At 38.6% G+C, this 71,932-nt stretch overlaps 2 protein-coding genes across 2 annotated transcripts; both read right to left on the bottom strand.

The window, feature by feature from the left end:
* Positions 1-28,712: 28,712 nt before the first annotated feature.
* On the bottom strand, positions 28,713-31,785 carry LOC145805760 (uncharacterized). The gene is made up of 4 exons (XM_082900957.1): positions 29,416-31,785; positions 29,219-29,338; positions 29,032-29,152; positions 28,713-28,933 (listed from the first exon to the last, which is right to left on the bottom strand). Exons 1-4 carry the CDS (start codon positions 31,783-31,785, stop codon positions 28,713-28,715), a joined length of 2,832 nt encoding a protein of 943 aa, XP_082757083.1.
* A 12,629-nt stretch (positions 31,786-44,414) lies between these two features.
* On the bottom strand, positions 44,415-47,303 carry LOC145805759 (uncharacterized). Its single transcript, XM_082900955.1, has 6 exons — positions 46,623-47,303; positions 45,848-46,344; positions 45,362-45,737; positions 45,206-45,280; positions 44,881-45,093; positions 44,415-44,570 (listed from the first exon to the last, which is right to left on the bottom strand). The coding sequence occupies exons 1-6, from the start codon at positions 47,301-47,303 to the stop codon at positions 44,415-44,417; spliced, it is 1,998 nt and encodes a 665-aa protein (XP_082757081.1).
* Positions 47,304-71,932: the final 24,629 nt, after the last annotated feature.

Genomic DNA, 71,932 nt, shown 5'->3' with positions numbered 1-71,932 from the left:
GGGTTGTCTTCTTCGAGGTAGGGATTTCCTACTCCATTTTATAAGTTTTGTTCTAAGTTTTGGTATTTTGATAAGTTGGGGTTACTTTGATAATTTTGGGAAAACCCTAGTTGTTTAAATTAATTAATTTGTGTAATTAATTTAAGGGGATTGGGGAATTTGGTTAAATTCATAATTTTGGGAAATTTATTGGTTAAATGGTGTAGTTGGATAATGTAAATCACTCGCCCATTGAATTGTTGATATATTTATTTCCAGTCTAGAAATAACTGTTTTCGGCTATCGGTGGAGGATAGTCGTGATTGTTGTAGACATTGCATGTGGATTAGGAATAACTGAAACTAATCACATTGGTTAAGTCATTAATATTGACTATTGCATTGATACAGAAAATACGTGTATTGATTGAGCATTGCATTTGCATACATTGTTTTGTGTGGGAGGAGATAGGGGATGTACTCCACGGTTTAGGGGAAGATAGGGGATGGGCCTCTAAACCGGATTTTGTTTGGGAGGAGATAGGGGATGGACTCCATTAGCATCACTTTTATGTGTGCTTATTTATATAGAAGTGTTTTTATTGATACAGCACTAAAATGTGTATCAATCTGGAAGTATGAAGTGTTTTGATTTGAGCTTGAGTCTCATTTGTTTGTTGATATTGGAAGAATGTGAATATGATATATATAATTCACTGTTGTAAGTTTGGCCAGGTTCTGAGCCATGTTGATAAAGTTGGAAAGTAAAACGTGTCTTAGACAATAGTGTCATGAGACTATAAAATGAAGTAATTGATTTTCTAGGTTAACCATCTGTTGAATGCTATTGCTTTATTCATTGCTTATATGTGGTTTAGTATATTTCTACTGGGCTGTGGCTCACCCTTTATGGGAACATCATTTTCAGGTTCAGGTGATAAACTACCTCCAAGGACTTAGCTTGGGAGGGTTTGGCTTCTGGATTTGAAGAAGACTACCTTTAGTTAATTGTCTTTATTTATTAGTACATGTAAAACATTCAAGCCTAGGGCTTTTCTTGTATTGAGTTAGAACTCATATTTTTGTATCCAAGTGTTGGCTTGGAAGGATGTAAGCCTGTAGGGCATTTTATTCGATGTTACATGTAATGCGTTTATTTAGTAATACTCTGATGAATGTATTAATGAATTGATTTCTTTAAAGAATGCATGTCAATGATATATATATAATGGGTTATTTTGAGGGCATGACAAATTAGTTCCTACAACAAAAGAGAGAAGCACGGAGAAGGATGAAGGACGGAGAGAGTGAGAAAAAAACTTCCTTCTTGAGTGGTAAAAGAGAAATTTAGAGAGAAGGAGATGTAAGGGAAATAGGATGAAAATCAAATCGAATTCAAATCGATCCTTTTGGACTTGAGAATTGAACGCTTAGCTGATTTAAGAAACATTAAATGAGTTCCTTAATGTCGTCAAGCTACAATTACTCAATAAATTCTCTTTCGAGGAGGCCAAGAAAAATTAGTTTGAGTTAAGTTTGGCCCCTTAAGCTAATGAAGCTATTAGTTGCCCAACCTAATTAGTTCGAGAACAAAAGAGAGAAGGGAGGAGAAGGACCGAGACTGTTCAAGAGAAACATTCTTCTTGAGAGCTAGAAGAGAAAGTTAGATAAAAGAAAAAGAAATAGGATTAAATTTAAAGCGAATTCAAATCATCCGTTTGGACTCGAGAAATTGAACGCTTAGGTGATTTACAAAACCTTAAATGAGGTGCTTAAGGTAAACCAATACCGTTAAGCCACAATTAGTCACTAGATTCTCTTTGTTGGAGGCTAAGCAAGATTAGTTTGAGTTGAACATCGCAACTTAAGCCGATGAAACTATTCACCCCCTCCCCCCCCACAAAAAAAAAAGCCATTGAAACTATTAGTTGCCTAAGGTAATTATTTCCTAGAACAAAGTAGAGAAGGTTGGAGAAGGATGGAGAGAGTAGGAGAGAAACTTTCTTCTTGAGAATTAGAAGGGAAAGTTAGAGGAAATAAATGGAAATAGGAGGAAAATTAGAGGGAATTCAAATTTATCCTTTTGGACGTGAGAATTGAACACGTTGTTGATTGAGAAAACATTAAATGAGTTTCTTAACTTAAAGTAATTTCGTTAAATAAATTCTCTTTGTCAGAGAGGCTTACCAAGATTAGTTTGAGTTAAACTTGGCCACTTAAGCTAATGAAACTATTAGTTACCTAACCAAATTAGTTCCTAGAACAAAAGAGAGACGGATGGAGAAGTACGGAGAGAGTTAGAGAGAAACTTTCTTCTTGAGAGTTTGAGGAGAAGGTTAGATAATTAAAGCAAATTCAAATTAATGCTTTTCGACAGGAGAATTGCACACTTAGGCGATTTAGAAAACGTTAAATGAGTTGCTTATGCTAAACTTATACCGTTAAGTTACAATAAACTTTTATCTTATGCTGGTAGGGCCCAGCTCATCCAAACCATCTTATTCTCTATGCAAGTTTATTGGTCATCTCTATTCATCTTACCCAAGAAAGTTATTAAGGAGATTGAGAGCCTCCTTAGAGCTTTCCTTTGGTCTGGTACTGATCTTAGAAACCATAGTGCGAAGATTGCTTGGGATAAAGTTTGTGTCCCTAAGAAAGAGGGTGGCCTGGGGTTCAAATCTATGGAGGTTTGGAATAAGGCTGCCATTGCTAAACATGTATGGTTTCTGTTCTCTGGAGGGGAAAAGTCTATGTGGTGCCAGTGGGTCAAAACCTATCTCATAAAGGGTAAATGCTTTTGGAAAATTAAAACTCCTAATGACCCTTCTTGGGTTTGGAGGAAAATCCTTTCTCTCAGGCCAGCAGTTTACCCTCTTATTAAACATAGGATTGGTGATGGCCAGAACACTTTCTTGTGGTATGACAATTGGCATCACCTTGGCCCTATCTGGGAAAGATATGGTGACAGAATCATGTATGACTCTGGCTTAAATGGGGAGTCCAAAGTCAGTAAAATTATTGTTGGGAGTTCTTGGCATTGGCCTTTTCCCAACTCCTGGGATCTCAGGGAATTAACATCCCAAATTCCCAACAATTGCCTTCCTAACCCCTTGGAGAGGGATACTACTATTTGGTCACTCAACCCTGATGGTGCCTTCACAATTAAGTCTGCTTGGGATTTGTGGAGATACAAGCAGGATTCGGTGCCTTAGTATAAACTTGTCTGGGGCCATGCTACTATCCCCAAAGTTAGCTTCATTGTTTGGTTGGCTATCTATGGCAGGCTGAATACTAGTGATAGACTCCAATTATTTGGAATCCATTCTAGTCCTACCTGCCCATTTTGTCTTGATTTAACTGAAAGCCATCCACACCTCTTCTTCGAGTGCAGTTTTACATCTAGAATTTGGCATGTCATGCAAGGTAAGTGCAATGTGCAATGGCAGCAGGTCTCTTGGCCTGAGACTGTTATTATTGTCGACAGAGAAAGTAAAGGGAAGTCCATGAAATCCATCATCACTAGACTTTCCTTTCTCACCACTGTATATCATATTTGGCTTGAAAGAAACAATAGAGTTTTTAACAAAGAATGTAAACCTGTAGAGGTTGTCATCAAATCTATTGTACTTATGGTGAGAAATAGAATGTTATCTGTTAGCAACATTCCTACTGCAACAGGTGATGATTGGTTCCTTGATTAATGGAACCTCCCTAGATCCATTCTGAAGCCCCATCCTTACAATGGTGGGAGGACCACTGAGTGATGTGAGTGCAGTATATTGTGGGTTGAGTGGATGTGAGTCTAACATTGAGTGTTTATCTAATTAGCTGTTAAGTGTGTAGGTGTGCTTACTTGAAGATGAATATTATTTGTGGGTCGAGTGTGGTGAGACATATAGTCACAATTTCCTCGAAAATCTGTGGGTTGAGTGAATTTAGAATCTATATGTTTTACAAGCTAACCACTATATATATTGTATCTTTATTGCAGATTAAGGAAGCTTTATCCGAGTGTGGTGAGATTCAATATTGTGGGTTGAGTGAAGTGAGATCAAAATTGAGAGGCTCTACTTTCTGCTTTGGTTACTTAATTCTCATGGTTTCTATCTTCTGCTACTTCATTGGCAGGTCATTCTACTATGTTTAACCTGCATACGCAACATGTGCAATTTCGGGAATTGTTATTAAAGCTGCAGTGGAAAATCTCGGGGTTTGTTAACTAAAAGCTGTCGTGGGATCCTCCAAATCTATGGGTATGGCTGCTGTATGCGCCTTCCAAAAGTTGCTGAATGATCAAAAGTTGTCTTTAATTTACTGTTTGTATCTATTTAAAACATATTCAGTTTTGGCCTACTCTAGTGGGATGTACTAGAGAATATAGCTGGGTTTACCTTATTTTTCTAGGTGCTGGGTTCATATTTTCTCAGCTTTTTTTTTGGGTGGATAAGTCATAAAATAAAAGACAAAAAACTTACACCAAGACATATTTTCTCAGCTCATCCTAGGTCTTTGGCTGATAGCCTTTCGGAATGTTTTGCTGGTTCACTGTCGTGTGGTTACTGTTTTGAATTGAGGCAGCCTATTTTGTGCTGATGTATGGCTGTTCCTCCTTTGATTTATTGGTCGTTTTTCGTTCCTTCGCTTGTGTTCATCTGCTATTTCTCTTTGAGATAGGTTTTGAACACTGTGTGTATGGCTTCCTATTGGTTTGTTCGTCGAGGCTTGTGCCCTCTTTTGTATAGCTCTGTAGGTCCTGGGGCATGCCCCTTGTATCTTTGTATATTTTGCTATTTTTTTTTAATGTCTTATTCACCCAAAAAAAAAAAAGTTACAATTACTCAGTAACTTCTTTTTCTTCTTGAGTGGTAAAAGAGAAATTTAGAGAGAAATAAATGTAAGGGGAATAGGATAAAGACTGAATCGAATTCAAATTGATCCTTTTGGACTTAACAATTGAACACCTAGCTGATTTAAAAAAAATCTTCAATGAGTTGCTTAAGCATCGTGAAGCTACAATCACTTTGCCCATTCTCTTTCATGGAGGTTAAGAAAAATTAGTTTGAGTTAAGTTTGGCCACTTAAGCTAATGAAGCTAGTAGTTGCCTAACTTAGTTAGTTCGAGACCAAACGAGTGAAGGGAGGAGAAGGACCGGGAGAGTTCAAGAGAAACATTCTTCTTGAGTTCAAATCATCTGTTTGGACTTGAGAATTGAACGCTTAGGTAATTTACGAAACCTTAAATGAGGTGCTTAAATTAATTTACGAAACCTCAAATGAGGTGCTTAAATTAATTTACGAAACCTCAAATGAGGTGCTTAAGTTAAACCAATACCGTTAAGCTACAATTGCTCAGTAGATTCTCTTTCCTGGAGGCTAAGCAAAATCAGTTCGAGTTAAACTTTGCAACTTAAGCCAATGAAACTATTAGTTGCCTAAGGTAATTATTTCCTAGAACATAAGGGAGAAGAAGCTTGGAGAAGGACGGATAGAGTTACGGAGAAACCTTCTTCTTGAGAATTAGAAGAGAAAGTAAGGGAAAATAAATGGAAATAGGAAGAAAATTAAAGAGAATTCAAATTTATCCTTTTGGACGTGAGAATTGAGCACGTTGTTGGTTAAGAAAACATTAAATGAGTTTCCTAAGTTAAACTAATCTCGTTTAGTAAATTCTGTTTTTTCGAGGCTAACTAAGATTAGTTTGAGTTAAACTTGGCCACTTAAGCTAATAAACTATTAGTTGACTAACCAAATTTGTTCCTAGAACAAAAGAGAGATGGATGGAGAAGGACGAAGAGAGTTAGAGAGAAACTTTCTTCTTGAGTGTTAGGAGAGAAGGTTAGAGAAAAGGAAGGGAAACAAGATGATATAATTAACGCAAATTCAAATTAATGCTTTCTGACACGAGAATTGAACAGTTAGGCGATTTGGAAAACATTAAATGAGTTGCTGATGCTAAACTTATATTGTTAAGTTAAAATTACTCCCAGTAACTTGTCTTTCTTAGAGGCTAAGCAAAATTAGTTTGAGTTGAACTTGGCCAGTTAATCTGATGAAACTATTAGTCGCCAAAGCTAATTAGTTCTTACAACAAAAGAGAAAAGCTCGGAGAAGGACGAAGGACGAAGAGAGTGAGAAAAAAACTTCCTTCTTGAGTGGTAAAAGAGAAATTTAGAGAGAAAGAAATGTAAGGGAAATAGGGTGAAAGTTAAATCGAATTCAAATCGGTCATTTTGGACTTGAGAATTGAACACTTAGCTGATTTAAGAAACATCAAATGAGTTGCTTAAGTAATCCTAATATCGTCAAGCTACAATTACTCTCTTTCAAGGAGGCCAAGAAAAATTAGTTTGAGTTAAGTTTGGCCCCTTAAGCTAATGAAGCTATTAGTTGCCGAACCTAATTAGTTCGAGAACAAAAGAGAGAAGGGAGGAGAAGGACCGAGACTGTTCAAGAGAAACATTCTTCTTGAGAGCTAGAAGAGAAAGTTAGATAAAAGAAAAAGAAACAGGATTAAATTTAAAGCGAATTCAAATCATCCGTTTGGACTTGAGAATTGAACACTTGGGTGATTTACAAAAACCTTAAATGAGGTGCTTAAGTTAAACCATTACCGTTAAGTTACAATTACTCAGTAGATTCTCTTTGTTGGAGGCTAAGCAAGATTAGTTGGAGTTGAACATGTCAACTTAAGCCAATTAAAGTATTCACCCCCCCCAAAAAAAAAAAAAAAAAAAGCCATTGAAACTATTAGTTGCCTAAGGTAATTATTTCCTAGAACAAAGCAGAGAAGGTTGGAGAAGGATGGAGAGAGTTAGAGAGAAACTTTCTTCTTGAGAATTAGAAGGGAAAGTTAGAGAAAATAAATGGAAATAGTTGGAAAATTAAAGGGAATTCAAATTTACCCTTTTGGACGTGAGAATTGAACACGTTGTTGATTGAAAAAACATTAAATGAGTTTCTTAACTCAAAGTAATTTCGTTGAGTAAATTCTCTTTGTTGGAGGCTTACCAAGATTAGTTTGGGTTAAACTTGGCCACTTAAGCTAATGAAACTATTAGTTGCCTAACCAAATTAGTTCCTCGAACAAAAGAGAGATTTTTTTTTTGGTGAATAAAACAAACAACAAAAGAGAGATGGATGGAGAAAGTACGGAGAGAGTTAGAGAGAAACTTTCTTCTTGAGAGTTAGAAGAGAAGGTTAGAGAAAAGAAGGGGAAATAGGACGATAATTAAAGCAAATTCAAATTAATGCTTTTTCACAGGAGAATTGAACAGTTAGGCAATTTAGAAAACGTTAAATGAGTTGCTTATGCTAAACTTATATTGTTAAGTTACAATTACTCAGTAACTTCTTTTTCTTGGAGGCTAAGCAAGATTAGTTTGAGTTGAACTTGGCCAGTTAGTTTGATGAAACTATTAGTCGCCAAAGCTAATTAGTTCCTAGAACAAAAGAGAGAAGCACGGAGAGAGTGAGAAAAAAACTTCCTTCTTGAGTGGTAAAAGAGAAATTTAGAGAGAAAGAAATGTAAGGGAAATAGGGTGAAAGTTAAATCGAATTCAAATCGGTTATTTTGGACTTGAGAATTGAACACTTAGCTGATTTAAGAAACATCAAATGAGTTGCTTAAGTAATCCTAATATCGTCAAGCTACAATTACTCTCTTTCAAGGAGGCCAAGAAAAATTAGTTTGAGTTAAGTTTGGCCCCTTAAGCTAATGAAGCTATTAGTTGCCGAACCTAATTAGTTCGATAACAAAAGAGAGAAGGGAGGAGAAGGACCGAGACTGTTCAAGAGAAACATTCTTCTTGAGAGCTAAAAGAGAAAGTTACATAAAAGAAAAAGAAACAGGATTAAATTTAAAGCGAATTCAAATCATCCGTTTGGACTTGAGAATTGAACACTTGGGTGATTTACAAAAACCTTAAATGAGGTGCTTAAGTTATATAGCGACCCCGGTCTTTTCCCATTTGATTATTGTATCCGGACTTAGGTTCCGTAGATTCTATCATTGTATAATTGTTGTTGTTGTCCCTTATTTTCTTATTTGGAGTTATAGGATGTGTTGGGCAGGTTTGTTTCAGGTTGGTTGGGTTTAGAAACCAAGTGTTGCTGTCCAGATTTTTGGTTCTTCGCTCGAGCGAGGTGTTGGTCGCTCGAGCGAGCTGTTGTTTTTGGTTCTTCGCTCGAGCTGGGGTTTAGTCGCTCGAGCGAGAGATGGCGTCCAATATGGACCTGTAGCATTGCATTCTTGGCTCGAGCGAGCTTTTCTTTGCTCGAGCGAGTATTTCTTGTGTCTGGTCGCTCGAGCGACCAAGTCTTCGCTCGAGCGAGCCTGTCCAGTTTATATACGCAGCAGCGGGTTTTGATCAGTCTTTTTCATCTTCTTTTTGATTCCAAACCCTTGGTCCGACCTCTCTCTCTCCCTACTCACCTTCTCTCTTAGGTTTGATCTATTTAGAGTGTGTTTCTACCCTAGTTGCTTTATTAAAAAGATAGAGGGAGTCGAGGGCTTTCATTTAATCTGAACATTTGGCGATTTGGAGCACATTGGTATTTGGGTATTCATCTCTGTCTTCTCCATTTGGGTTGTTTTCTTCGAGGTAGGGATTTCCTACTCCATTCTATAAGTTTTGTTCTAAGTTTTGGTATTTTGATATGTTGGGAATACTTTGGAAATTTTGGGAAAAACCCTAGTGTATTAATTAATTAATTTGTATAATTAATTAAAAGGAATTGGGGAAATATGGTTAAATTCATGGAATTGAGGAATTCATTGATTAAGTGGTGTAGTTGGATAATTTAAATCACTCACCTATTGAACTGTTGATATATTTATTTCCAGTTTAGAAATAACTGTTTTGGGCTATCGGTGGAGGATAGCTGTGATTGTTGTAGACACTGCATGTGGATTAGGGATAACTGAAACTAATCATTGATTAGGTCATCAATTGTGACTGTTGAGTTAATACAGACATTATGTGTATTGATTGTGTGTTGTATATGTTATGTGTTTACATACATTGTTTTGTGTGGGAGGAGATAGGGGATGTACTCCACGGTTTAAGGGAAGATAGGGGATGGACCTCTAAACCGGATTTTGTTTGGGAGGCGATAGGGGATGGACTCCATTAGCATCACTTTTATGTGTGCTTATTTATATTGAAGTGTTTTTATTGATACAGCACTAAAATGTGTATCAAACTGGAAGTATGAAGTGTTTTGATTTGAGCTTGAGTCTCATTTGTTTGTTGATATTGGAAGAATGTGAATTTGATATATATAGTTCACTGTGGTAAGTTTGGCCAGGTTCTGAGCCATATTGATAATGTTGGAAAGTGGAACGTGTCATTGACATTAGTGTCATGAGACTGTATAATGATGTAATTGATTATCTTTGTTAACCATCTATTGAATGCTATTGCTTTATTCAATGCTTATATTTGGTTTAGTATTTCTCTACTGGGCTGTGGCTCACCCTTTATGGGAACATCATTTTCAGGTCCAAGTGATAAGCTACCTCCAAGGACTTAGCTTGGCAGGATTTGGATTTCGAAGACTATCTTTAGTTATTTGATAAACACACAAGCCTAGGGCTTTATTTGTATTTGAGTTAGAACTCATACTTTTGTTGTCCAAGTGTTGGCTTGGAAAGATGTAAGCCTGTAGGGCATTTAATTTGAGGTTACATGTAATGCGTTTATTTAGTAAGACTCTGATGAATATTATAATGAAATGTTTCCCCTCTATCATTGCATGCTGATTATATATACAATTAATGGGTTTATTTATGAGGGCGTTACAAGTTAAACCAATACGATTAAGCTACAATTACTCAGTAGATTCTCTTTGTTGGAGGCTAAGCAAGATTAGTTTGAGTTGAACATGTCAACTTAAGCCAATTAAACTATTCATCCCAAAAAAAAAAAAAAAAAAAAAAGCCATTGAAACTATTAGTTGCCTAAGGTAATTATTTCCTAGAACAAAGCAGAGAAGGTTGGAGAAGGATGGAGAGAGTTAGAGAGAAACTTTCTTCTTGAGAATTAGAAGGGAAAGTTAGAGAAAATAAATGGAAATAGTTGGAAAATTAAAGGGAATTCAAATTTACCCTTTTGGACGTGAGAATTGAACACGTTGTTGATTGAGAAAACATTAAATGAGTTTCTTAACTCAAAGTAATTTCGTTGAGTAAATTCTCTTTGTTGGAGGCTTACCAAGATTAGTTTGGGTTAAACTTGGCCACTTAAGCTAATGAAACTACTAGTTGCCTAACCAAATTAGTTCCTCGAACAAAAGAGAGATTTTTTTTTGGGTGAATAAAACAAACAACAAAAGAGAGATGGATGGAGAAAGTACGGAGAGAGTTAGAGAGAAACTTTCTTCTTGAGAGTTAGAAGAGAAGGTTAGAGAAAAGAAAGGGAAATAGGACGATAATTAAAGCAAATTCAAATTAATGCTTTTTCACAGGAGAATTGAACAGTTAGGCGATTTAGAAAACGTTAAATGAGTTGCTTATGCTAAACTTATATTGTTAAGTTACAATTACTCAGTAACTTCTTTTTCTTGGAGGTTAAGAAAGATTAGTTTGAGTTGAACTTGGCCAGTTAGTCTGATGAAACTATTAGTCGCCAAAGCTAATTAGTTCCTAGAACAAAAGAGAGAAGCACGGAGAAGGACGGAGAGAGTCAGAAAAAAACTTCCTTCTTGAGTGGTAAAAGAGAAATTTAGAGAGAAATAAATGTAAGGGGAATAGGATAAAGACTGAATCGAATTCAAATTGATCCTTTTGGACTTAACAATTGAACACCTAGCTGATTTAAAAAAAATCTTCAATGAGTTGCTTAAGTAATCCTATTATCGTCAAGCTACAATCACTTTGCCCATTCTCTTTCATGGAGGTTAAGAAAAATTAGTTTGAGTTAAGTTTGGCCACTTAAGCTAATGAAGCTAGTAGTTTCCTAACTTAGTTAGTTCGAGACCAAACGAGTGAAGGGAGGAGAAGGACCGAGAGAGTTCAAGAGAAACATTCTTCTTGAGAGCTAGAGGAGAAAGTTAGATAAAAGAAAAGGAAATAGGATTAAAATTAAAGCGAGTTCAAATCATCCGTTTGGACTTCTTACGAAACCTCAAATGAGGTGCTTAAATTAATTTACGAAACCTCAAATGAGGTGCTTAAGTTAAACCAATACCGTTAAGCTACAATTGCTCAGTAGATTCTCTTTCCTGGAGGCTAAGCAAAATCAGTTCGAGTTAAACTTTGCAACTTAAGCCAATGAAACTATTAGTTGCCTAAGGTAATTATTTCCTAGAACATAAGGGAGAAGAAGCTTGGAGAAGGACGGATAGAGTTACGGAGAAACCTTCTTCTTGAGAATTAGAAGAGAAAGTGAGGGAAAATAAATGGAAATAGGAAGAAAATTAAAGAGAATTCAAATTTATCCTTTTGGACGTGAGAATTGAGCACGTTGTTGGTTAAGAAAACATTAAATGAGTTTCCTAAGTTAAACTAATCTCGTTTAGTAAATTCTGTTTTTTCGAGGCTAACTAAGATTAGTTTGAGTTAAACTTGGCCACTTAAGCTAATAAACTATTAGTTGACTAACCAAATTTGTTCCTAGAACAAAAGAGAGATGGATGGAGAAGGACGAAGAGAGTTAGAGAGAAACTTTCTTCTTGAGTGTTAGGAGAGAAGGTTAGAGAAAAGGAAGGGAAACAACATGATATAATTAACGCAAATTCAAATTAATGCTTTCTGACACGAGAATTGAACAGTTAGGCGATTTGGAAAACATTAAATGAGTTGCTGATGCTAAACTTATATTGTTAAGTTAAAATTACTCCCAGTAACTTGTCTTTCTTAGAGGCTAAGCAAAATTAGTTTGAGTTGAACTTGGCCAGTTAATCTGATGAAACTATTAGTCGCCAAAGCTAATTAGTTCTTACAACAAAAGAGAAAAGAACGGAGAAGGACGAAGGACGATGAGAGTGAGAAAAAAACTTCCTTCTTGAGTGGTAAAAGAGAAATTTAGAGAGAAAGAAATGTAAGGGAAATAGGGTGAAAGTTAAATCGAATTCAAATCGGTCATTTTGGACTTGAGAATTGAACACTTAGCTGATTTAAGAAACATCAAATGAGTTGCTGAAGTAATCCTAATATCGTCAAGCTACAATTACTCTCTTTCAAGGAGGCCAAGAAAAATTAGTTTGAGTTAAGTTTGGCCCCTTAAGCTAATGAAGCTATTAGTTGCCGAACCTAATTAGTTCGAGAACAAAAGAGAGAAGGGAGGAGAAGGACTGAGACTGTTCAAGAGAAACATTCTTCTTGAGAGCTAGAAGAGAAATTTAGATAAAAGAAAAAGAAACAGGATTAAATTTAAAGCGAATTCAAATCATCTGTTTGGACTTGAGAATTGAACACTTGGGTGATTTACAAAAACCTTAAATGAGGTGCTTAAGTTAAACCAATACCGTTAAGCTACAATTACTCAGTAGATTCTCTTTGTTGGAGACTAAGCTAGATTAGTTTGAGTTGAACATGTCAACTTAAGCCAATTAAACTATTCACCCCAAAAAAAAAAAAAAAAAAAAAGCATTGAAACTATTAGTTGCCTAAGGTAATTATTTCCTAGAACAAAGCAGAGAAGGTTGGAGAAGGATGGAGAGAGTTAGAGAGAAACTTTCTTCTTGAGAATTAGAAGGGAAAGTTAGAGAAAATAAATGGAAATAGTTGTAAAATTAAAGGGAATTCAAATTTACCCTTTTGGACGTGAGAATTGAACACGTTGTTGATTGAGAAAACATTAAATGAGTTTTTTAACTCAAAGTAATTTCGTTAAGTAAATTCTCTTTGTTGGAGGCTTACCAAGATTAGTTTGGGTTAAACTTGGCCACTTAAGCTAATGAAACTATTAGTTGCCTAACCAAATTAGTTCCTCGAACAAAAGAGAGATGGATGGAGAAGTACGGAGAGAGTTAGAGAGAAACTTTCTTCTTGAGAGTTAGAAGAGAAGGTTAGAGAAAAGAAAGGGAAATAGGACGATAATTAAAGCAAATTCAAATTAATGCTTTTTCACAGAAGAATTGAACAGTTAGGCGATTTAGAAAACGTTAAATGAGTTGCTTATGCTAAACTTATATTGTTAAGTTACAATTACTCAGTAACTTCTTTTTCTTGGAGGCTAAGCAAGATTAGTTTGAGTTGAATTTGGCCAGTTAGTCTAATGAAACTATTAGTCGACAAAGCTAATTAGTTCCTAGAACAAAAGAGAGAAGCACGGAGAAGGACGGAGAGATTCAGAAAAAAACTTCCTTCTTGAGTGGTAAAAGAGAAATTTAGAGAGAAATAAATGTAAGGGGAATAGGATAAAGACTGAATCGAATTCAAATTGATCCTTTTGGACTTAACAATTGAACACCTAGCTAATTTAAAAAAAATCTTCAATGAGTTGCTTAAGTAATCCTATTATCGTCAAGCTACAATCACTTTGCCCATTCTCTTTCATGGAGGTTAAGAAAAATTAGTTTGAGTTAAGTTTGGCCACTTAAGCTAATGAAGCTAGTAGTTGCCTAACTTAGTTAGTTCGAGACCAAACGAGTGAAGGGAGGAGAAGGACCGAGAGAGTTCAAGAGAAACATTCTTCTTGAGAGCTAGAGGAGAAAGTTAGATAAAAGAAAAAGAAATAGGATTAAAATTAAAGCGAGTTCAAATCATCCGTTTGGACTTGAGAATTGAACGCTTAGGTGATTTACGAAACCTTAAATGAGGTGCTTAAATTAATTTACGAAACCTCAAATGAGGTGCATAAGTTAAACCAATACCGTTAAGCTACAATTGCTCAGTAGATTCTCTTTCCTGGAGGCTAAGCAAAATCAGTTCGAGTTAAACTTTGCAACTTAAGCCAATGAAACAATTAGTTGCCTAAGGTAATTATTATTATTTTTTTTTGGGTGAATAAGAGATAAAATAAAACAAGAAAATTTACACAATTACAAGGGGCATACCCCAGGACCTAACACAGCTATACAGGAAAACAAAACCAAAAGCCCATCAACCTGTTCACCATCCCTATAATCTAGCAATAGGAAGAGTGAACAAGAAATATAAACATTTATAGCAGCCTAGACGAAAAGGAAAAAACAAAATGAAGCATTGATCCAGGAGGCTACGGCCTTGACAAAGAAACTCCAGCAACTGTAGCACCAAGCAAGATAGATGACACTGTATCCGCAGGTGCACGAGCCAAAAACAGTAAACCCCAATAAAATATAAAATTCCTTACACAGCCCGTAGGGATAGGAAATAGGATCCAAAACAAAAACTAACCTGTTAAGATATGTGCAACCCGAAACATGGTTGCTAGGAAAACTATTAAGGACACAAAGAAGCACAAAGGTACTCCTACACAGCCCGTAGGTATAAGCTAAATACACTATAAAACTATGTAAATAATACAAAGAAGAACAACTGATTTTCTCCCTCATGTAGCACAGCAAGGTGCTAGAAGCAGCCATCACCATGGTATAAACACACCCTACAAACTGCCTCCCGAATCTGTGCAGAATGTATTCATCACCCCTCCACGCCATAAAGCAAAGATACCAGCAGCACCCTCCTGTAACTGCACTGTAAGAAACACCACACCTCCGCCCCAACAAGTAAGCCTGTCGAAAATCATAAAGGAGAAGAAATAACAAACACACAGTATAGGAGCTCTCCTCACTCGACCCACAACACAGCATGTCCCTCCACTCCATATATGATCTCACATCACTAGGCCCACAACTCACATGATACCTCGAAAGAATCAGAAAGACATTATACTTGAGAGCTCCAAAAACCTGCACAAAACCATATATAAGATATAATAAAAATTAGCGCAAAACATGTGTGCTGTCTCTCATCACTCAACCCACAATGTCTAGAAATATTTTGGTTGCTCACAACACTCAACCCTCCATTCGGGCACTTCAATCTGGGAGATGATTTAGGATTCATGATAACCTGCAAAAGAGCACCCAGTTAGTAAACCCCACAAGAGTTGCTCACCATCACTCAACCCTCAATGTAGGTAACCTCACAACACTCATTCTCCTACCATCTGCAATAGTATGGTGCTGCTGCATGATTTTGGGAGGAAGATTCCATTCCTCCAAAAGCCAATTATCACCTGCAGAAATTTTAACATTTTCCATAGAAAGAAGCCTACCCCTAACCATTTGGATAATAGAGTTAGTAACAACCTCTTCAGGCTTTAGGGCCTTATTGAAGATCCTACTATTCCTCTCCATCCAAATGTGGTAGACAGTGCAAAGAAATGATAGCTTCAGAATCACCATTTTCAAGGAGGTACCACTGGTGGATCTAACAGCAAAATCAACAGTTTCCAACCAAGGCAAAGAAGGCCAATTAGACTTGCACTTGGCAAGAATACCACCCCAAATCCTAGAAGAGAATATGCACCTAAAAAAAAGATGGGAATGATTCTCCTCAGGATCTTGACAGAAAGGGCAGTAAGGAGTGGTAACAAGACCACAAGTTTTAAGTCTATCACCAGTATTAAGTCTCTCATTGGTGGCTAACCAAGCAATAAAACTAACCCTAGGGATTGAAGGGGGACCCCAGATAAGTTTGGACCAAGTGACTTTAGGGCCCTTATCCCTCCAACAATCCCAAGCCGACTGGATAGAAAAGTTACCATCAGCAGCCAAACTCCATACCGGAGTATCAGAAGAGCCAACGGAAGGTAGAAGAGATAAAGGGGTAGAAGAGATCCACTCCTTTATCTCCAAAGAGTTAGAAACAGGCCACTTCCAAGAACTATTAGAGACTATAGAGCTAACCTTGGTGCTATCAGGAAGATTAGTATCATAAAGAATTCTAGGACCAAACCTGTGCCACAGCGAACCAAGCGGGTGCCAATTGTCATGCCAAAGGAACACATTTTCCCCATTACCAATTTTGAATTTGATGTGAGGATAGATTAAATGCCTGAGAGACAGGATTTTCCTCCAGACCCAGGAGGGATCACTAGGAGTTCTAACGGCCCAAAAGCTCCTCCCTTTAAGCAAGTAAACCTTGACCCATTGGCACCACATGGAACAATCCCCCCCAGAAAACAAGTACCAAACATGCTTGGCTATAGCAGCCTTGTTCCAGGTTGCTAAGTCCTTGAAACCAAGGCCACCCTCATTTTTTTTCCTGCAAATATATCTCCAAGCAATCTTAGCACTATGTTTTTTCAACTCAACCCCAGACCAAAGAAAAGATCTAAGGATGCTCTCAATGTCACCAATGATTTTCTTAGGGAGGATAAAAAGAGAGGACCAATACACTTGCATAGAAAACAGGATAGACTGGATGAGTTGGGCTCTACCAGCATAAGAAAGCAGTTTATTGGTCCAACTTTTAATCCTCTTAGTAATTCTCTCAACCAGAGTATGACAATCAGACACTTTAAGCTTGGTAGTGATAAGAGGCACACCAAGGTATTTCACCGGGAGGGAGCCCTCAGTAAAATTGGCAATCTGAAGAATATCCTCTTTAAGCGCACTACTACACCCCGAGAAAAAAATATTACTCTAACAGTACCAGGGTCCCCTTTACTGAAAATCATCAAATCATCAGCAAAACAAAGGTTGACAATTTTAGTTTTCTCACACCTCCAGTGGAATTTGAACAAAGGACTCCTAGATTTCTCAGCTAAAATTCTGGCGAGAATTTCCATAGCCAACACAAAGAGATAAGGGGACATAGGGTCCCCTTGTCTTAATCCCCTCGCCCCTTTAAAATACCCCTGAAGGCTCCCATTAATACAAATCGAGAAAGAAGGACTCGTGATGCAAGCCTTTATCCAGGTAATCATACAAGGAGGGAAAGCCATAGCTTTGAGGATATCAATGATAAAGTCCCATCTCACAGTATCATAAACTTTCATAATATCAACTTTCATGGCGCACTTAGGAGAGTGGGAACTCCTATGGTAACCTCTCATAATCTCTTGGGACAAGAAAATATTGTCCGAGATCCTTCTACCTTGGACAAACGCAGACTGCACAGGATCAATCAAATCAGGAAAGGCCAATTTAATTCTATTAGCTATGATCTTGGCAATGCATTTGTAGATGGTATTACAACAAGAGATGGGTCTATAGTCACCAACATGAGTAGGATTAGGAACTTTAGGAATAAGAGCTATGATGGTACTATTAACCTCTGAAAGAAGTTTACCAGAGTCAAAGAACGACTTAATAGCTAGAATGACATCCTTACCAACAATATCCCAAGAGCTCTTAAAAAAACCAGCGGAATACCCATCCGGGCCAGGGGCTTTATTGGACTTTAAAGACCAAAAAACCTCCTTGATTTCAGTTTCAGAAACAGGCTTGGACATTGAAGCAGATTGAGAGAGAGAGACTTTTTTTTCCACCAAAGATTGAATCCTCTTAAGACCCTTATACTGATCCACAGAAGGGGTACCAAATAAATTGGTATAGAAATTGATAAAAGAGGTGTGGACATCAGTACTATGGGTAGACCTAGAGCCATCACCCATGACAACACTCAATATTTTCCCTCTATTGATATTACTTTTCACGGACCTAAAAAAGAATTTGCTATTTCTATCCCCAAGACCAAGCCACTGCACTCTGGATTTTTGAAGAGCAAGGCTCTCTTCTAATTTACTAAGCTCAATGTACTTTTTCAGATCCTCTCTCTCTTGAGATTGCAAACCACTATTCATAGGGTCTTTGTTAAGTTTATATTGAATAAGATCCAGATTAGCTTTAGCAATTTGGACACGAGTAGAAATGTCACTAAAGTCCTTCTTATTCAAAAGCTTGAGACTAGCTTTAAGCTTTCTGAGTTTTTGACAGACCCTGAACATAGGAACCCCTTGAATATATTGCCCCCAGGTGTTAGAAACAATCCCCAGAAAATCTGGATGTTGAGACCAGAAATCAAAGTAGTTGAAAGGTTTTTTGAAAGAGCACTTGGTGGCACTGATATTGACCACAGCAGGGGAGTGGTCAGAAATACCAGAAGGGAGAAACTGGGCAGTAGCCTCAGGAAATTTGTCTAGCCAAGCCTCATTAACCAGAACTCTATCAATTTTGGTAGCTATATAGGTCCCCTCACTCCTATTGTTAGCCCAGGTGAATTGGCAACCACCATAAGACAAATCAGCCAACTCAGAAGCATTAACATAAGTATTAAATTCCTCATTATCATTCGTCCATTCGTCCCCCCAATTTTTTCCTGCTGGTATCTAATAGCATTAAAATCACCCAGAAAAACACAAGGAACTTTGGATTTAACACGGGAGATATCAAGCATAGATTCAAAAAAAACCTTTCTCAATGTGTGCTTATTTTCAGCATAAACAAAAGTTGCATAAAATATTTCATTGGAAGCCAATTCAATAATTTTACACAAAATATGCTGATTAGACATAGAAATCATTTGAACATCACAAAAAACATTGTTCCAGCACACCCAGACTCTACCAGTTTCAGTTGGTTGTGAATTAGAGAGCATAGACCATTGATCAAAACATTTACCATAGATACTACTCTCTTTAGACTGTTTTATTTTGGTTTCCAAAACCCCCATGACATGAATATTTTCTTTAAGCACAAACTTTTTAACTTCTTTATGTTTAGAGGGATCATTCAATCCTCTAACATTCCATGAAGCAATTTTTACATTCATAGGGACACAAAAGGAGATAGAGACAAAACCCACAAAAAAAAGGACAAAACCCACAACCAACTGAAACTGTGTTACCTCTTTTTCTTCCTCTGGCTGCTGCTGCCTTTGTCAGAGGGCTTGTTCTTCACCTGCTGGGTTGGGGTAGCAGAACTTGGGAGCACCTTTTCAGCCTTGATTTCTTTAATCGCAGTGTCCAGCATTTCAGCAGCATTGGGAACCACCAGCTTTGCAATGTCGAACACCCTCTTTTGGAACCTATACACATCACTGCTTTCAGAGCTTTGCTCCTCCCCGGATGAGCTCTTGATAGCAGAAGTCTCCTGAGTGTCAAAGGATTGATCAGATGAGTCCACCTCAGTGGGAGCAGTTTCAGGAGCTGGAGCTGGAACTGGGTCTACTGTAGAAGCTGGAGCTGGGAGTTCCACCACTTCTGGGATAGTTTCCAACTCAGGTTCACCCACCTTCCTCTTCCCCTTAGCTATGACAGTGGTCCAGCCTTCGTCTTGAGCATTGACATTTTCCTCAGATGTCTTCTGCATAGAAATCAGCTTAGCCACCTGTTGAGACACACACTTTTGAGTGCTATGTCCAAATATTTGGCAATGTTGACACCTTGACGGCAGCCCCTGATATTCGACTCGGATTAGAACAACATCATCATCATGCCTAATTTGGAAATAAGTGGGCAATTTTGAGGTAGCCTCAATTTCCACACAGATTCTAGCAAAAGCCACCCTACTACCCCGAGCCGTAAGCTGGTCCATGAAGAGGGGATGTCCAATTGCACTTGCAATCCTACTCAAACCATCAGGATCCCAATATTCCAAAGGGATGTTAAAGAACTTCACCCATACTGGAATTTTTGTGGATTTATCTTTTGATAGCTTCATCATCCTTGTCCATTGTTTCAGAATAAGGAGATAGCCTCCTATGTACCATGGACCTCCTTCAAGAACTTCTCTACAACTATCAGGGGTATCAAAAATAAAGAACATGAACCCATCCCCATTAGTAAGAACCTCCTTGAGGCCCTGAGTTTTCCACATCCCAAAAGCACTGTTACGCAAATAATTGTAGCCCACTCCCTTATCAACAAAGTAACCCACAAGGAAGGAGTCCCATTTCTCTAGGGGGTCAGTCCTTGGGGGCATATTTACAACAACACTATCCTCAAAAGAAGTAGGAGGGATATACCTGAGTTTGATGTTTGAACGGGTTGATGCAGCAGTGATGTTTGCCCATGAGCGATGTTCTTGGCCCTCAGGCTCGTTAGATCTCCAACCACCTGCATCCCCTCGACCTCCTCTTCCCCCATGATAACTCCCACCCCCCCTGACGCCTCCTCCTTGGAAGGATGGAGAATCCCTAATCAGTATCTGTATATCAGAATCAAAAGCCCTTTCTGGAACTGAAGGTTCGACGATATTCTTTTTTTTTTTTTTTTTTGGGTGGGTAAGTCATAAATTAAAGACAAAAAACTTACACATTTACAAGGGGCATACCCCAGGTAATACAATAAACCTCACGCCCCCCAAAAGTGGGGGGGACTAAAACGAATAAAATAATTATAACAACATTTCCACAGTACCCAAACAAGATTACAAAAACTAAATTTAAATTTGCCCGTATATCATTTTTTAATCCCAAGTAACCCCTACCATAAAAAATGAATAGGTAGAAACTTGGAAATGATATATAGGCAAATAAACAAGAAATTAACTAATTATTAACCAATTTCAGCTCATATCCATGGCTGAACACAAAATAATTGGCTCCCAAATTAATGGCGGGCCCCATAAAATTGAAAGTCAAAACAACCCAGCAAAAGAGCTACACGGAAGCCCCACCACCCAAAGTTGAATAGTGGATGGGCCCCACTTTAAACTTCAAACCACACAACTCCATGTGCAACCCGTAACTTCACCAATGTTCACTATTCAATCTCTTCAGGAAAATATCACCTTTTCCTTTTTGGAGCCAAAACTTAAACAATATCACATGGGCCCACTTAGCACCCATGTGCATCCAACTATACTCATGAAAATTAGCCCATAGACAGATTTGCGTGGGAAAAAGAAATCTTCCTTGACACAAATCATCCACTAAACACAAATCCCCACGTGGTGAGGTTATCCCATACATACGCAACAAGACAATTGTCTTCCCCATACATCAACGTACCAAAATACAGAGAGATATATCGGAAGCTTCACCTGCAGAAAACCTGCTACTTCCATACGGATGACAAAAACAACACGCAAAAGCAGGAGTCCAACCCACGCGGCATCACTCACTCGCCAAGAGCGTGAAACCCACCTCAGCGTTAAGCTTCAAACCTCAAACCAGACGCAACAACGCTGGACTGTCGAAACAACCCATCATCGCCGGTGATACGCACCAAATCCACCGGTGAAACAACCAGAAATCCTCGCCGCTGACCACAACGCATGCATGCATGTAGCCGATTACGATACTGGCAAGGCTGATCTTCTCCATAACCGGCGCCAGAAACACCATTGCCGGAGAGACCAGACCACCAGGAACCAGCGATCCTCATCACCACTAATTCAATCCAGACACCACAACTCAAAACAAATAACTGTAGCGACGTTGGCACTCCGACACCAGAAACAACGCTGGAGCACCAAAGAACCAAAGCAACAGACCCGCTTCAGAGCAACCGCCGCCAAACCAAAAACACCTAGCATGGACGCCATTCTGACGTGAACAGTACTGCTCATACAGAACGATGTGCCCACCAAATACACTGTAACCTAGCATCAACGGCACAGAGCTTCGTCATTCAACTCTGGCATTGTAACCCAATACAAGACCAGGTCAGAACCATCACAGAACCTCTAAACTCCGAAAGCCATCAAAGGCCAAAACTCTCCTTAAGCAAATAGAAAAAAAAAAACTCTGAAACAGAACTAGCACGCTGGTGTAGAAACCAAGCACGCCAACCCACGGAGAGACGTCCAGCAATTACCGGAGGCATTTCCAGACCTCGTCTTTCAGTAACTTGGTTACTCAAGCACAGAAATCGCCGACAGTCAAAGAACCCACCAAAAAATGACCAAACTCCGAATTAGGCTCTAACCCACGGACGATTTGACCAACAGGGGTGACAAATGATAGCCATGGCTAACTGTACTCTTCCTCCACAATATCAGACCAACTCGTACTGATAGCATTCTCAGTTGGCGTCGATGGCTCGTCAATCGTAGCTGGAAACATCGGACCTTTCAGTTTCTCCGAGTATGGCTCAGGACTCTTGCCCAAATTGTTGCTTGAATCTATTGGTGGATCTAAACCATCACCCTCTGCTATCGAAGCAACCTCGAGTCCCAAACAATCTGCCCCATTAACGGCAACCTGCGATTGAATCTCCACACCGGAAGGATCCTCGATCTGAATATCCACACCTCGGTTAACCTCCATAATGGAAGGATTAGCCAGTGAAAGACCCTCGCCACTAGGGTTTGTAACATCTGCTTCAGAAGCCATCGATCTTTCACTCAAAATCGCAAAGCTATTTTTGGTGAACCCTAAATCTCCTCCTGATGACTTTACTTTCTCGCCCTTAGCATTTACCCCCTCAATAAGCTCATTAATGGTAGCATAAACTCCAGACATCGGCAATCAATGAGATATTGAGATGTCAGAGCTTCTCTCACTAACCCATTGCTCAATGAAAAGGTAATTATTTCCTAGAACATAAGGGAGAAGAAGCTTGGAGAAGGACGGATAGAGTTACGGAGAAACCTTCTTCTTGAGAATTAGAAGAGAAAGTAAGGGAAAATAAATGGAAATAGGAAGAAAATTAAAGAGAATTCAAATTTATCCTTTTGGACGTGAGAATTGAGCACGTTGTTGGTTAAGAAAACATTAAATGAGTTTCCTAAGTTAAACTAATCTCGTTTAGTAAATTCTGTTTTTTCGAGGCTAACTAAGATTAGTTTGAGTTAAACTTGGCCACTTAAGCTAATAAACTATTAGTTGACTAACCAAATTTGTTCCTAGAACAAAAGAGAGATGGATGGAGAAGGACGAAGAGAGTTAGAGAGAAACTTTCTTCTTGAGAGTTAGGAGAGAAGGTTAGAGAAAAGAAAGGGAAACAAGATGATAATTAACGCAAATTCGAATTAATGCTTTCTGACACGAGAATTGAACAGTTAGGCGATTTGGAAAACATTAAATAAGTTGCTGATGCTAAACTTATATTGTTAAGTTAAAATTACTCCCAGTAACTTGTCTTTCTTAGAGGCTAAGCGAAATTAGTTTGAGTTGAACTTGGCCAGTTAATCTGATGAAACTATTAGTCGCCAAAGTTAATTAGTTCTTACAACAAAAGAGAAAAGCACGGAGAAGGACGAAGGACGAAGAGAGTGAGAAAAAAACTTCCTTTTTGAGTGGTAAAAGAGAAATTTAGAGAGAAAGAAATGTAAGGGAAATAGGGTGAAAGTTAAATCGAATTCAAATCGGTCATTTTGGACTTGAGATTTGAACACTTAGCTGATTTAAGAAACATCAAATGAGTTGCTTAAGTAATCCTAATATCGTCAAGCTACAATTACTCTCTTTCAAGGAGGCCAAGAAAAATTAGTTTGAGTTAAGTTTGGCCCCTTAAGCTAATGAAGCTATTAGTTGCCGAACCTAATTAGTTCGAGAACAAAAGAGAGAAGGGAGGAGAAGGACCGAGACTGTTCAAGAGAAACATTCTTCTTGAGAGCTAGAAGAGAAAGTTAGATAAAAGAAAAAGAAACAGGATTAAATTTAAAGCGAATTCAAATCATCCATTTGGACTTGAGAATTGAACACTTGGGTGATTTACAAAAACCTTAAATGAGGTGCTTAAGTTAAACCAATACCGTTAAGCTACAATTACTCAGTAGATTCTCTTTGTTGGAGGTTAAGCAAGATTAGTTTGAGTTGAACATGTCAACTTAAGCCAATTAAACTATTCACCCCCCCCAAAAAAAAAAAAGCCATTGAAACTATTAGTTGCCTAAGGTAATTATTTCCTAGAACAAAGCAGAGAAGGTTGGAGAAGGATGGAGAGAGTTAGAGAGAAACTTTCTTCCTGAGAATTAGAAGGGAAAGTTAGAGAAAATAAATGGAAATAGTTGGAAAATTAAAGGGAATTCAAATTTACCCTTTTGGACGTGAGAATTGAACACGTTGTTGATTGAGAAAACATTAAATGAGTTTCTTAACTCAAAGTAATTTCGTTAAGTAAATTCTCTTTGTTGGAGGCTTACCAAGATTAGTTTGGGTTAAACTTGGCCACTTAAGATAATGAAACTATTAGTTGCCTAACCAAATTAGTTCCTCGAACAAAAGAGAGATGGATGGAGAAGTACGGAGAGAGTTAGAGAGAAACTTTCTTCTTGAGAGTTAGAAGAGAAGGTTAGAGAAAAGAAAGGGAAATAGGTCGATAATTAAAGCAAATTCAAATTAATGCTTTTTCACAGGAGAATTGAACAGTTAGGCGATTTAGAAAACGTTAAATGAGTTGCTTATGCTAAACTTATATTGTTAAGTTACAATTACTCAGTAACTTCTTTTTCTTGGAGGCTAAGCAAGATTAGTTTGAGTTGAACTTGGCCAGTTAGTCTGATGAAACTATTAGTCGCCAAAGCTAATTAGTTCCTAGAACAAAAGAGAGAAGCACGGAGAAGGACGGAGAGAGTCAGAAAAAAACTTCCTTCTTGAGTGGTAAAAGAGAAATTTAGAGAGAAATAAATGTAAGGGGAATAGGATAAAGACTAAATCGAATTCAAATTGATCCTTTTGGACTTAACAATTGAACACCTACCTGATTTAAAAAAAATCTTCAATGAGTTGCTTAAGTAATCCTATTATCGTCAAGCTACAATCACTTTGCACATTCTCTTTCATGGAGGTTAAGAAAAATTAGTTTGAGTTAAGTTTGGCCACTTAAGCTAATGAAGCTAGTAGTTGCCTAACTTAGTTAGTTCGAGTGAGTATGTATTTCAGATTGTGAGATAGTTCAGGTGTTGCCGTTCAAAGCTTTGGAGGTGGGTCTGCAACATTTAGAGGTGTACTGCTCTGTTTAACCTCCTCTTCCATGAGGAAGGAAGTGTTCTGGTGGCTCACATTCTTTGTGGGTTTCGGCCAGTTGGTTTAACTCGTCTACCCAAAAATCTGTGGGTAAGTGAGTTTGTTTCAGATATGTTCTTATGCTCCGTTTGGAGGTGTGATGTTGTTTTGCTGTCCATCTTTTGTATCAATGTTCATCTCCATACAGTGGTGTTTCGATGCCGGAATGTCCGTTGTGATCAAGGTTCATGGATGGTTTTGTTGGGTTTGTCCAGCTGGTTGATTGTCAAGGTGGTCTCCGGCATTTTGTCGTCGAAGGTGTGTTTCTTTGATGGTCGCTGTTCTCTGCATCTTTCGATTGTGGTGAACCAGTGTGATGGCGAGTGGTGTTCACCTCCATACCAGCGTGTTTCTTCTGCCGTTGATGGAGGTGATGGGCAGGTCGCAGGTTTGAATATTTACGATTTTTGCCGGTGGTTATATGTTACTGCGCAAATGCTTGTTGGAATTGCTTTGTGCTTCAAGGTTGCCATGACGTACTCCTGCACTGATATTGTCCTGTGTGGGACTGATTCTACTCCGGCGTAAGTTTGTTTACTGCGGCTTGTCCTTCTCCGACGTTGGTTGTTACCGGCGTGGTTGGTATAGTTGCGGTGATTAGTAGTTGCGTGCAATGCACAGTCTTGTGCATGTGTGAGTTTTTTGAAGGAGACGATGTATGGCTCACGCAAGTTAGAGCGCGTGGAGGGCATGGGTTTACCCACATCACGTCACTGTTAGCGTGTATGGGTGTACTGGGTCACGTGGGTGTTCTGATTCTCACTGCCCAAGATTGAATTTGGTGTATCTTGCTTCAAAACTGTGGATTTCTTTTGGCTGGTATTCATCTATACATATTTATATTTTATATTTATCTATAGTTTGTCATGGGCCTATATGCACGGTTTTATTGGGGCAGAACAACGAGTTGTTGTGGGTGTTGTATGCATAGGTTATTGGACCAGCACATGGGTATCACAGTGGGTTTATTTTAATTGGACTATTATTTTTTGGGCCCACCGTGATTGTTATGTGATGAAGAATTCATGGGCTGTTCTGCCAAGCCGTGGACTTTCTTTATCTGTGGGCTTGTGTCTCACTTGGATTGTGGTGTGGTTATTACATTAGTGGCCTTATTTTGGACTTCATTTATATAATTTAAGTGGGCCACTAATGAGGGTTTTTTGGGTTTATATTTTTTGTTTAGACTCTTGGCAACGAATCATTCATAGTTAATGATTTTATGATGTTTGATTGTGTGATCCTCATGTGACTCGATATGAGGGAGGTTTTGAGCCATCTCTGCCAAGAGTGATTGGGGAGTCACTGCTATGGGGAATAGTGGTTTGACAACTAACCGAGTTAGAGACTGGGAGATGAGCGGGAGGATAGCTACTGGTTTTCTGGTTGGTTCTTGTCTTCATGTGACCCGTCCTAATTGATCGTATTGCCACGCCTGACATGGAGTGTAGGGCCCACTGCCGTGGGGTTTGAGGCTTGTGATCTACCAAGGAAGGGACTGGGGGATGTGATGATTGATCTCATGATTTTGTTGGCTGTGTATTGGTTTGTTGCTGAGGGGCTACTGTCTGTTTCACTTCAACTCCCTAACCCGTGGCTTATGGTTTTTGATCGTGCTAGCATCATGTGACTTTGCTGGGATTTCTCATGGGGTAGATTTTATCCTCTGACATGGCTTTGGTTAAGTGGCTTGGATGTCACGGCTGTGAGGAGTGGGTTGCTTATTGGATTCCATGTTTTATCTGCAGTAGAGACTGGGGGCTTGCGGGGTTGATTATTATCTTTGACTCGGCTTGTGGGTTGTTGTTTGGTCTGTGTGTCTGTTTTGTTTAGTAGCTTAGTGGTGTTTTTTTTGGTGTATCTCTGCCCATATATCCACCTCAAGTTCCCATCTATTATCTCTGATGGTAGGGGTTACTTGAGGGCAAAGAGGATATATGAGCAAAGTTGGGGTTTTTCTATATTTCTGTTGTTCTTGTTTGTTCACCCTATTTTTTTAGGGTTGCAGTGGTAATTGTTGTTGGTTATATTTGTTTTTATTTGTTGTTAGGCGTGCCTGGGGTATGCCCCTTGTAAACTTGTAAATTTTCAATGTCTTTATTTTATGACTTACTTACCCAAAAAAAAAAAGTTAGTTCGAGACCAAACGAGTGAAGGGAGGAGAAGGACCGAGAGAGTTCAAGAGAAACATTCTTCTTGAGAGCTAGAGGAGAAAGTTAGATAAAAGAAAAGGAAATAAGATTAAAATTAAAGCGAGTTCAAATCATCCGTTTGGACTTGAGAATTGAACGCTTAGGTGATTTACGAAACCTTAAATGAGGTGCTTAAATTAATTTACGAAACCTCAAATGAGGTGCTTAAGTTAAACCAATACCGTTAAGCTACAATTGCTGAGTAGATTCTCTTTCCTAGAGGCTAAGCAAAATCAATTTGAGTTAAACTTCGCAACTTAAGCCAATGAAACTATTAGTTGCCTAAGGTAATTATTTCCTAGAACATTATTCACCCAAAAAAATTTCCTAGAACATAAGGGAGAAGAAGCTTGGAGAAGGACGGATAGAGTTACGGAGAAACCTTCTTCTTGAGAATTAGAAGAGAAAGTAAGGGAAAATAAATGGAAATAGGAAGAAAATTAAAGAGAATTCAAATTTATGCTTTTGGACGTGAGAATTGAGCACGTTGTTGGTTAAGAAAACGTTAAATGAGTTTCTTAAGTTAAACTAATCTCGTTTTGTAAATTCTGTTTTTTCGAGGCTAACTAAGATTAGTTTGAGTTAAACTTGGCCACTTAAGCTAATAAACTATTAGTTGACTAACCAAATTTGTTCCTAGAACAAAAGAGAGATGGATGGAGAAGGACGAAGAGAGTTAGAGAGAAACTTTCTTCTTGAGAGTTAGGAGAGAAGGTTAGAGAAAAGAAAGGGAAACAAGATGATAATTAACGCAAATTCAAATTAATGCTTTTTGACACGAGAATTGAACAGTTAGGCGATTTGGAAAACATTAAATGAGTTGCTGATGCTAAACTTATATTGTTAAGTTAAAATTACTCCCAGTAACTTGTCTTTCTTAGAGGCTAAGCGAAATTAGTTTGAGTTGAACTTGGCCAGTTAATTTGATGAAACTATTAGTCGCCAAAGCTAATTAGTTCTTACAACAAAAGAGAAAAGCACGAAGAAGGACGAAGGACGAAGAGAGTGAGAAAAAAAACTTCCTTCTTGAGTGGTAAAAGAGAAATTTAGAGAGAAAGAAATGTAAGGGAAATAGGGTGAAAGTTAAATCGAATTCAAATCGGTCATTTTGGACTTGAGAATTGAACACTTAGCTGATTTAAGAAACATCAAATGAGTTGCTTAAGTAATCCTAATATCGTCAAGCTACAATTACTCTCTTTCAAGGAAGCCAAGAAAAATTAATTTGAGTTAAGTTTGGCCCCTTAAGCTAATGAAGCTATTAGTTGCCGAACCTAATTAGTTCGAGAACAAAAGAGAGAAGGGAGGAGAAGGTTAGTTCAAGAGAAACATTCTTTTTTTTTTTTTTGGGTGAATAAGAATAAATTAAAACAAAACAAAAATTACACGATTACAAGGGGCATACCCCAGGCCCTACCACTACTACAACAAAGACACCAAAAGGAGCAGCAACCAAGCTACAACACAAGAACCCAATCGAACAGACTTACAAACAAAACAGACCGCATAAAACCTATTCAGGCGCCATGTCCATGATAAACAGGGGGCCTGCACAAGGCCACCATGAAAGGCAACGAGCATGTCCAAAACAACATAAAAAAATAAAATAAACAGCCCAAAATGGGGCCCACACACTAGCTAAATGGACTACAAACACCTAGGAAGGGTACAAATTACAACCAAGAACAAAACACCAAGAGGACACAAAATAATTTATACAGCCATAAGTAGACCTATTCTTTGACTTTTTGAGGATTCTAGACAAGGCGCATTTAGCTGCCATCGCCGAAACGGAATTCCAATCATCACGAAGCCACCAAGAAGGGCGCAAAATGCTGCCACCTCTCCACCACCAGTAAAACATTTTGGAAACAAAACTGCATCTTCCAGATTTGCACAGCTTGATGTCACATAAACTCCCCCTGTACATGGAACTGTAATCATGAACAAAAGACAGCCACATATAGAAGTTGAAACTGTTTTTGTGATCAAATAGGAGCAGAAAAAGAACATAAATTATATAAATTCTCACTACACTCGGCCCACAATAAAATATGTCTCTCCTCTCCATAGTGTCTCACATCACTCAACCCACAACTCACAGATATAGACTCCATCTGGAATAGTAGCTGAGTTGAAAGAGCATCCCTGGCCTGCAAAATAGAAAATATACAGCATATATACAAACTCATTAGAAAGCCAGCTTTGGTACAACTCACATCTCTCAACCCACATTTAGAGTGTATAATGTACTGGCTCGCTTCACTCAACCCACAGTGAGTCTTGACCTGTCCATTCCTTAGATTAAACAGCATAAAGAATCTGATTGTCAACTGTACCTGCAAAATAATAACCATTTAAGAAACACTCACTATATGCTACTTTCACTCAACCCTCAAAATATAGGTGAACTCACATCCCTTGTGCCTCTTCCAGCAATAGGCAAACTCATGATTGTTGTTGGCAGATTCCATTGTGACAAATACCAGCTATCACCTGTAGACAACATCACATTACTCAAAGAAATAATCCTACCCCTCACCATTTGGATAATTTGTTTGGTGACAATCTCAGCAGGAATACTAGTTTGACTAAAAACTCTACTATTCCTCTCCCTCCAGATGTGATACACCGTACACATAAAGGACAACTTAGTAATAGCAGACTTCAGAGATCTACCTTTAGTAGAAGTCACAGCCAGCTCAACATTGTCAGCCCAGTTGAGGTTAGGCCAACTCACATTACATTTACCCTGGATAGCAGCCCAAATCTGTGATGAATAGGCACACCTAAAGAAAAGATGTGAATGACTCTCCATAGGATCATTGCAGAGGGGACAACTAGGGTGAGTAACAAGCCCAAAAACCTGCAATCTATCCCTAGTATTCAATCTCTCATGAATAGCCAACCAAACAATAAAGCTAACCCTAGGAATATAGGGATGCCCCCATAGCAATTTACTCCAAGAGACTTTAGGACCCTTATCCCTCCAGCAGTCCCAAGTAGACTGAATAGTGAAAAGACCATCACCAGTAAGACTCCACCAAGGACAATCCTGAGTGTTCACAGAGGGTTTAAAAGTGGTGGGAGTAGATGCAATCCACTCTCGGATCTCCCAAGAATTAGGGAAAGGCCACTTCCAAGCACCACTAGAGATGATGGTGCTAACTTTAGAGTTGCAGTCAAGACCTGAATCATAGGCAATTCTGGGCCCAAACCTGCTCCACAATGGTCCAAGGGGATGCCAGTTATCAAACCATAGAAAAGCTTGCTCCCCATTACCAATTTCAAGTTTAATAAGGGGGAGAAGGAGATGTCTAAGCTTCAGGATTTTCCTCCAGACCCATGAGGGGTCACTAGGGACTTTAACATACCAGAAACTCCTACCTTTGAGTAAGTAGGACTTGACCCATTGGCACCACATAGAGCCCTCTCCACCAGAGAAGAGGAACCAAACATGTTTAGCTACAGCAGCCTTATTCCAAATACCCATGTCTTTGAAACCCAAACCCCCCTCATTCTTGGGTTTACATATGGAGCTCCAAGCAATCTTAGCACTATGCTTCTTCAAATCAGACCCAGACCAAAGAAAGGCTCTAAGCAGGCTCTCAATATCTCTAATAACCTTTCTAGGAAGGATGAACATAGAGGACCAATACACTTGCATCGAAAAGAGGATGGTTTGAATGAGTTGAGCTCTACCCGCATAGGATAGAAGTTTATTAGTCCAACTCCTAATACGCTTCGTTATCCTATCGATCAGAATTTGGCAATCAAAAGCCTTGAGCTTAGTGGTAATCAAAGGAACTCCCAAGTATTTAACCGGGAGAGTCACCTCATTGAACTTAGCAATATGAAGAATCTCCTCTCTGAGGTGCCTGTTACAACCAGAGAAGAAAATATTACTCTTGTTAGGACTCGGAGTAAGGCCTGATAGCCTTCTGAATTCATCCAATCCTTGCATAATAAGGTTCACAGTCCCAGGATCACCTTTACTGAAAATCATCAGATCATCAGCAAAACAAAGGTTCACAATTTTGGTCTTATCGCACCTCCAATGGAACTTAAACATAGGACTCTTGGCTTTTTCAGCAAGGATTCTAGCAAGAATTTCCATAGCTAGCACAAACAGGTAAGGAGACATAGGGTCTCCCTGTCTAAGCCCTCTGGCACCTTTGAAGTACCCATGAAGACTACCATTAATGCAAATAGAGAAAGAGGGACTGGTCATACACGCCTTGATCCAATTAATCATATTTAGAGGGAAGTCCATAGCTTTGAGGATATCAAGGATAAACTCCCATCTAACATTGTCATAGGCTTTCATGATGTCCACTTTCATAGCACACCTAGGGACCTTGGAGTCTCTATGGTAACCTCTCATGATCTCTTGGGACAGAAATATATTATCCGAGATCCTTCTACCAGGAACAAAAGCAGATTGAACAGGATCAATCAAACTCGGCAACACAAGCTTAACTCTATTCGCTATGATTTTGGCAATACATTTATAAATAGTGTTACAACAAGAAATGGGTCTGTAATCACCCACCTTCATGGGATTGGGAATCTTGGGGATAAGGGCAATGATAGTGCTATTGACTTCCGTGAGAAGCTTGCCAGACTCAAAGAAAGACCTGATAGCAGTAGTCACCTCCTTACCCACAATATCCCAAGAGCTCTTAAAGAAGCCCGCTGAGTAGCCATCAGGGCCAGGGGCCTTATTGGCCTTGAGGGACCAAAAGACCTCCTTACAACCAGAGAAGAAAATATCATCTAGCTGCATTGCATGATCGAATCTGTTTTGCATGTCATGCATCGATTTGAAGTCGGTTTTGGAAGAGAAAAATGGCATTCATGTGTTCTTGAAGAAAAGTCTCGTTTTGATCCGAAAGTTTGGAACCAAAACCATGTTTTTGTGTTTGTTCTTGCATGACCTTCTTGTATGGGTGCCCATGTCCATGTTTTGAACTCATGGCATGAAATCTTTGGTTTTTGTAACAAGTTATGATCTTGCATTCATTTTCTTCATGATCTTGTTCTTCATGCTCTTCAAAGGGAAACCCAGGTTTCCCCGACTTTGCTTTTGAATGAGGCCATCGGGACCACACCTCGGCAAGGAGGTGTAGGACCTCGGCAAAGACCTGGTTGGTACCCAGTGTGTTTCCATGAGACGGGAGCTGTGTTTAGACTCCCAGCATGTTTTGCTTTGTTGTTGACTTGGATCTGGAGAGAATGCCGGGATCATTTGTATGCATATAAAGCTTGTTTTGAGAATGTGATCGCCATGTGATTGTAGGTCCTTGATCCTTGCTTCGAGCCTACACCCGAGGAAATCTATGTGAGTGGTGCTTTTAATAAAGTTATGTTATACTGTTTTGATAAATCTTGCTTTGCTTTGTCTTGATAAAAGTATTTGTTAAGCATGAATGAATAGCTTGTTTGATGTATCAAGTATAAGCTTTGTTTTGATGTCATTCTTGAAAAGTCCCTTGTACTGGAGGACTATAAACTTTCGCAGTACCAAGTACACAAGTCCCTTGTGCTGGAGGACTCTAAACTTTCGCAGCACTAAGCATAAAAAAGGATACGGTCCTTTCTTGGAAAGACTCTTGTGTTAAAGTGGGCTACGGGCCTAAGTAACACAAGACCATCGTGTTAAACCGGGCTACGGGCCTAAGTAACACAAGACCATCGTGTTAAAAAGGGCTACGGGCTTAAGTAACACAAGTCCCTTGTGCTGGAGGACTATAAACTTTCGCAGTACCTTTGACTAATCGATTACGGATCGTACAGCCTTTGTTTTGCCACTAACAGTTTACCGCGTGGATCTGTTGTTCGGAAAGCTTGATTTGTGTTTTGCCGATGTCAGTAAGCATCCCTTGAGACTTGTAAGACTTAATAGATGAATACGGTTCATCAAAAGCTTGATTTGTGTTTTGCCGATGTTAGTAAGCATCCCTTGAAGACTTGTAAAACCTTGATAGATGAATACGGTTCATCAAAAGCTTGATTTGTGTTTTGCCGATGTTAGTAAGCATCCCTTGAAGACTTGTAAAACCTTGATAGATGAATACGGTTCATCCCTTGTTTTGATAAAGTTTTGATGTGTTTTTGCTTTGAAAAGATCTCGGTTAAGATTCATATGGTTTTGGCATGTTTTGTTTTGAAGGATCTCGGCTATATTCATGCAAAACCTTTATTACTAGTACCATTCACTGAGTATCCAAGCTCACCCTCTCTATATATATGTAGGTGATGAGCAGGACGTCGGCGACGCCTAGATGTGTTTTTGAAAGCTTGTTTTGGACCCATGATTTTGTCGGCTTTGTTTTGTATTCACGGCAATGTTATTTCTTTTACGTCGACGAATCTTGAAAATCATGCTTCTTGGCTTGTATTCACTGTATTTTGTATATGACGGCTCGAGAAGCCTTTTGATCAAGATGTAATACGTATTTCACTTTGTTGTATTCAAGTTGTAAAGATGTATGCCATATCATTGGACTTATGCACAGCTCTTATGGACTACTTGTATTTTGATTTATTGCTTCCGCACTTGTGAGCCCCGTTTATTATACTCTGATTGTGTTAAACTTTTGAAAGTTGGTGTTCAGTAATCACGGATTACTGGCCATCACGGCACCAAACTACTAGGGGCGGTTTGGGGTCGTGACAGAATGGTATCAGAGCACAAGTTCCTCAGCATATGTTATTCACACACCTTGAGTCCTAAAGAGCATAGGATTTCCCTTAGAAAGATGTTAGGACTTGCATCGTGGTACTTGCTATTCGAATGAGGTGTGCATTATATTGACATGCCTATTTGTTATTTGCCTACGCGGTTATTTGCTTATTTGTTTTAAAGTCACACTTTGCATGCTTATAGCATTATAAGGAGAGGTAGACCTCCAATTGGCCGAGATCGGCCCGAAGACAGAATGGACAGACTGGAGAGATTAGTTGAAGGTTTGGCCCGCAAGTTGAGGCAAACCAGGCAACAGTTCGCTAGTGCTACGTCGACTCAGGCCGAGCAGACCAACGGCCGAAATGTAGTTCCGCCTCCACCTCCTCCAGTGCCGCAAGTCCCTCCGCAGCCAGCCTTATATGGGGACGGCACGATAGCTTTGATCAGGGAGTTCAAGAAAATGAAACCACCGAGGTTCTCTGGGGGTATAGAGCCAATGAAGGCTGAGGCGTGGGTTCTAGAAATGGAAAAGTTGTTCGAGATCTTTCCTAGCACCGACGCCCAGAAGGTGACGTTAGCAGCATTCACGTTAGACGATGACGCTCGCAGATGGTGGGTGATGGTTCGAGAAAGTAATCCGGATTTGACCTGGACCCGATTCTTGGAGTTGTTCTACAACAAACACTTTCCCCTAAGTGTTCGAAACCGCAAGGCTACCGAATTTCAGACCTTGGCGCAAGGCAACCGAACAGTGGCGGAATACGACCGCACTTTTACTAAATTGGTGAGGTTTGCACCTCACATAGCCAACGATGAATACATGAAGGCTAGAAAGTTCGAGAGTGGGCTTCGCGGACCGATTCAAGACAGGGTTAGCTTGCTCAATATGCCGACTTACGCCGAGGTGTTGGACAAAGCCATTCTGGCCGAAGCAAACTTAAACCGATACCAGAGCTCGAGGGAGAACCAGCGGAAGAGACAGAACTATGACAATCGCCGAGCACAGCAGGGTACCAAGAAGAGGACGAACATGGGTAGTTGTAGTAACCTACGACAGGAAGGTAATGCTAAACCGACGTGTTCGGATTGTGGGAAGCAACATTTTGGGGTCTGTCGTCGGACATCTGGAGCCTGTTATGAATGTGGCGAAATAGGTCATTATGTGAGAGACTGCCCTAAGACAAAGGCTGATAACAACAAGAAGGGCGAGAATACCTCGGGTTCCGTCCAGAGGGGTAATGCTGGAAGAGAACAGATGAGACAGGGCAGAGCATTTGCGCTAGTACCAGGAGACACTCAGAATGCTGAAACAGTGGTGTCAGGTATGCTCCTAATCTGCTCCCAAGGTGCTTATGTGTTGATTGATTCGGGTTCAACGCATTCGTTTGTATCTGCTAAATTTGCCGAGAAGATTAATAGAGAACTAGAGCCCCTCGATTATGTGTTATCTGTGTCTACTCCATCTAGGAGATCCATGGTTGTTGTGTCCATTTATAGAGCATGTGCTGTTGTGATCGAAAATGTCGAATTGCCAGTAGATTTAATGCCTCTAGATATAACTCCTTTTGATGTTATACTGGGAATGGATTGGTTAGCCGCTAATCATGCAACCATAAATTGTGTTTCGAAAAGTGTCACACTGAAGCCACCAAACCTAGCTGAGGTTGTTTTCCAGGGTAAAGGTATAGTGTCCCCACCTTACTTAATTTCGTCTATTAAGGCCTACAAGTTGATTCAGAAAGGGTGTCGAGGCTACTTGTGTAGTATACTGAGAGATCTGAATGGATACGTTAATTTAGCCGACATCCCAGTTGTTAACGAATTCCCCGACGTCTTCCCAAACGAATTGCCTGGCCGCTTAGTCGATAGAGAGATAGAGTTTACTGTTGATATTATGTCGGGAACACAGCCGATCTCCAAAACGCCCTATAGGATGGCCCCTGCTGAACTTAGAGAATTAAAACTGCAATTACAGGAATTATTGGATAAGGGATTTATTAGGCCGAGCACTTCACCATGGGGAGCACCTGTTTTATTTGTTAAGAAAAAGGATGGCTTTGCATTGATTATAGAGAACTTAATAAAGTCACCATCAAGAACAAGTACCCATTACCTAGGATTGATGATCTGCTTGACCAATTACAAGGAGCACGAGTCACCTTAGGTCTGGTTAACACCAACTTAGATGTTGAGAAAACTGCTTTTCGGACAAGATATGGCCACTACGAGTTTTTAGTAATGCCTTTTGGAGTGACCAATGCCCCTACTGCATTTATGGATTTAATGAACAGAGTCTTCAAGCCATATTTAGATGAGTTTGTAGTTGTCTTCATTGATGATATATTGATCTATTCCAAGAGTAAAGCTGAACATGAAAGTCATTTGAGACTTGCCTTACAGATTTTGAGAGACCAGAAATTATATGCTAAGTTTAACAAGTGTGAATTTTGGCTTATCTCATTTTTGGGTCATGTGATTAGTGAAGAGGGTATCTCGGTTGATCCTAGCAAAATTGAAGCCGTAGTAAATTGGCCGAGGCCGACTAATGTATCCGAGATTCGTAGTTTTTTGGGCTTGGCAGGTTATTACAGAAAGTTTGTGAAGGATTTCTCAAGGATTGCAATTCCATTGACGCAATTGACTAAGAAGGGAACACCGTATGAATGGACTAAAGATCGGGAGTCAGCTTTCCAGGCACTGAAGACGAGGTTAGTTACAGCACCAGTACTCGTACTTCCATCAGGTAACGAAGAGTTTCATATCTATAGCGATGCTTCACATAAGGGCTTGGGTTGTGTGTTAATGCAAAGGGGTAAGGTTATAGCTTATGCATCTCGTCAGTTGAAACCCCATGAGAAGAACTATCCTACCCATGATTTAGAATTAGCAGCCATGGTATTTGCTTTGAAGATTTGGCGTCACTATTTGTATGGAGCTTCTTGTCAGGTTTTTACAGATCATAAGAGTTTAAAGTACCTGTTCACACAGAAAGAATTGAATTTGAGGCAGAGGAGGTGGCTCGAGTTGTTGAAAGAGTATGATATGCAAATTCAGTATCACCCAGGTAAAGCTAACAGCGTAGCCGACGCTTTGAGCAGGAAGACAGGTGGGAATTTGGCGTGTTTGACCATGATAGCAGTTGAGCCAACTATTGTTGATGAGGTAAAGACAAGACAGATGGAGGATAAATTCTTCAAGAAAGTGGCCGAGGAAATTGTCACAAAGCCGAGACCAGGGTATACCATCGAAAATCAAGTGCTTAAGTTTGAAGGAAGGTTGTGCGTGGCCGATATCCCAGAGTTGAAAGGGAGAATTTTGCAGGGAGCTCATGGTTCCAAGTTTGTTGTTCATCCAGGGAACACTAAGATGTATCAGGATGTGAAACAGACGTTCTGGTGGCCAAACATGAAAAGAGAAATAGCCGAATTCGTGTCCCAGTGTTTGCATTGTCAACAAGTAAAAGCGGAACATCAATGACCGGCAGGACTCCTTCAACCTTTGCCGATTCCTAAGTGGAAATGGGAACACATCTCCATGGATTTTGTGATTGGTTTGCCAAAGACACCGAAAGGTATGGATTCGATTTGGTTGTTGTTGATAGATTAACTAAGTCAGCACACTTTTTACCTGTTAAGACTATCTTCAACGCCGATCAACTTGCCTTGCTATACGTGAACGAGATTGTTAGACTTCACGGAGTGCCGATGTCAATTGTGTCAGACCGAGATCCTAATTTGTTTCTAGATTTTGGCAGAGTCTACAGAGGGCTTTTGGAGCCGAGCTGAGATTTAGTACAGCTTTTCATCCCCAGACGGATGGGCAGTCAGAGAGGACAATTTAGACACTTGAAGATATGCTTAGACTTTGGGTATTGGACTTCCTAGCAAGTTGGGGAACACATTTGCCCTTAGTGGAATTCGCTTACAACAACAGTTATCAAGCTAGCATTGGCATGGCGCCGTATGAAGCCTTGTACGGAAGAAAGTGTAGGTCGCCGATATGTTGGACTGAAGTTGGAGACAGAGCTCTGCTTGGTCCTGAATTTATTCAAGTAACAACAGAGAAGATTAAACTTATCGAACAGAGGATTAAGACTGCCTAGAACCGACAAAAGAGCTACGCCGACCAGAGAAGGAACGAGATAGAATTCGAAGTTGGGGATCATGTATTCCTGAAAGTTTCACCAATGAAAGGAGTTTCCAGATTTGGGAAGAAAAGTAAGTTATCACCTCGTTATATTGGGCCATTCGAAATCCTTGACAAGGTTAACTCCGTTGCCTACAGACTTGCTTTGCCGCCAGATTTAAGCCAAGTCCACAATGTGTTTCATGTTTCGATGTTGAGGAAGTACATCCGAGATCCACTACATGTAATTGATCATTCTAGGATTACGGTTAATGAGGATTTGGGCTACGAGGAGAAACCAATGAGGATTATTGACAAGCAAGTGAGGCAGTTGAGAAACAAATCGATACCTATGGTAAAGGTCGAATGGAAGGAGCATTATGGCACAGAAGCCACGTGGGAAAAGGAAGAGGATGTGAGAATCCGTTATCCGGAGTTGTTTATAGAGCAAGGTAATTTAAGTTTGGGGACCAAACTTCTTTAAGGGGGGTAGAATGTAGCAACCCTCACCTTACTCTTGTCATACTTGCATACATTCATGCATGATCTTGCCTTGTTATGTTGTTTTGAAAGTCTTGCCTTGCCTTGTTTTGTTTAAGTGATACTTGAATGATTTTGTTCTTTGCTCAGTGTGTAGCCGAGGTCATCTTGAGCTTAGTTCACCTTTGAACCTTTGTACTTAGAGCTGTTTTGGAACCCTTTGGTTGATCCCACCTTCACCTCGGGCTTTTTGCCGAGATGTTTTGCACTTAGTGATCCTTGTCCTTGGGCAGGTATGACCTAGACCGAGGTGTGGCACACCCCGGCCAAGGTGTGGCACAGCTTAGTCAAGTGTCGTCCTCCCTAGCCGATGTCTTTGTTACCCTATTGACGAAGCTTTGACTTTGGCCGATGTCATTTCTTGCGGATGTGTCTTACCCCAGCTTGCTGCGTACGCTTTGTCATAGACTTGTCTTATCAACCAATCACCTTTTGAGTTGAACCAACCCGGTAGCGCCACGTGTCCGAGCTGATCGTTAAGATAGCCGGCAGACCTGGAACCAAATCATTTTGCCTCAAATCTTGGCCTTTAGAGAGAGAAGCTCTAGAGAGAAGGAGGAGAAGTTCTTGAGTGAGAATAGATCTTCCAAGCTTGATCTTCGAGGTTTGAACCGTTGGATTCAAGTTTTGAGGTTAGAATCTTGATCTACTTTGGTTGTAGTTATTGATCATCTAGCTGCATTGCATGATCGAATCTGTTTTGCATGTCATGCATCGATTTGAAGTCGGTTTTGGAAGAGAAAAATGGCATTCATGTGTTCTTGAAGAAAAGTCTCGTTTTGATCCGAAAGTTTGGAACCAAAACCATGTTTTTGTGTTTGTTCTTGCATGACCTTCTTGTATGGGTGCCCATGTCCATGTTTTGAACTCATGGCATGAAATCTTTGGTTTTTGTAACAAGTTATGATCTTGCATTCATTTTCTTCATGATCTTGTTCTTCATGCTCTTCAAAGGGAAACCCAGGTTTCCCCGACTTTGCTTTTGAATGAGGCCATCGGGACCACACCTCGGCAAGGAGGTGTAGGACCTCGACAAAGACCTGGTTGGTACCCAGTGTGTTTCCATGAGACGGGAGCTGTGTTTAGACTCCCAGCATGTTTTGCTTTGTTGTTGACTTGGATCTGGAGAGAATGCCGGGATCATTTGTATGCATATAAAGCTTGTTTTGAGAATGTGATCGCCATGTGATTGTAGGTCCTTGATCCTTGCTTCGAGCCTACACCCGTGGAAATCTATGTGAGTGGTGCTTTTAATAAAGCTATGTTATACTGTTTTGATAAATCTTGCTTTGCTTTGTCTTGATAAAAGTATTTGTTAAGCATGAATGAATAGCTTGTTTGATGTATCAAGTATAAGCTTTGTTTTGATGTCATTCTTGAAAAGTCCCTTGTACTGGAGGACTATAAACTTTCGCAGTACCAAGTACACAAGTCCCTTGTGCTGGAGGACTCTAAACTTTCGTAGCACTAAGCATAAAAGGATACGGTCCTTTCTTGGAAAGACTCTTGTGTTAAAGCAGGCTACGGGCCTAAGTAACACAAGACCATCATGTTAAACCGGGCTACGGGCCTAAGTAACACAAGACCATCGTGTTAAACCGGGTTACGGGCCTAAGTAACACAAGACCATCGTGTTAAAAAGGGCTACGGGCTTAAGTAACACAAGTCCCTTGTGCTGGAGGACTATAAACTTTCGCAGTACCTTTGACTAATCGATTACGGATCGTACAACCTTTGTTTTGCCAATGACGGTTTACCGCGTGGATCTGTTGTTCGGAAAGCTTGATTTGTGTTTTGCCGATGTCAGTAAGCATCCCTTGAGACTTGTAAGACTTAATAGATGAATACGGTTCATCAAAAGCTTGATTTGTGTTTTGCCGATGTTAGTAAGCATCCCTTGAAGACTTGTAAAACCTTGATAGATGAATACGGTTCATCAAAAGCTTGATTTGTGTTTTGCCGATGTTAGTAAGCATCCCTTGAAGACTTGTAAAACCTTGATAGATGAATACGGTTCATCCCTTGTTTTGATAAAGTTTTGATGTGTTTTTTTGCTTTGAAAAGATCTCGGTTAAGATTCATATGGTTTTGGCATGTTTTGTTTTGAAGGATCTCGACTATATTCATGCAAAACCTTTATTACTAGTACCATTCACTGAGTATCCAAGCTCACCCTCTCTATATATATGTAGGTGATGAGCAGGACGTCGGCGACGCCTAGATGTGTTTTTGAAAGCTTGTTTTGGACCCATGATTTTGTCGGCTTTGTTTTGTATTCATGTCGGCAATGTTATTTCTTTTACGTTGGCGAATCTTGAAAATCATGCTTCTTGGCTTGTATTCACTGTATTTTGTATATGACAGCTCGAGAAGCCTTTTGATCAAGATGTAATACGTATTTCACTTTGTTGTATTCAAGTTGTAAAGATGTATGCCATATCATTGGACTTATGCACAGCTCTTATGGACTACTTGTATTTTGATTTATTGCTTCCGCACTTGTGAGCCCCGTTTATTACACTCTGATTGTGTTAAACTTTTGAAAGTTGGCCTTCGGTAATCACGGATTACTGGCCATCACGGCACCAAATGAGTTGCTGATGCTAAACTTATATTGTTAAGTTAAAATTACTCCCAGTAACTTGTCTTTCTTAGAGGCTAAGCAAAATTAGTTTGAGTTGAACTTGGCCAGTTAGTCTGATGAAACTATTAGTCACCAAAGCTAATTAGTTCCTAGAACAAAAGAGAGAAGCACGGAGAAGGGCGGAGAGAGTCAGAAAAAAACTTCCTTCTTGAGTGGTAAAAGAGAAATTTAGAGAGAAATAAATGTAAGGGGAATAGGATAAAGACTGAATCGAATTCAAATTGATCCTTTTGGACTTAACAATTGAACACCTAGCTGATTTAAAAAAAAATCTTATATGAGTTTCTTAAGTAATCCTAATATCGTCAAGCTACAATCACTTTGCACATTCTCTTTCATGGAGGTCAAGAAAAATTAGTTTGAGTTAAGTTTGGCAACTTAAGCTAATGAAGCTAGTAGTTGCCTAACTTAGTTAGTTCGAGAACAAACGAGTGAAGGGAGGAGAAGGACCGAGAGAGTTCAAGAGAAACATTCTCCTTGAGAGCTAGAGGAGAAAGTTAGATAAAAGAAAAGGAAATAGGATTAAAATTAAAGCGAGTTCAAATTATCCGTGTGGACTTGAGAATTGAACACTTAGGTGATTTACGAAACCTTAAATGAGGTGCTTAAATTAATTTACGAAACCTCAAATGAGGTGCTTAAATTAAAACAATATCGTTAAGCTACAATTGCTCAGTAGATTCTCTTTCTTGGAGGCTAAGCAAAATTAGTTTGAGTTAAACTTGGCAACTTAAGCCAATGAAACTATTAGTTGCCTAAGGTAATTATTTCCTAGAACAAAAGGGAGAAGCTTGGAGAAGGACGGATAGAGTTACGGAGAAACTTTCTTCTTGAGAATTAGAAGAGAAAGTAAGGGAAAATAAATGGAAATAGGAAGAAAATTCAAATTTATCCTTTTGGACGTGAGAATTGAGCACGTTGTTGGTTAAGAAAACATTAAATGAGTTTCTTAAGTTAAACTAATCTTGTTTAGTAAATTCTGTTTTTTCGAGGCTAACTAAGATTAGTTTGAGTTAAACTTGGCCACTTAAGCTAATAAACTATTAGTTGACTAACCAAATTTGTTCCTAGAACAAAAGAGAGATGGATGGAGAAGGACGAAGAGAGTTAGAGAGAAACTTTCTTCTTGAGAGTTAGGAGAGAAGGTTAGAGAAAAGAAAGGGAAACAAGATGATAATTAACGCAAATTCAAATTAATGCTTTTTGACAGGAGAATTGAACAGTTAGGCGATTTGGAAAAAATTAAATGAGTTGCTGATGCTAAACTTATATTGTTAAGTTAAAATTACTCCCAGTAACTTGTCTTTCTTAGAGGCTAAGCAAAATTAGTTTGAGTTGAACTTGGCCAGTTAATCTGATGAAACTATTAGTCACCAAAGCTAATTAGTTCCTACAACAAAAGAGAGAAGCACGGAGAAGGACGAAGGACGAAGAGAGTGAGAAAAAAACTTCCTTCTTGAGTGGTAAAAGAGAAATTTAGAGAGAAAGAAATGTAAAGGAAATAGGATGAAAGTTAAATCGAATTCAAATCGATCATTTTGGACTTGAGAATTGAACACTTAACTGATTTAAGAAACATCAAATGAGTTGCTTAAGTAATCCTAATATCGTCAAGCTACAATTACTCTCTTTCAAGGAGGCCAGGAAAAATTAGTTTGAGTTAAGTTTGGCCCCTTAAGCTAATGAAGCTATTAGTTGCCGAACCTAATTAGTTCGAGAACAAAAGAGAGAAGGGAGGAGAAGGACCGAGACTGTTCAACAGAAACATTCTTCTTGAGAGCTAAAAGAGAAAGTTAGATAAAAGAAAAAGAAATAGGATTAAATTTAAAGCGAATTCAAATCATCCGTTTGGACTTGAGAATTGAACACTTAGGTGATTTACAAAACCTTAAATGAGGTGCTTAAGTTAAACCAATACTGTTAAGCTACAATTACTCAGTAGATTCTCTTTGTTGGAGGCTAAGCAAGATTAGTTTGAGTTGAACATATCAACTTAAGCCAATTAAACTATTCACCCCCCCCCCCCCCAAAAAAAAAAAAAGCCATTGAAACTATTAGTTGCCTAAGGTAATTATTTCCTAGAACAAAAGGGAGAAGCTTGGAGAAGGACGGATAGAGTTACGGAGAAACTTTCTCCTTGAGAATTAGAAGAGAAAGTAAGGGAAAATAAATGGAAATAGGAAGAAAATTAAAGAGAATTCAAATTTATCCTTTTGGACGTGAGAATTGAGCACGTTGTTGGTTAAGGAAACATTAAATGAGTTTCTTAAGTTAAACTAATCTCGTTTAGTAAATTCTGTTTTTTCGAGGCTAACTGAGATTAGTTTGAGTTAAACTTGGCCACTTAAGCTAATAAACTATTAGTTGACTAGCCAAATTTGTTCCTCGAACAAAAGAGAGATGGATGGAGAAGGACGAAGAGAGTTAGAGAGAAACTTTTTTCTTGAGAGTTAGGAGAGAAGGTTAGAGAAAAGAAAGGGAAACAAGATGATAATTAACGCAAATTCAAATTAATGCTTTTTGACAGGAGAATTGAACAGTTAGGCGATTTGGAAAACATTAAATGAGTTGCTGATGCTAAACTTATATCGTTAAGTTAAAATTACTCCCTACTTGTCTTTCTTAGAGGCTAAGCAAAATTAGTTTGAGTTGAACTTGGCCAGTGAGTCTGATAAAACTATTAGTCGCCAAAGCTAATTAGTTCCTTGAACAAAAGAGAGAAGCATGGACTTAACAATTGAACACCTAGCTAATTTAAAAAAATCTTAAATGAGTTGCTTAAGTAATCCTAATATCGTCAAGCTACAATCACTTTGCACATTCTCTTTCATGGAGGTTAAGAAAAATTAGTTTGAGTTAAGTCTGGCCACTTAAGCTAATGAAGCTAGTAGTTGCCTAACTTAGCTAGTTCCAGAACAAACGAGTGAAGGGAGGAGAAGGACCGAGAGAGTTCAAGAGAAACATTCTTCTTGAGAGCTAGAGGAGAAAGTTAGATAAAAGAAAAGGAAATAGGATTAAAATTAAAGCGAGTTCAAATCATCCGTTTGGACTTGAGAATTGAACACTTAGGTGATTTACGAAACCTTAAATGAGGTGCTTAAATTAATTTACGAAACCTCAAATGAGGTGCTTAAGTTAAAACAATATCGTTAAGCTACAATTGCTCAGTAGATTCTCTTTCTTGGAGGCTAAGCAAAATTAGTTTGAGTTAAACTTGGCAACTTAAGCCAATGAAACTATTAGTTGCCTAAGGTAATTATTATTATTATTATTATTATTAGTTTTTATTATTATTTTTTTTTTTGGGTGAATAAGAAATATACAAAAGGCAAAGAATGTACACGAATACAAGGGGCATGCCCCAGGCCCTAACAACAACTAGACCACAAGAAACGAAGCTACATACAAAAAACAAGGATCAAAGGGTGGAAATAAGCCAACTTATTGTACAAAAACCATATCCAGTAACAGATAGGGATCTTGTACAATAGAAAGCAGCCAGCCTATAACCATACAGAGCAAACGGCCTTCTAGGATCCTTCCTACACAACCCGTAGGAGTAGGTTCCTAAAACCTGAAGCATACAGAAAAGACCATGAGCCTTACAGCAAATCCCAACCATGCCCATTACAAATTCCTTATAGGAATGACAAAAATATAGCAACATTAACTGCACAAAAAAACCACCTACACAGCCCGTAGGGGTAGGCAAACATAAATAGAAGAATTATGTACACAAAATAAAGAAGACAACTATTTTCCTCTTTCATGTAACACAGCAAGGCGCTTGGAGCTGCCATCACCATGTTACAAACACACTCTTCAAACGGCCAACTGCACCTACACAAGAGACAACCATCATCCCTCCAAACCGTAGCATATACCTGTTCAACATATGATAGAAAGGAATTTCCATAACAATATATCGAGTCATAAAGAAGAAGAAACAACAAGCACTCAGTATAGGGCCTCCCCTCACTCGACCCACAAGAAAGGAGAGCTCTCCACTCAATGTAAGATCTCCCGTCACTCAGCCCACATATCTCGTGCTCTCTCATTCCAGCCAGCTGAACAATGTACTTGAGAATACCATTAACCTGCACAAAATATATATAACATATAGTAAATGTTAGTCTAAAATATATGTACTTCCTCTCCCCACTAAACCCACATTTACAGTAGCATCTATACTGGCTCACATCACTCAACCCTCCCTTCATAGGCTCCAGATTTTGTAAAAATTTGGGATCCATTAATAGCTGATAGAATCTGAGAACAAACCATCTGCAAGACAGCACCCTTAGTTAGACAAAAACCCTCCATATCTCCTCACCATCACTCAACCCTCAATGTAGGTAAACTCACACCACTCAAATTCCTTTCAACTGCAGCAGATTGGGACTGCAACAGGATTTTAGAAGGCAAGTTCCATTGCACCAAGTACCAATTGTCACCTGCAGAAACTTTCACATTTTCCATAGAAAGGAGTCTACCCCTAACCATTTGGATGATAGAGTTAGTGACAACCTCTTCAGGTTTGAAAGCCTTACTAAAGATTCTACTATTTCTCTCCATCCAAATGTGGTAGATAGTGCAGAGAAAAGATAGTTTCAAAATCACAATTTTCAGAGAGTTGCCATTGATGGATTTAGTAGCAAACTCAACAGTTTCCAACCAGGGCAAATAAGGCCAATGGGAATTACACTTAGCTTGGATAGCAGCCCAAATCCTAGAGGAGTAACTACACCCAAAAAACAGATGGGAGTGGTTATCCTCAGGGGCATGACATAAAGGGTAGCTAGGACTAGTAAGAAGACCAAAAAGATTTGGAGCCTATCCCCAGTGTTTAACCTCTCATGGATAGCCAACCACACAATGAAACTAACCCTAGGGATAACAGGAGGACCCCAAATGAGTTTAGACCAAGTAACCTTTGGGCCCTTGTCTCTCCAACAATCCCAAGCAGAGTGAATAGAAAAAGAACCATCAGCAGTCAAACTCCACACAGGTATATCAGGGGAGTCAAGGGAAGGTTTAAGAGAAGGAGGAGTGGCAGCAATCCATTCCTGTATCTCCCAAGAGTTAGGAAAAGGCCAATTCCAAGAACCATTTGAAATAATAGAACTAACCTTAGAACTGTCAGGAAGGTTGGTATCATACAAAATCCTAGGACCATACCGAAGCCAAAGCGAACCAAAGGGGTGCCAGTTATCATGCCAGAGGAACACATTTTCACCATTACCAAGTTTGAATTTGATAATAGGAAAAATTAAATCCCTAAGCGACAAAAGTTTCCTCCAAACCCAGGAAGGATCACTGGGCAACTTAATACCCCAAAAGCTCTTACCCTTAAGTAAGTAGGACTTGACCCATTGACACCACATAGAACATTCCCCGCCAGAAAACAAATACCAAACATGTTTGGCTATAGCCGCTTTATTCCAAACCTCCATATCCTTAAAACCAAGCCACCCTCATTTTTTTTTTTTTTTTTGCAAATGTTCTTCCAAGCAATTTTAGCACTATGTTTTTTCAGCTCCGTCCCAGACCAAAGGAAAGATCTGAGAAGATTTTCAATGTCGCGGATAACCCTCTTAGGGAGAATAAAAATAGAAGACCAATAAACTTGCATCGAGAAAAGAATAGACTGGATGAGTTGGGCTCTTCCAGCATAAGATAGCAATTTATTGGTCCAGCTTTTAATCCTATTAGTCATCCTATCAACCAGGGTTTGGCAATCAGAAGCTTTAAGCTTAGTGGTGATCAAAGGCACACCCAAGTATTTCACAGGGAGGGAGCCCTCAGTGAATTTGGCAATATGCAAAATATTAGCTTTAAGCTCACTGCTACACCCGGAGAAACAAATATTACTCTTATTAGGATTAGGAGTAAGACCGGACAAGTTCCTGAATTCCTCCAAACCTTGCATAATGAGATTGACAGTCTCAAGATCCCCTCTGCAGAAGATCATAAGGTCATCAGCAAAACACAAGTTAACAATTTTTGTCTTCTCACATCTCCAATGGAACTTAAAAAGAGGGTTCCTAGATTTTTCAGCAAGAATTCTAGCCAAAATCTCCATAGCCAACACAAATTGATAAGGGGACATATGGTCTCCTTGCCTAAGCCCCCTAGCCCCTTTAAAGTACCCATGACGACTACCATTAATGCAAATGGAGAAAGAAGGACTAGTCATGCAAGCTTTGATCCATTTTATCATGCAAGGAGGAAAGCCCATAGCAGTGAGGATATCAATAATAAAATCCCATCTCATAGTATCGTAGGCTTTCATAATGTCCACTTTCATAGCACACTTCGGAGTTTTGGAACTCCGGTGGTAACCTCTCATAATCTCCTGGGACAAAAAGATGTTGTCCGAGATTCTTCTACCCTGGACAAAAGCAGACTGCACAGGGTCAATCAGATCAGGAAGCACCAATTTGACTCTGTTAGAACAAAAGGGAGAAGCTTGGAGAGGAATGGATAGAGTTACGGAGAAACTTTCTTCTTGAGAATTAGAAGAGTAAGGGAAAATAAATGGAAATAGGAAGAAAATTAAAGAGAATTCAAATTTATCCTTTTGGACGTGAGAATTGAGCACGTTGTCGGTTAAGAAAACATTAAATGAGTTTCTTAAGTTAAACTAATCTCGTTTAGTAAATTCTATCTTTTCGAGGCTAACTAAGATTAGTTTGAGTTAAACTTGGCCACTTAAGCTAATAAACTAACCAAATTTGTTCCTAGAACAAAAGAGAGATGGATGGAGAAGGACGAAGAGAGTTAGAGAGAAACTTTCTTCTTGAGAGTTAGGAGAGAAGATTAGAGAAAAGAAAGGGAAACAAGATGATAATTAACGCAAATTCAAATTAATGCTTTTTGACAGGAGAATTGAACAGTTAGGCGATTTGGAAAACATTAAATGAGTTGCTGATGCTAAACTTATATTGTTAAGTTAAAATTACTCAGTAACTTGTCTTTCTTAGAGGCTAAGCAAAATTAGTTTGAGTTGAACTTGGCCAGTTAATCTGATGAAACTATTAGTCGCCAAAGCTAATTAGTTCCTACAACAAAAGAGAGAAGCACGGAGAAGGACGAAGGACGAAGAGAGTGAGAAAAAAAACTTCCTTCTTGAGTGGTAAAAGAGAAATTTAGAGAGAAAGAAATGTAAGGGAAATAGGATGAAAATTAAATCGAATTCAAATCGATCATTTTGGACTTGAGAATTGAACACTTGGCTGATTTAAGAAACATCAAATGAGTTGCTGAAGTAATCCTAATATCGTCAAGCTACAATTACTCTCTTCCAAGGAGGCCAGGAAAAATTAGTTTGAGTTAAGTTTGGGCCCCTTAAGCTAATGAAGCTATTAGTTGCCGAACCTAATTAGTTCGAGAACAAAAGAGAGAAGGGAGGAGAAGGACCGAGACTGTTCAACAGAAACATTCTTCTTGAGAGCTAGAAGAGAAAGTTAGATAAAAGAAAAAGAAATAGGATTAAATTTAAAGCGAATTCAAATCATCCGTTTGGACTTGAGAATTGAACACTTAGGTGATTTACAAAACCTTAAATGAGGTGCTTAAGTTAAACCAATACCGTTAAGCTACAATTACTCAGTAGATTCTCTTTGTTGGAGGCTAAGCAAGATTAGTTTGAGTTGAACATGTCAACTTAAGCCAATTAAACTATTCACACCCCCCCCCCCCCCCAAAAAAAAAAAAGCCATTGAAACTATCAGTTGCCTAAGGTAATTATTTCCTAGAACAAAGCAGAGAAGGTTGGAGAAGGATGGAGAGAGTTAGAGAGAAACTTTCTTCTTGAGAATTAGAAGGGAAAGTTAGAGAAAATAAATGGAAATAGTTGAAAATTAGAGAGAAAATCAGTGGGTTCATAAGCTGTTTTCAATTCTGGTTGTATATATACCCGTATGGTGGGACTGTAATTATTGTATATCGTAACGCTGTCCCCTTTTTTTTTGGGTTGTTTTGTTTATTAGTTCTGGACGTGTTTGAGACTAAGATCTGGGCTGGGTTTTTTTGGTATTTCGCGGTGGACCTTGTATTATTCCAGTTCGGTACTACCTTTGGGATGGTGTAGTATTTGTTCATGACCACTATCTGATGTGGGACATGGTTCTTGAACAAGTATTATGTACTGCTTAGTTGTTCTGGCTGCATGAGCTCCTAGGTTATTGTTGATGGCTAGCCTTTTTGGTGCCAGTTATTTCTTTTCTTTTTAAGTTAGGGCGTTGTCGTTGTATTTTGGGGTAGGGCCTGGGGTATGCCCCTTGTAATCGTGTAAATTTTCTTGTTTTATTTATTTCTTACTCACCCAAAAAAAAACTTGTCCCCTTAAGCTAATGAAACAATTAGTGGCTTATAAGTTCCTAGAACAAAATAGAGAAGAAAGAAGAAGAAGGCATTTGACCATCAACTTAAACACGTAAGGGGAAGAAAGTAGAGCCTCTCTCTCTAGATTCTAGAGAGAGAAAGCTCCCCCCGGTGGTGGTGGTGGTGTTCTGGTGCTATTCCGGCCAGTTGTTCTTTCTGCTATACTCTATCTGAGTGTTAGTGAGCATGGGTCCCATGTTCTGTTAGTTCCGGTGAAGTTATTAAGTAAAAGAGAGTTAAGAACGTTGCTGTGTTTTCGAAGAGGTTGGTTCGGGTTTTGGCCTGTTCTATGGTCTCAACCTTGGTCTGGTTTTTGGTTTTCACAGCTGGAAGGATGGTGGATGTCCATGGTGGTGGTGTTTTCCGGTCACCGTGGAGATTTGTACCTGAGGGTGAGTTCCAGAGTTCGCCGGCATTTTGGGCTTTGGTCAAGATGTTTCAACGGCATGGGTTATCGGTGCTGTGAGTTGATCCGGTGGCTGGTTTGTGTTCCATTAAGGCAGTGGCTAGTTCGTGAGCTTTACCAGTAGCCATCCCAGGGTTTTGGCGTGTAGCTGTGACGTCGGACCTGGTTTGCTCTACTTCGGTTTGGTTTCGTGTGAGCAGCGCATGGTGTGCTCTGTTTCTGGTGATGTTCTATGGGTGTGTTCGTGATGACAGCTTCTGTGTGATCGGGTGCTGTGTAGGATGCTTGTGGGCATGATGGCTACACAGTCCGGCACCACTTCGGACGTTTTTAATGGCCGTGTTTTCCAGCATTGGGTTGCTTTCCGGCGTCGTTACGTCTGGGTTGAGGTTCCGACGTCTGGTTCTTGCTCCAGCGTTTGGAGATGGTCGGCGTTGCTACTGGTTATGTTCTGAGATGAAGCGTTACGGTCACGTGTGGTCAGCCGCGTGGACGTAGGTGTCGTGTTTTCCATCTAAGCTTGCTATATAAGCTTTGCTGCTGTTCTGCTCTAGGATAGCACGTGGGTCTTAGGGCAGACCAACAAGGTGGCTGGTCAGATCTTGTTGGGTGCTGTGTACATCAACTTTACATGGTGTTGATGGGGGTAAGGTACTTTATATATATATTTATATATATATTTTGGTTGACTTAAGCTTTAGCTGTCTAGTTGGATTTTGGTTGTGTAGTAGGTGGGTCACGTGTGGGTTCTTTAATAGCTTATCAGAAAATCACGTTGGCCCATGTGCTAAGTTGAGGCCGTGTGGATTATTGATAAATGGTGGGCCCACAGATTGGTTTTCTTTTGGGCTGCCCGTGGGTCACTATTTTGGCGGAAATTGGGCTCTATTTGGTCAATATCTATGATTGTCTATTAGTGGCCATTGTTAATTGGATTCATTTTGGAAACTTCTCTTGTTTAGACTCTTTGCAGCAGAACATATATAGTTAATGATTTTATGATGATTGATTGTGTGATCCTCATGTGACTCAAACGAGGGCACTTTTGAGCCATCTCTGCCAAGAGTGATTGGGGAGTCACTGCTTTGGGGAATAGTGGTTCGATAACCAACCGAGTTAGAGACTGGGAGATGAGCGGGAGGATAGCTACCGGTTTTCTGGTTGCTTCTTATCTTCATGTGACCCGTCCTAATTGATTGTATTGCCCTGCCTGACATGGAGTGAAGGGCACACTGCCGTGGGGTTTGAGGCTTGTGATCTACCAAGGAAGGGACTGGGGGATGTGATGATTGATCTCATGATTTTGTTGGCTGTGTTCTGGTTTGTTGCTGAGGGGCTATTGTAGTTTCACATCAACTCCCTAGACCGTGGCTTATGGTTTTTGACCGTGCTAGCTTCATGTGACTCCGCTGGGACTTTTCATGGGGTATATTTTATCCTCCGTCATGGCTTTGGTTAAGTGGCTTGGATGTCACGGCTGTGAGGAGTGGGATGCTTATTGGATTCCATGTTTTATCTACAGTCGAGACTGGGGGCATGTGGGGTTGACTATCATCTTTGACTCGGCTTGTGGGTTGTTGTTTTGTCAGTGTGTTTGTTATGTTTTTAGTTTTGTGGTGTTATTTGTGTGTATCTTTGCCCATATATCCACCTCAAGTTTCTATCTATTATCTCGGATGGTAGGGGTTACTTGAGGATAAAAAGGATATATGGGCAGAGTTGGGGTTTTTTTTGTGTTTCTGTTGTTCATGTTTGTCCCCCATTTTGAGGGGGGCAGTGGTTGTTTGTGTTGGTTATACTTGTTTTTATTTGTTGTTGGGCGTACCTGGGGTATGCCCCTTGTAAACTTGTATATTTCATTGTCTTTATTTTATGACTTACTTACCCAAAAAAAAAAAAAAAAATAGAGAAGGATGGAGAAAGTTAGAGACAACGTTCTTTTTTTGGGTGAATAAGTTGTAAATAAAACAGAAGAATAAACAAGATTACAAGGGGCATGCCCCAGGCCCTACAAAGGTATACACGAGAAAAAGAAAAGCAAAGCCAAGATAAGCACGACTGAATCCAGACGCAAGATGTTCAAACAATATATCAAAGAGAAATAGCTATTGAACATCAGCGGAAGAACTATCTAAAATCAATAATGAAGCAAAGTAATAGCTATGAGCCACCCATCCAAAAATATCAAACGCCAATAATGAAAGTAGCAACCAAAGTAACCCATCCAGAAATCACCGAAATCTGAATCAGCATAGTCTTGAAGCGTAACCCACACGGAGTGTAACAGCATTCCTAAAGTGCGTTGGAGGAGAAACCAGCAATCTGATGTATGCATCCAGCAAATAGCTGTGAGTAACAAAACATAGTCCCTAGTACATCCCACTAGAGTAGGCAAAATAAGTATGTAGTTATAGTAGGTGTAGAACAAAAAGAAAATAAAGGACAGCTTTTGAACATTCTGAATTCTTCTTGAGAGGCGGTGGAGAAAGGTTAGAGAAAAGAAAGAGAAATAGGAAGAAAATCAAAGGGAATTGAAATTCATCCTTTTCGATTTGAGAATTGAACACGTAGGAGATTTAGAAAACCTTAAATGACGTGTTTAAGTTAAACTAATATCATTAAGCTACAATTACTCATAAAATTCTCTTTCTTATAGGCTAAGCATGGTTTTGTTTGAGTTAAACCGGGCCATTTTATTCACCCAAAAAAAAAAAACCGGGCCATTTAAGCTAATGAAAGAATTATTGGCCCAAGCTAATTAGTTCGTAGGATAAAATAGAGAAGGATGGAGAAGGCCGGAGAAACTTGGGGAGAAACATTCTTCTTGACAGGTAGATGAGAAGTCGGAGAAAAGAAAAAGGAAAATAGAAAGAAATTCAAAGGGATTTCAAATTCTTCCTTTTGGACTTGTGAATTGAACACTTAGGTGATTTAGAAATCCTTAAATAAGGTTCTTAAGCTAAACTAATATCGCTAAGATGCAATTACTCTTAAAATTCTCTTTTTTAGAGGCTAACCAAGGTTAGTTTGAGCGAAACTTGGCCACTTAAGCTTTTTTTGGGTAAGTAAGGCCACTTAAGCTAATGAAACGATTAGTGGCCTAAGCTACTTAGCTCCTAGAACAAGATAGAGAAAGATGTAGAAGGACGGGGAAAGTTATGGAGAAACATTCTTCTTGAGAGCTAGAAAAGAAAGCTAGAGAAAAGAAAGAGAAACAGGAAAAAAATCAAAGGGAATTCAAATTCACCATTTTGGAATTGAGAATTGAACACTTAGGTGATTTGGAAATCCTTAAATAAGGTGCCTAAGTTAAGCCAATAACGTTAAGCAACAATTACTCATAAAATTCTCTTTCTTAGAGGCTGGGCAAGGTTAGTTTGAGTTAAACATGGCCACTAAAGCTAATGAAACAATTAGTAGCCTCAGATATAATTAGTTCGTAGAACAAAATAGAGTAGGATGGAGAAGGACGGAGAAAGTTAGAGGGAAACGTTCTTCTTGGGAGGTAGTAGAGAAAGTTAGAGAAAAGAATGGGAAAGAGGAAGAAAATAAAGAAATAATAATAATATTTTTTTTTTTTGTCTTTTTGGACTCGAGAATTGAACACGTAGGCGATTTAGTAAACGTTAGATGAGGGGCTTAAGTTAAACAAACATCGTTATGCTACAAATGCTTTGAAAATTCTCTTTCTTGGAGGCTAAGGAAGGTTAGTTTGAGTCAAACATGGCCACTTAAGCTAATGAAATAATTAGTGGCCTAAGCTAATTAGTTCCTAGAAAAAAATAGAGAAGGCTGGAGACAGTTAGACAGAAACATTCTTCTTGAGAGCTTAGAAGAGAGAGTAAGAGAAAATAAAGAGAAATAGGAAGAAAGTCAAAGGGCAATCAAATTCATCGTTTTGGACTTGAGAATTGAACACTAACGTGATTTTGAAAACTTTGAATGAGGTGCCTGAGCTCAACTAATATCGTTATGCCATAATTACTCAAAAAATTCTCTTTCCTAGAGGCTAAGCAAGGTGAGTTTGAGTTAAACTTGGCCACATAAGCTAATGAAAGAATTAGCGGCCTAAGCTAATTAGTTCCAAGAACCAAATGGAAAATGATGGAGAAGGACAGAGAAAGGGAGAAGGACAGAGAAAGAGAGAAACATTTTGCTTTAGAGCTAGAAGAGAAAGTTGGAGAAAAGAAAGGGATTTTAGAAAGATAATCAAAGGGCATTCAAATTCATCGTTTTGGACTTGAGAATTGAAATACTTCAGTGATTTTGAAAACCTTAAATGAAGTGCCTAAGTTAAACTAATATCGTTATGCTACAATTACTCAAAAAATTCTCTTTCTTAGAGGCTAAGCAAGGTCAATTTGAGTTAACACATGGCCACTTAAGCTAATAAAACAATTAGTGGCCTCTGCTAATTAGTTCGTAGAATAAAACAGAAAAGATGAGGAAGCACGGAGAAACTTAGAGAGAAACGTTCTTCTTGAGATGTAGAAGAGAAAGTTAGAGAAAAGGAAGAGAAATAGGAAGAAAATCGAAGAGAAATCAAATTCATCCATTTGGACTTGAGAATTGAACACGTAGGAGACATAGAAAACCTTAAATAGGGTGCTTAAATTAAACTAATATGGTTAAGCTACTACAATTACTCATAAAATTCTTTCTTAGACGACATGCATGGTTAGTTTGAGTTAAACCTGGCCACTTAAGCTAATGAAACAATTATTGGCCAAAGCTAATTAGTTCGTAGCACAAAATAGAGAAGGATGGAGAAAGTTTTGGAGAAACATTCTTCTTGACAGGTAGATGAGAAGTTGGAGAAAAGAAAGAGAAATAGGAAGAAAATCAAAGGGACTTCAAATTCTTCCTTGCGGACTTGCGAATTGAACACGTAGGTGATTTGGAAATCCTTAAATGAGGTTCTTAACTTAAACTAACATCGTTAAACTAAAATTACTTAGAAAATTCTTTTTCTTTCAAGCTAAGCAAGGATAGTTTCAGTTAAACCTGGCCGCTTAAGCTAATGAAACAATTAGTGGGCTAAGCAAATTAGTTCGTAGAACAAAACAGAGGAAGACGGAGAAGGACGGAGAAACATAGAGGGAAACGCTCTTCTCGAGATGTTGAAGAGAAAGTTAGAGAAAAAGAAATTGAAATCGGAAGAAAATCAAAGAGAATTCAAATTCATCCATTTGGACTCGAGAACTGAACACGTAGGAGATTTAGAAAACCCTAAATAGGGTGCTTAAGTTAAACTAATATAGTTAAGCTAAAATTACTCAGAAAATTCTCTTTCTTAGAGGCTAAGCAAGGTTAGTTTGAGTTAAAGTTGTCCCCTTAAGCTAATGAAACAATTAGTGGCTTATAAGTTCCTAGAACAAAATAGAGAAGGATGGAGGACGGAGAAAGTTAGAGACAAACGTTCTTTTTTTGGGTGAATAAGTCGTAAATAAAACAGAAGAATAAACAAGATTGCCCCAGGCCCTACAAAGCTATACACGAGGGAAAGAAAAGCAAAGCCAAGAAAAGCACGACTGAATCCAGACGCAAGATGTTCAAACACTATATCAAAGAGAAATAGCTGTTGAACATCAGCGGAAGAACTATCTAAAATCAATAATGAAACAAAGTAATAGCTATGAGCCATCCATCCAAAAATATCAAACGCCAATAATGAAAGTAGCAACCAAAGTAACCCATCCAGAAATCACCGAAATCTGAATCAGTATAGTCTTGAAGCGTAACTCACACGGAGTGTAACAGTATTCCTAAAGTGCGCTGGAGGAGAAACCAGCAATCTGATGTATGCATCCAGCAAATAGCTGTGAGTAACAAAACATAGTCCCTCGAACAAAAAGAAAATAAAGGACAGCTTTTGAACATTCTGAATTCTTCTTGAGAGGCGGTGGAGAAAGGTTAGAGAAAAGAAAGAGAAATAGGAAGAAAATCAAAGGGAATTGAAATTCATCCTTTTCGATTTGAGAATTGAACACGTAGGAGATTTAGAAAACCTTAAATGACGTGTTTAAGTTAAACTAATATCATTAAGCTACAATTACTCATAAAATTCTCTTTCTTACAGGCTAAGCATGGTTTTGTTTGAGTTAAACCGGGCCATTTAAGCTAATGAAAAAATTATTGGCCCAAGCTAATTAGTTCGTAGGATAAAATAGAGAAGGATGGAGAAGGCCGGAGAAACTTGGGGAGAAACATTCTTCTTGACAGGTAGATGAGAAGTCGGAGAAAAGAAAAAGGAAAATAGAAAGAAATTCAAAGGGATTTCAAATTCTTCCTTTTGGACTTGTGAATTGAACACTTAGGTGATTTAGAAATCCTTAAATAAGGTTCTTAAGCTAAACTAATATCGCTAAGATGCAATTACTCTTAAAATTCTCTTTTTTAGAGGCTAACCAAGGTTAGTTTGAGCGAAACTCGGCCACTTAAGCTAATGAAACGATTAGTGGCCTAAGCTACTTAGCTCCTAGAACAAGATAGAGAAAGATGCAGAAGGACGGAGAAAGTTATGAAGAAACATTCTTCTTGAGAGCTAGAAAAGAAAAGTTAGAGAAAAGAAAGAGAAACAGGAAGAAAATCAAAGGGAATTCAAATTCATCATTTTGGAATTGAGAATAGAACACTTAGGTGATTTGGAAATCCTTAAATGAGGTGCCTAAGTTAAACCAATAACGTTAGGCAACAATTACTCATAAAATTCTTTTTCTTAGAGGCTGGGCAAGGTTAGTTTGAGTTAAACATGGCCACTAAAGCTAATGAAACAATTAGTAGCCTCAGATATAATTAGTTCGTAGAACAAAATAGAGTAGGATGGAGAAGGACGGAGAAAGTTAGAGGGAAACGTTCTTCTTGGGAGGTAGTAGAGAAAGTTATAGAAAAGAAAGGGAAATAGGAAGAAAATAAAAAAAAAAATTATTATTATTATTATTGTTATTTATTTTATTTTTTTTGTCTTTTTGGACTCGAGAATTGAACACGTAGGCGATTTAGTAAACGTTAGATGAGGGGCTTAAGTTAAACTAACATCATTATGCTACAAATGCTTTGAAAATTCTCTTTCTTGGGCTAAGGAAGGTTAGTTTGAGTCAAACATGGTCACTTAAGCTAATGAAATAATTAGTGGCCTAAGCTAATTAGTTCCTAGAACAAAATAGAGAAGGCTGGAGAAAGTTAGACAGAAACATTCTTCTTTAGAGCTTAGACGAGAGAGTAAGAGAAAATAAAGAGAAATAGGGAGAAAGTCGAAGGGCAATAAAATTCATCATTTTGGACTTGAGAATTGAACACTATCGTGATTTTGAAAACTTTGAATGAGGTGCCTGAGCTCAACTAATATCGTTATGCTATAATTACTCAGAAAATTATCTTTCCTAGAGGCTAAGTAAGGTGAGTTTGAGTTAAACTTGGCCACATAAGCTAATGAAAGAATTAGTGGCCTAAGCTAATTAGTTCCAAGAACCAAATGGAAAATGATGGAGAAGGACGGAGAAAGAGAGAAACATTTTGCTTTAGAGCTAGAAGAGAAAGTTGGAGAAAAGAAAGGGATTTAGAAAGATAATCAAAGGGCATTCAAATTCATTGTTTTGGACTTGAGAATTGAATACTTCTGTAATTTTGAAAACCTTAAATGAGGTGCCTAAGTTAAACTAATATCGTTATGCTACAATTACTCAAAAAATTTTCTTTCTTAGAGGCTAAGCAAGGTCAATTTGAGTTAACACATGGCCACTTAAACTAATAAAACAATTAGTGGCCTCTGCTAATTAGTTCGTAGAATAAAATAGAAAAGATGAGGAAGCACGGAGAAACTTAGAGAGAAACGTTCTTCTTGAGATGTAGAAGAGAAAGTTAGAGAAAAGGAAGAGAAATAGGAAGAAAATCGAAGAGAAATCAAATCCATTCATTTGAACTTGAGAATTGAACACGTAGGAGACATAGAAAACCGTAAATAGGGTGCTTAAATTAAACTAATATGGTTAAGCTACTACAATTACTCATAAAATTCTTTCTTAGACGATATGCATGGTTAGTTTGAGTTAAACCTGGCCACTTAAGCTAATGAAACAATTGTTGGCCAAAGCTAATTAGTTCGTAGGACAAAATAGAGAAGGATGGAGAAAGTTCTGGAGAAACATTCATCTTGACAGGTAGATGAGAGGTTGGAGAAAAGAAAGAGAAATAGGAAGAAAATCAAAGGGACTTTAAATTCTTCCTTGCGGACTTGCGAATTGAACACGTAGGTGATTTGGAAATCCTTAAATGAGGTTCTTAACTTAAACTAACATCGTTAAACTAAAATTACTTAGAAAATTCTTTTTCTTACAAGCTAAGCAAGGATAGTTTCAGTTAAACCTGGCCGCTTAAGCTAATAAAACAATTAGTGGGCTAAGCTAATTTGGTTCGTTGAACAAAACAGAGGAAGACGGAGAAGGACAGAGAAACATAGAGGGAAACGCTCTTGTCGAGATGTTGAAGAGAAAGTTAGAGAAAAAGAAAGAGAAATTGGAAGAAAATCAAAGAGAATTCAAATTCATCCATTTGGACTCGAGAACTGAACACGTAGGAGATTTAGAAAACCCTAAATAGGGTGCTTATTTAAACTAATATAGTTAAGCTAAAATTACTCAGAAATTTCTCTTTCTTAGAGGCTAAGCAAGGTTAGTTTGAGTTAAACTTGTCCCCTTAAGCTAATGAAATAATTAGTGGCTTATAAGTTCGTAGAACAAAATAGAGAAGGATGGAGAAGGACGGAGAAAGTTAAGGAAAAACGTTCTTTTTTTGGGTGAATAAGTCGTAAATAAAACAGAAGAATAAACAAGATTACAAGGGGCATGCCCCAGGCCCTACAAAGCTATACACGAGAGAAAGAAAAGCAAAGCCAAGAAAAGCACGACTGAATCCAGACGCAAGATGTTCAAACACTATATCAAAGAGAAATAGCTATTGAACTAGCTATTGAATATTCACCCAAAAAAAAGAAATAGCTATTGAACATCAGCGGAAGAACTATCTAAAATCAATAATGAAACATAGTAATAGCTATGAGCCACCCATCCAAAAATATCAAACGCCAATAATGAAAGTAGCAACCAAAGTAACCCATCCAGAAAGCACCGAAATCTGAATCAGCATAGTCTTGAAGCGTAACCCACACGGAGTGTAACAGTATTCCTAAAGTGCGCTGGAGGAGAAACCAGCAATCTGATGTATGCATCCAGTAAATAGCTGTGAGTAACAAAACATAGTCCCTACTACATCCCACTAGAGTAGGCAAAATAAGTATGTAGTTATAGTAGGTGTAGAACAAAAAGAAAATAAAGGACAGCTTTTGAACATTCTGAATTCTTCTTGAGAGGCGGTGGAGAAAGGTTAGAGAAAAGAAAGAGAAACAGGAAGAAAATCAAAGGGAATTGAAATTCAATCTTTTCGATTTGAGAATTGAACACGTAGGAGATTTAGAAAACCTTAAATGACGTGTTTAAGTTAAACTAATATCATTAAGCTACAATTACTCATAAAATTCTCTTTCTTACAAGCTAAGCATGGTTTTGTTTGAGTTAAACCGGGCCATTTAAGCTAATGAAAGAATTATTGGCCCAAGCTAATTAGTTCGTAGGGTAAAATAGAGAAGGATGGAGAAGGCCGGAGAAACTTAGGGAGAAACATTCTTCTTGACAGGTAGATGAGAAGTCGGAGAAAAGAAAAAGGAAAATAGAAAGAAATTCAAAGGGATTTCAAATTCTTCCTTTTGGACTTGTGAATTGAACAGTTAGGTGATTTAGAAATCCTTAAGTAAGGCTCTTAAGCTAAACTAATATCGCTAAGATGCAATTACTCTTAAAATTCTATACTTAGCCTCTGAAAAAGGGGAAGAAAGCAGAGCCTCTCTCTCTAGAATCTAGAGAGAGAAAGCTCCCCCCGTCGGTGTCTATGGTTCTGGTACTATCCATGGCTAGTTTGGTTAACTCTTCTACCCTAGACTTTGGGTGTGAGGGGCCTGTTTCTTTGTTGTTATGGATTTTGATGAGTTTCAATTGTTCTCATGGTGACCTCATCTGGGCTTGCCGTTCAATCTTTTGCGAGTTTCAGGTGTCGGCATTGTGTTTGTTAATCTTTGGCCTATGGTGCTTTTTTCTGGCGCATTGTGCTTGGAGTGACATGGGCTTCCCCGTAATACTTCTCTGCTCTGGTTATGGTCTCCTCCGGCATTTTCTGCCGGCGTGATTGTGCGGTGTGTTGCTGCCTTGGTCTACTCCGGTAGCCTCACTTAGTACTACTCTGCGAGCTTGTATCCAGTATGGAGTTATTTGCGGGTTGGATGTCTATATCATCTCGGCAATGGTCGGCAATGGGTGCTCTGTTCCAGTTGTTTTCCAGTTATTGTCAGGCAGTTTTCTGGGTGGTCTGTTGTATGGCACCAGCCTGGGGTTGGTGGCCTCATTGGTGGTTTGAGTTCGCCGGCGATCTAGTGCAGGTGGTGTGTTTTCATTGCCTCAAGGGCTCGCTGCGCCGTCGTGTTGTGTGTTAAGGTTCTGGTTCTGGTTATGGTATACACCGGTGATCATGGTGGTATAGTTTCTTACGATAATGGAGCTATGCAGTGGTCTCCGAGTTGTTTTTTGGTCTATGTTGGAGTTTACCGGTGGGGATTTCCGTCTCCAATGGGTACGGGATATGTGGCGTTTGTGACCCACGTCCCTTTTTTTAGTGTTGTCTTCGTGAAATGGGTTGCACGCTGCTGGTCAGTTGGAGTTGACTTCGGTGACGCTGCTCGTCAGCTTCGGCGGTAGCCAGGGTGTATTGTCACTGTATTTTTGCTGAGGATGAAGCTTGGTGAGTTGCACGTTCTCTAGGCGAGTGGCTTTGTATGTTGTGCCGTGTGATAAGGCCTGTCTGCTTTTTACAGGCTGTGCCATGATGTGTGTTGGGAAGGTAAGCTATATCGGCACTTTGTATATTTATATATGTATTTTGGTTTGATTTGTGGGCCACGTGTGGGATCAATTTCTATTTGTAAATCTATAAGGAATTCACAGTGGCCCACATGCTTGGTGATTTAGTAGATATATTATATATTTATTTATATAATATTTTCTATGCTGCCGAATTTGGTGGGTTTTGAAAATGTGTGGGTTTTAGCATGTGGGGCCCATGGAGCAAGTTTGAGAAGAAGTTGCTGGTTGTGGCCACGTTTTGTTTACAGATTAGTCCACGTGAGGCTTTCCGTGGGCTGGTGCATTGGAGAGGATAGTGGGCTGACTTTTGGGCTCACTATTTTTGTGTCTTATGTGTGGCACATTTTTATTGTATTCTCAGCAGATTGGGCTGTGCTTGGATTTGATTAACGGGATTTTTGTGCTCATTTATTTCTGTTTAGCCACATTGCAGCGGTTACCATTTATAGTTGATTTTTTCATTTTGATTGATCATGTGATCCTCATGTGACTCGATACGAGGTGAGTTTTGATCCATCTCCGCCAAGAGTGATTGAGGGGTCACTGCTATGGGGAATAGTGGTTCGATGACTTGCTGAGTTAGAGACTGGGAGATGAGCGGGAGGATAGCTACCGGTTTATGGTGGCTTCTTGTCTTCATGTGACCCATTCTAATTGATTGTATTGCCACGCCTGACATGGAGTGAAGGGCACACTGCCGTGGGGTTTGAGGCTTGTGATCTACCAAGGAAGGGACTGGGGGATGTGATGTTTGATCTTATATGATTTTTGACTATGTATTGGGCTGTTGCTGTGGGGCTATTGTTTTTTTGCTACAACTCCCTAGCCCGCTGATTATGGTTACTGCTCGCGTAAGCTTCATGTGACTCTGTCAGGATGTGTCGTGGGGTAGATTTTTTTCCTCTGCCATGGCTTTGGTTAAGTGGCTAGGATGTCACGGCTGTGAGGAGTGGAAGGCTTACTAGATTCCATGTGCTCATCTTCGGCAGAGACTGGCGGCTTGTGGGGGTGGTTATCCTTTTTTGGATCGGGCTTGTGAGCTGCAGCTTTGTGTGGTTGGTTGTTTTGTTTATTTCAGCTTTGTGGTGTTTATTTGTATATTTGCCCATATATCCACCCCAAGTTTCCATCTATTATCTCTGATGGTAGGGGTTACTTGGGGACAAAAGGATATATGGGCAAAGTTAGGTTATTTTGTTGCTGTTGTCCTTGTGTTTCTCCCCCATCTTTTGGGGTGTTTTAGTAGTTTATGTTGGTTATGTAATCTTTTATTTATTTGTTGTTGGGCGTACCTGGGGTATGCCCCTTGTAAACATGTATATTTCATTGTCTTTATTTTATGACTTACTTACCAAAAAAAAAAAACTCTTAAAATTCTCTTTTTTAGAGGCTAACCAAGGTTAGTTTGAGCGAAACTTGGCCACTTAAGCTAATGAAACGATTAGTGGCCTAAGCTACTTAGGTCCTAGAACAAGATAGAGAAAGATGTAGAAGGACGGGGAAAGTTATGGAGAAACATTCTTCTTGAGAGCTAGAAAAGAAAGTTAGAGAAAAGAAAGAGAAACAGGAAGAAAATCAAAGAGAATTCAAATTCATCATTTTGGAATTGAGAATAGAACACTTAGGTGATTTGGAAATCCTTAAATGAGGTGCCTAAGTTAAACCAATAACGTTAAGCAACAATTACTCATAAAATTCTCTTTCTTAGAGGCTGGGCAAGGTTAGTTTGAGTTAAACATGGCCACTAAAGCTAATGAAACAATTAGTAGCCTCAGATATAATTAGTTCGTAGAACAAAATAGAGTAGGATGGAGAAGGACGGAGAAAGTTAGAGGGAAACGTTCTTCTTGGGAGGTAGTAGAGAAAGTTAGAGAAAAGAAAGGGAAATAGGAAGAAAATAAAAAAAAATAATTTTTTTTTTTTTTTGTCTTTTTGAACTCGAGAATTGAACACGTAGGCGATTTAGTAAACATTAGATGAGGGGCTTAAGTTAAACTAACATCGTTATGCTACAAATGCTTCGAAAATTCTCTTTCTTGGAGGCTAAGCAAGGTTAGTTTGAGTCAAACATGGCCACTTAAGCTAATGAAATAATTAGTGGCCTAAGCTAATTAGTTCCTAGAACAAAATAGAGAAGGCCGGAGAAAGTTAGACAGAAACATTTTTCTTGAGAGCTTAGAAGAGAGAGTAAGAGAAAATAAAGAGAAATAGGAAGAAAGTCAATGGGCAATCAAATTCATCGTTTTGGACTTGAGAATTGAACACTAACGTGATTTTGAAAACTTTGAATGAGGTGCCTGAGCTCAACTAATATCGTTATGCTACAATTACTTAGAAAATTCTCTTTCCTAGAGGCTAAGCAAGGTGAGTTTGAGTTAAACTTGGCCACATAAGCTAATGAAAGAATTAGTGGCCTAAGCTGATTAGTTCCAAGAACCAAATGGAAAATGATGGAGATGGACGGAAAAAGAGAGAAACATTTTGCTTTAGAGCTAGAAGAGAAAGTTGGAGAAAAGAAAGGGATTTTAAGTCATTGATTCTTGTATGTTCTCCTGTTGATGAGCTTTTAATTCTGTTGAGTATTTGCTGGTTGACAGGGTCTACTACAATGTCTAGATACGGTTCGGGTTACATGGGTCGGCAGCAAACTGTTTATGAGGATGCTGCGGTCTGGAGGTTTGGTTGATTTGGTTAATAGTTCTGTTTCATTGTCTGGAGCAGGCTGGATTTTGTGCAGATGCAAGCAAGAGGGCGTCTTTGGGCTACTATGATGGTGTAGATGGCTGCTATATGCGCCTCTCGTGTGTGAAGAGTGACTTCCGTTTATGTTTTGTTTCTTTACTGTGTTGATATTTTGCCTTCCCGTGTGGGATGTACATGGGTTTTATGTTTTCATCCAACTTTTGCTACTTGCTATCGGGTGTGTTCATATTCCTCATCACATTTTCATGCGGCATATGAACACTCTTTGGCCTTATCTCTTATTATGTATGGTTATATTAGTTTAGTTTTGGTCTTTTCTTTAATTTGTCTAGCTAGCTTATGGTTTGGTTGTTAGTTTTCGGGGCAATCCTGGACTGGCTTAGTTTTTGTTTTCTTTTGGATTTATTGTATAGTGTTTTGGTTAGGGCCTGGGGTATGCCGCTTGTCTTGGTGTAAGTTTTTTGTCTTTTATTTTATGACTTATCCACCCAAAAAAAAAGGGATTTTAGAAAGATAATCAAAGGGCATTCAAATTCATCGTTGTGGACTTGAGAATTGAACACTTCAGTGATTTTGAAAACCTTAAATGAGGTGCCTAAGTTAAACTGATATCGTTATGCTACAATTACTCAGAAAATTCTCTTTCTTGGAGGCTAAGCAAGGTCAATTTGAGTTAACACATGGCCACTTAAGCTAATGAAACAATTAGTGGCCTCTGCTAATTAGTTCGTAGAATAAAACAGAAAAGATGAGGAAGCACGGAGAAACTTAGAGAGAAACGTTCTTCTTGAGATGTAGAAGAGAAAGTTAGAAAAAAGGAAGAGAAATAGGAAGAAAATCGAAGAGAAATCAAATCCATCCATTTGGACTTGAGAATTGAACACGTAGGAGACATAAAAAACCTTAAATAGGGTGCTTAAATTAAACTAATATGGTTAAGCTACTACAATTACTCATAAAATTCTCTTTCTTAGACGATATGCATGGTTAGTTTGAGTTAAACCTGGCCACTTAAGCTAATGAAACAATTACTGGCCAAAGCTAATTAGTTCGTAGGACAAAATAGAGAAGGATGGAGAAAGTTTTGGAGAAACATTCTTCTTGACAGGTAGATGAGAAGTTGGAGAAAAGAAAGAGAAATAGGAAGAAAGTCAAAGGGACTTCAAATTCTTCCTTGCGGACTTGCGAATTGAACACGTAGGTGATTTGGAAATCCTTAAATGAGGTTCTTAACTTAAACTAACATCATTAAACTAAAATTACTTAGAAAATTCTTTTTCTTACAAGCTAAGCAAGGATAGTTTCAGTTAAACCTGGCCGCTTAAGCTAATGAAACAATTAGTGGGCTAAGCTAATTAGTTCGTAGAACAAAACAGAGGAAGACGGAGAAGGGCGGAGAAACATAGAGGGAAACGCTCTTCTCGAGATATTGAAGAGAAGGTTAGAGAAAACGAAAGAGATATCGGAAGAAAATAAAAGAGAATTCAAATTCATCCATATGGACTCGAGAACTGAACACGTAGGCGATTTAGAAAACCCTAAATAGGGTGCTTAAGTTAAACTAATATAGTTAAGCTAAAATTACTCAGAAAATTCTCTTTCTTAGAGGCTAAGCAAGGTTAGTTTGAGTTAAACTTGTCCCCTTAAGCTAATGAAACAATTAGTGGCTTGTTAGTTCGTAGAACAAAATAGAGATGGATGGAGAAGGACGGAGAAAGTTAGAGACAAACGTTCTTTTTTTGGGTGAATAAGTCGTAAATAAAACAGAAGAATAAACAAGATTACAAGGGGCATGCCCCAGGCCCTACAAAGCTACACACGAGAGAAAGAAAAGCAAAGCCAAGAAAAGCACGACTGAATCCAGACGCAAGATGTTCAAACACTATATCAAAGAGAAATAGCTATTGAACATCAGGGAAGAACTATCTCAAATCAATATTGAAACAAAGTAATAGCTATGAGCCACCCATCCAAAAATATCAAACGCCAATAATGAAAGTAGCAACCAAAGTAACCCATCCAGAAATCACCGTAATCTGAATCAGCATAGTCTTGAAGCGTAACCCACACGGAGTGTAACAGTATTCCTAAAGTGCGCTGGAGGAGAAACCAGCAATCTGATGTATGCATCCAACAAATAGCTGTGAGTAACAAAACATAGTCCCTAGTACATCCCACTAGAGTAGGCAAAATAAGTATGTAGTTATAGTAGGTGTAGAACAAAAAGAAAATAAAGGACAGCTTTTGAACATTCTGAATTCTTCTTGAGAGGCGGTGGAGAAAGGTTAGGGAAAAGAAGGAGAAATAGGAAGAAAATCAAAGGGAATTGAAATTCATCCTTTTCGATTTGAGAATTGAACACGTAGGAGATTTAGAAAACCTTAAATGACGTGTTTAAGTTAAACTAATATCATTAAGCTACAATTACTCAGAAAATTCTCTTTCTTATAGGTTAAGCATGGTTTTGTTTAAGTTAAATCGGGCCATTTAAGCTAATGAAAGAATTATTGGCCCAAGCTAATTAGTTCGTAGGATAAAATAGAGAAGGATGGAGAAGGCCAGAGAAACTTGGGGAGAAAGATTCTTCTTGACAGGTAGATGAGAAGTCGGGGAAAAGAAAAAGGAAAATAGGAAGAAATTCAAAGGGATTTCAAATTCTTCCTTTTGGACTTGTGAATTAAACATTTAGGTGATTTAGAAATCCTTAAATAAGGTTCTTAAGCTAAACTAATATCGCTAAGATGCAATTACTCTTTAAATTCTCTTTTTTAGAGGCTGAGCAAGGTTAGTTTGAGCTAAACTTGGCCACTTAAGCTAATGAAACGATTATTGGCCTAAGCTACTTAGCTCCTAGAACAAGATAGAGAAAGATGCAGAAGGACGGGGAAAGTTATGGAGAAACATTCTTCTTGAGAGCTAGAAAAGAAAGTTACAGAAAAGAAAGAGAAACAGGAAGAAAATCAAAGAGAATTCAAATTCATCTTTTTCGAAATGAGAATAGAACACTTAGGTGATTTGGAAATCCTTAAATGAGGTGCCTAAGTTAAATTGGGTGTACCTGGGGTACGCCCCTTGTAAACTTGTACATTTTACTGTCTTTATTTTATGACTTACTTACCCAAAAAAAAAAAAAAAAAAAATTCTCTTTTTTAGAGGAAAGGCAAGGTTAGTTTGAGTTAAACATGGCCACTAAAGCTAATGAAACAATTAGTAGCCTCAGATATATTTAGTTCGTAGAACAAAATTGAGTAGGATGGAGAAGGACGAAGAAAGTTAGGGGGAAACGTTCTTATTGGGAGGTAGTAGAGAAAGTTAGAGAAAAGAAAGGGAAATAGGAAGAAAATAAAAAAAAAATAGTTTTTTTTTTTTTTTTTTTTTTTTTTTTGGACTCGAGAATTGAACACGTAGGCGATTTAGTAAACGTTAGATTAGGGGCTTAAGTTAAACTAAGATCATTATGCTAGAAATGCTTTGAAAATTCTCTTTCTTGGAGGCTAATGAAGGTTAGTTTGAGTCAAACATGGCCACTTAAGCTAATGAAATAATTAGTGGCCTAAGCTAATTAGTTCCTAGAACAAAATAGAGAAGGCCGGAGAAAGTTAGACAGAAACATTTTTCTTGAGAGCTTAGAAGAGAGAGTAAGAGAAAATAAAGAGAAATAGGAAGAAAGTCAAAGGGCAATCAAATTCATCGTTTTGGACTTGAGAATTGAACACTAACGTGATTTTGTATTTCATTCACGGTGATCTTTGTATTTCTCCAGTTCGGTGATTCTCTGGGATGGTGTAGATCTTGTGCAAGTTCCCTATCCGTTGTAGGACATGGTTCTTGAACAAGTATTTTGTTCCTCTTAGCTGGGCGTTGGTGCCAGTTTTCTTTTTCTTTTTGTTTGGGCGTTGTCGTTGTTTTTTGTTTGGGGTAGGGCCTGGGGTATGCCCCTTATAATCGTGTAAATTTTCTTGTTTTATTTATTTCTTACTTACCCAAAAAAAAAAACGTGATTTTGAAAACTTTGACTGAGGTGCTTGAGCTCAACTAATATCGTTATGCAACAATTACTCAGAAAATTCTCTTTTCTAGAGGCTAAGCAAGGTGAGTTTGAGTTAAACTTGGCCACATAAGCTAATGAAAGAATTAGTGGCCTAAGCTAATTAGTTCCAAGAACCAAATGGAAAATGATAGAGAAGGACGGAGAAAGAGAGAAACATTTTGCTTTAGAGCTAGAAGAGAAAGTTGGACAAAAGAAAGGGATTTTAGAAAGATAATCAAAGGGCAAGCAAAATGAGGTGCCTAAGTTAAACTGATATCGTTATGCTACAATTACTCAAAAAATTCTCTTTCTTAGAGGCTAAGCAAGGTCAGTTTGAGTTAACACATGGCCACTTAAGCTAATGAAACAATTAGTGGCCTCTGCTAATTAGTTCGTAGAATAAAACAGAAAAGATGAGGATGCACGGAGAAACTTAGAGAGAAACGTTCTTCTTGAGATGTAGAAGAGAAAGTTAGAGAAAAGGAAGAGAAATAGGAAGAAAATCGAAGAGAAATCAAATCCATCCATTTCCATACATAGAAAACCTTAAATAGGGTGCTTAAATTAAACTAATATGGTTAAGCTACTACAATTACTCATAAAATTCTCTTTCTTAGACGATATGCATGGTTAGTTTGAGTTAAACCTGGCCACTTAAGCTAATGAAACAATTATTGGCCAAAGCTAATTAGTTCGTAGGACAAAATAGAGATGGATGGAGAAAGTTTTGGAGAAACATTCTTCTTGACAGGTAGATGAGAAGTTGGAGAAAAGAAAGAGAAATAGGAAGAAAATCAAAGGGAGTTCAAATTCTTCCTTGCGGACTTGCGAATTGAACACGTAGGTGATTTGGAAATCCTTAAATGAGGTTCTTAACATAAACTAACATCGTTAAACTAAAATTACTTAGAAAATTCTTTTTCTTACAAGCTAAGCAAGGATAGTTTCCGTTAAACCTGGCCGCTTAAGCTAATGAAACAATTAGAGGGCTAAGCTAATTAGTTCGTAGAACAAAACAGAGGAAGACGGAGAAGGACGGAGAAACATAGAGGGAAACGCTCTTCTCGAGATGTTGAAGAGAAAGTTAGAGAAAAAGAAAGAGAAATCGGAAGAAAATCAAAGAGAATTCAAATTCATCCATATGGACTCGAGAACTGAACACGTAGGCGATTTAGAAAACCCTAAATAGGGTGCTTAAGTTAAACTAATATAGTTAAGCTAAAATTACTCAGAAAATTCTCTTTCTTGAGTTAAACTTTCCCCTTAAGCTAATGAAACAATTAGTGGCTTGTTAGTTCCTAGAACAAAATAGAGATGGATGGAGAAGGACGGAGAAAGTTAGAGACAAACGTTCTTTTTTTGGGTGAATAAGTCGTAAATAAAACAGAAGAATAAACAAGATTACAAGGGGCATGCCCCAGGCCCTACAAAGCTATACACGAGAGAAAGAAAAGCAAAGCCAAGAAAAGCACGACTGAATCCAGACGTAAGATGTTCAAACACTATATCAAAGAGAAATAGCTATTGAACATCAGCGGAAGAACTATCTAAAATCAATAATGAAACAAAGCAATAGCTATGAGCCACCCATCCAAAAATATCAAACGCCAATAATGAAAGTAGCAACCAAAGTTACCCATCCAGAAATCACCGTAATCTGAATCAGCATAGTCTTGAAGCGTAACCCACACGGAGTGTAACAGTATTCCTAAAGTGCGCTGGAGGAGAAACCAGCAATCTGATGTATGCATCCAGTAAATAGCTGTGAGTAACAAAACATAGTCCCTAGTACATCCCACTAGAGTAGGCAAAATAAGTATGTAGTTATAGTAGGTGTAGAACAAAATGAAAATAAAGGACAGCTTTTGAACATTCTGAATTCTTCTTGAGAGGCGGTGGAGAAAAGAAAGAGAAATAGGAAGAAAATCAAAGAGAATTGAAATTCATCCTTTTCGATTTGAGAAATTGAACACGTAGGAGATTTAGAAAACCTTAAATGACGTGTTTAAGTTAAACTAATATCATTAAGTTACAATTACTCATAAAATTCTCTTTCTTACAGGCTAAGCATGGTTTTGTTTGAGTTAAACCGGGCCATTTAAGCTAATGAAAGAATTATTGGCCCAAGCTAATTAGTTCGTAGGATAAAATAGAGAACGATGGAGAAGGCCGGAGAAACTTGGGGAGAAACATTCTTCTTGACAGGTAGATGAGAAGTTAGAGAAAAGAAAAAGGAAAATAGAAAGAAAGTCAAAGGGATTTCAAATTCTTCCTTTTGGACTTGAGAATTGAACACTTAGGTGATTTAGAAATCCTTAAACAAGGTTCTTAAGTTAAACTAATATCGTTAAGCTGCAATTGCTCTTAAAATTCTCTTTTTTAAGGGCTAAGCTAGGTTAGTTTGAGCTAAACTTGGCCATTTAAGCCAATCAAACGATTAGTGGCCTAAGCTAATTAGTTTCAAGAACAAGATAGAGAAAGATGCGGAAGGACGGGGAAAGTTATGGAGAAACATTCTTAAGTGGATAGAGCATGTTGTTGCCGCTGACAGGCGTTGATGAGCCGGATTAATGGAGAAACTAAATAGGGTGCTTAAGTGGATACTAGAGTCAAACATGGCCACTTAAGCTAATGAAATAATTAGTGGCCTAAGCTAATTAGTTCGTAGAACAAAATAGAGAAGGCCGGAGAAAGTTAGACAGAAACATTCTTATTGAGAGCCTAGAAGAGAGAGTTAGAGAAAATAAAGAGAAATAGGAAGAAAGTCAAAGGGCATTCAAATTCATCGTTTTGGACTTGAGAATTGAACACTTACGTGATTTTGAAAACATTAAATGAGGTGCCTGAGCTCAACTAATATCGTTGTGCTACAATTGCTCAAAAAATTCTCTTTCCTTGAGGCTAAGCAAGGTGAGTTTGAGTTAAACTTGGCCACATAAGCTAATGAAAGAATTAGTGGCCTAAGCTAATTAGTTCCAAGAACCAAATGGAAAAGGATGGAGAAGGGCGGAGAAAGAGAGAAACATTTTGCTTTAGAGCTAGAAGAGAAAGCTGGAGAAAAGAAAGGGATTTTAGAAAGATAATAAAGGGCATTCAAATTCATCGTTTTGGACTTGAAAATTGAACACTTCAGGGATTTTGAAAACCTTAAATGAGGTGCCTAAGTTAAACTAATATCGTTATGCTACAATTACTCAGAAAATTCTCTTTCTTAGAGGCTAAGCAAGGTTAATTTGAGTTAACACATGGCCACTTAAGCTAATGAAACAATTAGTGGCCTACGCTAATTAGTTCATAGAATAAAATAGAAAAGATGAGGAAGCACAGAGAAACTTAGGGAGAAACGTTCTTCTTGAGATGTAGAAGAGAAAGTTAGAGAAAAGGAAAAGAAATATAGGAAGAAAATCGAAGAGAAATCAAATCCATCCATTTGGACTTGAGAATTGAACACGTAGGAGACTTAGAAAACCTTAAATAGGGTGCTCAAATTAAACTAATATGGTTAAGCTACAATTACTCATAAAATCCTCTTTCTTAGACGATATGCATGGTTAGTTTGAGTTAAACCTGGCCACTTAAGCTAATGAAACAATTATTGGCCAAAGCTAACTAGTTCGTAGGACAAAATCAAGAAGGATGGAGAAAGTTTTGGAGAAACATTCATCTTGACAGGTAGATGAGAAGTTGGAGAAAATAAAGAGAATAGGAAGAAAATCAAAGGGATTTCAAATTCTTCCATGCAAACTTGCGAATTGAACACGTAGGTGATTTGGAAATCCTTAAATGAGGTTCTTAACTTAAACTAACATCGTTAAACTAAAATTACTTAGAAAATTCTTTTTCTTACAAGCTAAGCAAGGGTAGTTTCAGTTAAACCTGGCCGCTTATGCTAATAAAACAATTAGTGGGCTAAGCTAATTAGTTCGTAGAACAAAACAGAGAAAGACGGAGAAGCATAGGGGGAAACGTTCTTCTTGAGATGTTGAAGAGAAAGTTAGAGAAAAAGAAGGAGAAATAGGAAGAAAATCAAAGAGAATTCAAATTCATCCACTTGGACTCGAGAACTGAACACGTAGGAGATGTAGAAAACCCTAAATAGGGTGCTTAAGTTAAACTAACATAGTTAAGCTACAATTACTCAGAAAAATCTCCTTCTTAGAGGCTAAGCAAGGTTAGTTTGAGTTAAACTTGTCCCCTTAAGCTAATGAAACAATTAGTGGCTTATTAGTTCCTAGAACGAAATAGAGAAGGATTGAGAAGGACGGAGATAGTTAGAGACAAACGTTCTTTTTTTTGGGTGAATAAGTCATAAATAAAACAGAAGAATAAACAAGATTACAAGGGGCATGCCCCACGCCCTACAAAGCTATACACGAGAGAAAGAAAAGCAAAGCCACGAAAAGCACGACTGAATAACCAGACGCAAGATGTTCAAACACTACATC

The sequence above is a fragment of the Camellia sinensis genome, chromosome 13, assembly GCF_055761805.1.
Source record: "Camellia sinensis isolate YWXY chromosome 13, ASM5576180v1, whole genome shotgun sequence".
NCBI lineage: Eukaryota > Viridiplantae > Streptophyta > Magnoliopsida > Ericales > Theaceae > Camellia > Camellia sinensis.
Note: the sequence above shows the minus strand (reverse complement) of the source record. Positions and strands in the feature narration are given on the sequence as shown.

Excerpts from the sequence above, each read along its gene's own strand:
- LOC145805760 (XM_082900957.1), bottom strand. The coding sequence starts at position 31,785 with ATGCAGCTAGATGATATTTTCTTCTCTGGTTGTAAGGAGGTCTTTTGG. Across the intron at positions 29,339-29,415 it reads CTGGAAGAGGCACAAGGGAT|GTACAGTTGACAATCAGATT; the intron begins GTGAGTTCACCT and ends ATTATTTTGCAG. Across the intron at positions 28,934-29,031 it reads TTTATTGTGGGCCGAGTGTA|TTCCATGTACAGGGGGAGTT; the intron begins GTGAGAATTTAT and ends TCATGATTACAG.
- LOC145805759 (XM_082900955.1), bottom strand. The coding sequence starts at position 47,303 with ATGAAAGTGGACATTATGAAAGCCTACGATACTATGAGATGGGATTTT. Across the intron at positions 45,738-45,847 it reads TGGTTGGCTATCCATGAGAG|TTACTCCTCTAGGATTTGGG; the intron begins GTTAAACACTGG and ends TTTTGGGTGTAG. Across the intron at positions 44,571-44,880 it reads TTCTATCATATGTTGAACAG|GTTTTAGGAACCTACTCCTA; the intron begins GTATATGCTACG and ends TGTATGCTTCAG.